The sequence below is a fragment of the Amblyraja radiata genome, chromosome 46, assembly GCF_010909765.2.
Source record: "Amblyraja radiata isolate CabotCenter1 chromosome 46, sAmbRad1.1.pri, whole genome shotgun sequence".
Lineage (NCBI taxonomy): Eukaryota > Metazoa > Chordata > Chondrichthyes > Rajiformes > Rajidae > Amblyraja > Amblyraja radiata.
This window is the reverse complement of record NC_046001.1, coordinates 3,061,201-3,133,289: the sequence shown is the minus strand read 5'-3', so window position 1 is coordinate 3,133,289 and position 72,089 is coordinate 3,061,201. Positions and strand designations below refer to the sequence as shown.

The following is a 72,089-nucleotide window of genomic DNA, read 5'->3' as shown; positions in this document are numbered from 1 at the left end:
TTATTGGGATATTGGTAAACTTACATCAAACAATCTAATAACTTCTGTCTAATAGATCTATTATTCAATTTGGTGAAATTCAAAGCCTGTTGGAAACTTAGAGAGTCTCGGACCAGAGGCCATCGCCTCAGAATAAAAGAATGTGCCTTTAGAAAGGAGATAAAGAGGAATTTCTTTAGTCAGAGGGTGGTGAATCTGTGGAATTCTTTGCCACAGACGGCTGCGGAGACCACGTCAATGGATATTTTTAAGGCGGAGATTAACATATTATTAATTAATATGGCTTATGGGGAGAAGGCAGAAGAATGGGGTTGAGAGGGAAAGATTGAATGATTGAATTGCCGAGTAGATTTGATGGGCTGAATGGCCTCATTCTGATCCTATAACCTATGAACATGAACCCAGATACCCTCACTGCATATTCAAGGCTATTACAAATCATTGATGATGTACAACGTGAAGAGGAGCGGCCTCAACACCGACCCCTGCGGAACTCCGCTAGTCACTGGCAGCCAACTAGAAAAAGCCCCCTTTATTGCCACTCATTGTCTTCTGCCATTCAGCCACCCTTCTATCCATGCTAGTATCTGCCCTCAAATACCATGGGCTCTCATCTTCTTTAGCAGCCTCATGTGTGGTATCAAAGTATCAAAGGCCTTGTGAAAATCCCTGTAAACAACATCGGAGATGGTGTTTATTTCCTGTTTTGGTTATTATCATAACTGCGGCATAGGACCTTGCTGTTCATAAACTTACTGGCACATTTCTCCCAATGGCGGCTACACTATACAGATGGCACGGTGGTGCAGCGGTAGAGTTGCTGCCTTGCAGCACTTACAGAACCAGGGATCCAGTTTCGATCTGACTACGGGTGCTGTCTGTACGGAGTTTGTACGTTTTCCCCGTGACCTGCATAGGTTTCCCCCGGGTGCTCCGGTTTCCTCCCGCACTCCAAACACGTACAGGTCTGTAGGTTAATTGGCTTGGGTAAAATCATAAATTGTCCCTAGTGTGTGTAGGATAGTTGGTCGGTGCGGACTCGATGGGCCGAAGGGCCTGTTTCCATACTGCATCTCTGAACTAAACTTCTCAAAGTGAAATTAGCGCACTGCTGGACACCCTGAGTCTGCGTAACGTGCTACACAAACCAAGTCATTCCTTGCTTTTCCAAATCAGAGATGCAGGCATGTTGGCGTTATTGTGTTTAGAATCTGAAAAAGAATCACATAAGATGCTCCAAGAAAAGGATTAGGCTGAGATCTGCCCCTTAACACAGAGGCTAATAGAGGTGATGCATATTATCAACAGGGCAAGCTTCTTTCATTTTCTATTGAGATTGCCTTGATGCTGTGGAGGGAGAATGAAGCTGTATTTTCTGATGGGTTTTAACCCTTCAAATCCTATTTCTTGAGAATTCCTTCTTTAAATCACAGCTAAGATTCTCCTCTTCTTTAGCCATAGATTCTGTATTTGTGACCATGTCAGTCAGCCACCTTGATCCACCCCCCCCCCCCCACCCCATCCCCACCAGCACCTTACCAAGTGATCGCTCATCACATGGTGGTTAGGGTCAACAGGATAATTGGCTGTGTCAGACATGCCAGAGGAGGAGAATTAGATTTAGCGTCTGTTCACAGGCACTTTGCAGTAGCAGTAGCAATCAGAAAGCCATTTGTAATTTAGTTTAATTCAGGGATACAGCACGGAAACAGGCCCTTCGGCCCACCGAGTAAGCACCGACCAGCGATCCCCGCATATTAACACTATCCTACGCACACTAGGGACAATTTACATTTATACCAAGCTAATTTACCTACAAACCTGTACGTCTTTGGAGTGTGGGAGGAATCCGAAGATCTCGGAGAAAACCCATGTGGTCACCATAGACAATAGGTGCAGGAGTTGGCTATCCGGCCCTTCGAGCCAGCACCGCCATTCAATGTGATCATGGCTGATCATCCCCAATCAGTACCCCGTTCCTGCCTTCTCCCCATATCCCCTGACTCTGCTATCTTTAAGAGCCCAATCTAGCTCTCTCTTGAAAATATCCAGAGAACCGCCCTCTGAGGCAGAGAATTCCACAGACTCACAACTCTCTGTGTGAAAAGGTGTTTCCTCATCTTCGTTCTAAATGGCTTACCCCTTACAAACTCCGTACAGACAGCACCCGTAGTCAGGATCGAACCCGGGTCTGCGGTGCTGCAAGCGCTGTAAGGCAGCAACTCTACTGCTGCGCCACCGTGCCACCCCATTATTATTGCCCCATTCCCGCCCCAGGACATCATTGACGTTCTTGGGCCAAATATCTTCAGCTGCTTTGTCAAATGGCCTTCTCTAAATTATAATCTAGGAAATGTCCTTCCCCATTTGCCACACCTGAGGAAACAAAGCACTTCATGCCCGCACTGAGCAATACTTAGGGCATTGTCTACACTTCTGGCTTGCCCAGAGTACAGGTGTTCAGAGACTGCTCTCATCCCCATAGGGACCTCCCTGACACTCTCCTGCTGTTGTCTGAGAGACTATCCATGACCTCCCTGAACTTCTTGTGTTCACTGTTCTTCATTATCCAGCTCTCTCTCATACAGCAGCTGCACTCTCCCACCCTCTCGTATCATTACAACATCCATTCCCTCTGTTGCAACACTCCCCTGTGGCTGGAAGAGTGTCATTTATTTGTTTATGACTTTAAGGACCAGTATCTGAGGGCACTGTTGCAAGGCTAAGTGCCAACAGCAATAAATCAAAAGGCAAATCTGACAATCCTGTTCTGGAAACATTGCATTGTTTAAGAACGTTAAAAGCAGAGGTTTGGTGATATGCAACACTGTTTTAATGCCATTAAAATGCAATAAAGCTATTTCTCGGACTCTTTCTGGTCAAAGAGTCATGCACAACAGAAACAGGCCCTTTGGCACAACTCATCAATGCCAACAATCTGCCCATCTGCACTAGTCCCATTTGCCCGCGTTTGGTCCACACCCCTCTAAATCTTTCCTATCCATGTATCTGTCCAAGTGTCTTTTAAATGTTGTTATTGTACCTGCCTCAACGACCTCCTCTGGCAGCTCGTTCCATACGCCCACCGGGTGATTATCATATTTCTGGTGTGGGACTATGTGCCTAAACTGGTTGCCACAGTTCCTTGCTTTTATCTATCAGAAGTCCAGGCATGTTGGCTTGTTTGATGCTCAGCTGTTGTGTTCAGAATCTGAAAAAGGATCACTTAAGATGTTCCAAGAAAAGGATTAGACTGAGATGTGCCCATTAATACAGAGGCTAATAGAGGTGATGCATATTATCAATAGGGTAACCTTCTTTCATTTTCTTGTTACACTATTGAGATTGTCGAGGGTTGAGTGGCGGGGGGGGGGGGGGGGGGGGGGGGGTCTGGATTTTCTGAAAGGTTTTAACCCTTCAAATCCTTTCCCTGGAGAATTTATTTCAAAAAGAAATCATACCATTTGCCTCAGCAGTCTCTTCTCCTTTCCTCTGAAGTTCCTGGATCCTAGTTCTATGAACATGCCATGCTTTGGCACCTCAACCAAACACTGGTGGCGCTGTGGCACAGTGGAAAGGTTGCACCAAGGGCTAGTTTGGCTACTCAAATGTCCAGTAACAAAGGAGATTCTAAAAAGTAGCAAACACTGCCTAGTCCGTCATGGGTAAAAAGGAAGCCAGCATCATCAAGGACCCACATCACCCTGGCCATGCTCTCATTACACTCTTGCCATAGAAACATAGAAACATAGAAAATAGGTGCAGGAGTAGGCCATTCGGCCCTTTGAGCCTGCACCGCCATTCGATATGATCATGGCTGGTCATCCAAATCAATATCCCATACCTGCCTTCTCTCCATACCCCCTGATCCCTTTAGCCACGAGGACCACATCTAACTCTCTCTTAAATATATCCAATGAACTGGCCTCAACTACCTTCTGTGGCAGAGAATTCCACAGATTCACCACTCTCTGTGTGAAAAATGTTTATCTCATCTCGGTCCTAAAAGACTTCCCTCTTATCCTTAAACTGTGACCCCTTGTTCTGGACTTCCCCAACATCGGGAATAATCTTCCTGCATCGAGCCTGTCCAACCCCTTAAGAATTTTGTAAGTTTCTATAAGATCCCCCCTCAATATTCTAAATTATAGCGTGTACAAGCCGAAGAAGGTGCAGGCGTCTGAAAACCGTGATTTCCAGGTTCAGGAACAGCTTCTTTCTAACAACCATCAGGCTATTGAACACGACAAACACCAACTAAACTACAGACTATAAACTGTATTGATTGCACCAGGGACTTTGGGCTTTTGTTTTGTTTTGCACTAATATTGGGACTTGATATTTATTGAACTTCTTTTTGATTGGTTTGTTATGTTATCTATTGAGTACTGTGTTTACAGCACAGTTATGCTGCTGCAAGTAAGAATTTCATTGTTCCATTCGGTATATATGACAATTAAACACTCTTGACCCTTGAGAATTAACATTTCTTGAACACTGAACACTTTATTTGAAAGGTGCCAACATTGCCTGTGGCATAAATGCTGGAAAATCTTAGTTCTTTATTGTCTGAATGAATTACCAAAATATGAAATGCTTTCTTCAGTTGTTATTTTGAATTGCCACAAAAATTGATTTTGATTTTTGCTTAGCCTTAGATCTAGTGGATGTCAAAATGTAAAGTTCATTTTTACTAATTGAAGCTCTTGGCTGCTCTAAACTGAGAAGCTTGCAGTAAATGATGACCATTGCAATAAGACTGAAGTTTGAAGAAGGGTTTCGTCCCGAAACGTTGCCTATTTCCTTCGCTCCATAGATGCTGCTGCACCCGCTGAGTTTCTCCAGCACTTTTGTCTACCTGCAATAAGACTGAACTGGTCTCACACTTAGGACTCAGTTTCAGAGCCTTGGACTTTGCTGAGGCTTTCTGTCTGTGACAACTTTAGGGTATCACAAAGCATTTTACAATCAATTATACACTTTAGAACAGCAACCACTTTGTAATGCAATGGAGTGCTGCAGAAATGCACATAACAATCTAACCACAAATAACAATATTTTAATACAGTAATGTTGATTAAGGGATAAATATTGGCCAGGGTGCCTTGCACTTTACTAGTTTAGCCAATATTAGCCAAGCGAGGTTGTGGATAGACACAAAGTGCTGGAGTAACTCAGCAGCATCTCTGGGTCGAAGAATGGGTGACGTTTCGGGTCGAGACCCTTCTTCAGACTTTAGATTGTAGGGCTGGTTTGCAGAGATAGAGGGGCGCAAGGTCCTGGAATTATGAGAATTTTAAAATCGACACAATAATTACATGATAGTTATATGATAATTACATGAGGCAATGGCGTATAGAAATGACTAAAATACAATACATGCATAACATAACCAGAATCTAAATTTCCACAACTATTCATAAAGATAGCTTCTAATTTGCTGCAAGTGTCTTGGAAAGATAATGAAGAAAGTTATTAATATTATACAATATTAAAGTTATTAATATTCTCTAATTTTTGACTCTCACTTTCAACTCTATCAAAACTCCTAACTGAAAGGCAATTCATAATCAAATAATTCATAATCATAATTCCAAAATCAAATCAATCCCAGCTCTTTTCCGAACTCAAATGAGAAAAATACAAAAGACTCTTGTGATTAGCATGTGAAATTTCTACAATAAATCAAACAATACAGAGTGCAAATTCAATTAAACAGAGGTAGAACATGTAATATAGGTAGATTGATGGTGAGATGGGAACATTTTGCATGACTGAATTGAACAAGTCAGTTCTTCAGATCAAAGGGAAACCTTCCTATTTAAATCAACAAGGCTATTTACAATTTAAATTACAAACCAATTTCATTCAACATCAAAGATTTCTGTTAACATTGAGGTTAAGAATACAAACTATACAGATATTGTCACATGGTTTAATCAATTCTATGGAATAAACCTCTTTAAGATAACTACTTACTGATTACTGCAATAGCCCGAGACCTGGTTTTTATGCTACTGTATTAAGGTTTATACATCTAAATAAATTGTAACAGGATTAGAGTTTTATGCTAGAACAATGAATTATGAATTAGCAAATGTTCTACTGCTCTGTACTTTTGTCCAAGATCCACAGCCTTAAATAGATTCAGTGAATATGCCAATTGATGCTGTCCCCGAGCATTAATTAACCGTCAATGACTGCAGGATCACTGAGACCAAGAACAGGTTAATTTTCCAAAAAATTGTTAATGACCCAGCTGTTTTCTTTATTCCTGGTGCTAACCACAATTTATCCGACTTATTAAACATAGATACATAGAAAATAGGTGCAGGGGGAGGCCATTCGGCCCTTTGAGCCAGCACCGCCATTCATTGTGATCATGGCTGATCGTCCCCAATCAATAACCCGTGCCTGCCTTCTCCCCATATCCCTTGATTCCACTAGCCCCTAGAGTTCTATCTAACTCTCTCTTAAATCCACCCAGTGATTTGGCCTCCACTGCCCTCTGACAATAGACAATAGGTGCAGGTGTAGATCATTCGGCCCTTCGAGCCAGCTGTGGCAGGGAATTCCACAAATTCACAACTCTCTGGGTGAAAAAGTTTTTTCTCACCTCAGTCTTAAATGACCTCCCCTTTATTCTAAGACTGTGGCCCCTGGTTCTGGACTCGCCCAACATTGGGAACATTTTTTCCTGCATCTAGCTTGTCCAGTCCTTTTATAATTTTATATATTTCTATAAGATCCCCCTCATCCTTCTAAACTCCAGTGAATACAAGCCTAGTCTTTTCAATCTTTTCTCATACGACAGTCCCGCCATCCCAGGGATCAATCTCGTGAACCTACGCTGCACTGCCTCAATCACAAGGATGTCCTTCCTCCAAACTACAGAAGAATTTGAACTCATGCAATCATACAGTGTGGAAGCAGGCCCTTCGGTCCACTCGTTCCATCAACTATCTTATTTCCCCACATTCCCATCACTTCCCCTCAGATTTCACCAAGCACGCCAGCAGCAATGTGCAGTTGCCAAGTAACCCGCCAACCCACACGTCTGAAAGAGTCAAGAGAGTCAAGAATCAAGTGTGTTATTTGGTCATTTGTCCTGAAACGGAACAATGAAATAGAACATGCTGCAAATACTCAGGTCAGGCAGCATTTGTGGGAAATAGAGTTAACGCTCCAGATTAATGACCTTCTGACCTGCAATTTTAACTTTGTTTCTCCCTCCACAGATGCCGCCTGACCTGCTGAGTATCTCCAGTATTTTCTGTTTTTATTTCAGATTTACAACACATGCAGCTTTTGGAGAAGTAATGTAACTGACGTACATTAAAAGGGTACACAAAATTGCTGGGGAAACTCAGCGGGTGCAGCAGCATCTATGGAGCGAAGGAAATAGGCAACGTTTTGGGCCGAAACCCTTCTTCAGACTGATGGGGGGTGGGGAAAGAAAGAAGGAAAAGGGGAGGAGGAGGAGGAGCCCGAGGGCGGGCGGATGGGAGGGTGGGAGGAGACAGCTAGAGGGTTAAGGAAGGGGAGGAGACAGCACGGGCTAGCCAAATTGGGAGAATTCAATGTTAATGCCATAAGGACGCAAGGTCCCCAGACGGAATATGAGGTGCTGTTCCTCCAATTTCCGCTGTTGCTCACTCTGGCAATGGAGGAGACCCAGGACAGAGAGGTCGGATTGGGAATGGGAGGGGGAGTTGAAGTGCTGAGCCACCGGGAGGTCAGGTAGGTTATTGCGGACTGAGCGGAGGTGTTCGGCGAAACGATCGCCCAACCTACGCTTGGTCTCACCGATGTAAATCAGCTGACATCTAGAGCAGCGGATGCAGTAGATGAGGTTGGAGGAGATACAGGTGAACCTTTGTCGCACCTGGAACGACTGCTTGGGACCTTGAATGGAGTCGAGGGGGGAGGTGAAGGGACAGGTGTTGCATTTCTTGCGGTTGCAACGGAAAGTGCCCGTGGAGGGGGTGGTGCGGGAGGGAAGGGAAGAATTGACGAGGGAGTTGCGGAGGGAGCGGTCTTTGCGGAAGGCAGACATGGGGGGAGATGGGAAGATGTGGCGAGTGGTGGGGTCACGTTGGAGGTGGCGGAAATGGCGGAGGATTATGTGTTGTATTACAGTTGGAGGGCAGGGGGGATCACAGAAGGTGTGCAGTTAGAGAGGAGGTTGTGAAACTGTCTCCGGAGAGAGGAGGAGAACTTCTTCAAAGGGATTCAGTGGGTAGATTGGTAAGTGTTTTTAATCTGAATGAACACTAAGTTTGGTAGTCTAGGGGGTCCTATCTTTTCACTTTTCCCTTTTTCCTTCTCTCTTCTTTGCCCTTATAAAAAAAAAATTGAAAAAAAAACACTAAGTCGGTGTGGCAAATCATGACTGTTTCATTTCAGATTCTGGAACCTACAATCTAATGATATAAATTGCAGTAACATGAGATGTAATTGCTACCGCATGACTTTTCTTCGACCAGAAACCCTCTAGTGTGCACATAACAATGTGTACGTACAGTGCCCGTCAGTGTGAGAAATCTAGACTATGTTCCCAAACTTTCCTCAATTGCGCGTACCCTACAAGATTAGACTACCCTGCCAGTTGCTCAAATCCAGCATATATTTCATATTCCATCTGCCTAATCCAACCATCAGTCTTCCACCTGCCATCTCTCCATCTGTCCAACCACTCTGAATCAGTTCAGGTGTCAAGAGTAAAAAAAGACACAAAGTACTGGAGTAACTCACGGGTCATAGAAACATAGAAAATAGGTGCAGGAGTAGGCCATTCGGCCCTTCGAGCCTGCACCGCCATTCAATATGATCATGGCTGATCATCCAACTCAGTATCCCGTACCTGCCTTCTCTCCATACCCCCTGATCCCTTTAGCCACAAGGGCCACATCTAACTCCCTCTTAAATATAGCCAATGAACTGGCCTCAACTACCTTCTGTGGCAGAGAATTCCACAGATTCACCACTCTCTGTGTGAAATGGGGAGAATGAGGTTAGGAGGGAGAGATAGATCAGCCATGATTGAATGGCGGAGTAGACTTTGATGGACCGAACGGCCTAATTCTGCTCCTAGAACTCATGAACGTACTGAGACCAGCTGTAAATTAAACAAAGCTCTGCTCTGCCTTTAGGACTTGTGGGGCCATCTAACGTCGAAAGCAAGTGGAGCCGTGACAAGGAAGCAATTGCTCCATCTACCAAAGTGCATAACGTCCCAGAATAAGCTAGTAAATTTGTTTTACATAACCGTATATTTACAGTCAAATTATGTTAATATTCAACAATATTCAATGTTGTGGAATGGGCTAACATGGAAAGAATGATCTGAAATCCCAGGATGTTGCCCAAATGTCATAGCCCAATCCTGGCCTTCCGCCTCCATCCCTTGTCAAGGTAGTAAAAAAAACTCATGGAAGAGAATGAGAGAAAAGATACAAATGTAAAAATAATCTACTGGAGCTTAGAAACATACAAAAATGGGCGGAGTAGGCCATTCGGCCCTTCGAGCCTGCACCACCATTCAATATGATCATGGCTGATCATCCAACTCAGTATCCTGTACCTGCCTTCTCTCCATACCCCCTGATCCCTTTAGCCACAATGGCCACATCTAACTCCCTCTTAAATATAGCCAATGAACTGTGGCCTCAACTACCTTCTGTGGCAGAGAGTTCCACAGATTCACCACTCTCTGTGTGAAAAATGATTTCCTCATCTCGGTCCTAAAAGACTTCCCCCTTATCCTTAAACTGTGTGACCCCTTGTTGTCAGGTAGCATCTCTGCTACATGTTCTCCAGAGATGCTATCCAGCACTTGGTGTCTTTTTTGTTGTAAACCAGCATCTCCAGTCTGAGGAAGGGTCTTGACCAGCAATGTCACCCATTCCTTCTATCCAGAGATGCTGCCTGTCCCGCTGAGACACTTTGTATCTGTCTCCAGTTCCTTACTTCTCAGAGTCAGGAGTGTTTAATTGTCAGATGCACCGGGAATGGAACAATTACATTTTTATTTGCTGCAGCTTTACAGGAATATTGAAACCAACAAAACCACAAATAAATATACAAAACAATTACGGTAGTGTCTTTCCGATGGTAGCAGCGAGATGAGAGCGTAGCCAGGGTGATGTGGGTCTTTGATGATATTAGCTGCCTTCTTGAAGCACCGTTTCCTGTCCATCCCTTTGGTGGTGGGGAGGTCAATACCCATGATGGACCAGGCAATGTCCGCCACTTTTTATAGCCTCCTTCATTCTTGGGCGTTGAAATTATCAAACCAGGCTATGATGCAACCATTCTGTCTGCTCTCTACTGTGCAGTTCAGTAGAGTATTCGGCGTCATGCAGAATCTCTTCAATCTTCGGAGGAAATAGAGGCGCTCTTTTGTGATTGCATCAATGTGCTGGGCCCAGGACAGATTTTCAGAGACATACATGCTCAGAGGGCGGTGGAGGCAGGTTCTCTGGATGCTTTCAAGAGAGAGCTAGATAGGGATCTTAAAGATAGCGGAGTCAGGGGATATGGGGAGAAGGCAGGAACGGGGTACTGATTGGGGATGGTCAGCCATGATCACATTGAATGGCGGTGCTGGCTCGAAGGGCTGAATGGCCTACTCCTGCACCTATTGTCTATTGTCTACATGCCGAGGAAGTTGTTGACTCTCTCCACTGCCGTCCCACTGATGAAGATAGTTTCATGGACCCTTGGCTTTCCCATTCCTGAAGTCAACCATCACTAATCCACACCACTCGTCTGTACGACCACCCCCAATCATTTGCCAACATCCCCAATCATTTTTCCATTCCTCCTCCCATCTCTAATCATCTGCTTGACCACCTCCTGATCATCTGCCTGGCCAACTCCTGCAATCCTCAAACCACCAATTGTCCATAGTAAATATCAACAGCCTTTTCATTTTGCCTTTGCACACTCTTTCTTACTAATTTCTCCCACCCCAAAGCCCTCCACTCCGAGGGATATCTTGCCAACCCCTTGGGTTTCGGCCCGAAACGTTGCCTATTTCCTTCGCTCCATAGATGCTGCTGCACCCGCTGAGTTTCTCCAGCATTTTTGTGTACCTTCGATTTTCCAGCATCTGCAGTTCCTTCTTAAACACATAAGTGCTGGGTCAATTGAAATCTTCAAAATGAGTGGATGGCATCAAATCAGGCCATCAAGGGTTAAAGAGAAAAGCGAGTGATTTAAATTGAGGTGCTGATTAGCTACGATCTAGCAGCTTGAATGCCTCATGGGGTCTATTTCTGTTCTCCTGGTTGCTATATAGTACAACTAACAGCATGATCAACATTAATTTACTGACACCCAGAGGCTGCTGTAGGTTAGGCAAATGACTTACTCTGCATATGTTCCTTCGCAGGGGATGCTAACCCTTCAGTATACAGCATGGGTTCCTAATCCTCCACTGCAGAGCTCAGCAGTATGTTTTTCGCAAATGCCACAGGGCTTTCCATAATGGAGCTTGGTTAAACGTTTAAGTTTGGACACATGCCAGCAGAGTACAGTGAATGGTGATTGTGGATGATTGTTGACATCGAGGCCAAGTAAATATAATTGTTACTCAAGGAACAAAAACAAACACAATTTCACAGACAGGGATTAAGACAGGGATTGGGAAAGGGTGCAAAGGAGATTTACCAAAGGGATCAGGGAATTCAGCAAGTGGCTGGACTGGAGAAGCTCGGTTTGTTCTTCCTGGAGGAGGTTGAGAGCATTGGAGCATGTTTGGACCAAGACTGTGATGAAATCTGGGAGTCAATGGGATTGGCCCCAATCCTCTTGAGGAAATCAGGCCCAGAATCTCCAGTCTATTAACATAGCCATCATTATTTGGTAAATGCCAGCTATGGTCCGAACAGCAAGGTGATGGAAGGTATCAAGTGGCACATACCCACTAATAACCTGCTCACCCATGCCCAGTTTTGGTTTGGCCAAGACCATTGGGTCCCAGGTCTGATCACTGCGTTGGTCTAAGCCTCAGACACAAGTACAGAATTGAAAGTAACAGCCCTTAACTTCAAGGCCGCATTTGACCAAGTGTGACATTAGGGAACCACCAGGGTTTGAGGGGTTTCTTCGAGTAGATGTAGAATTGATGTTTCCTTTGGTTGGGGTGCATTGAACCAGGGATCACAGTCTCAAAATCAGCTCTTAGTCAGTCAGGATAGAAATAAGGAGAGATTTCTATCCTCAGAGGATGGTTAGCTTTTGGAATGTACGGCTCACGAAACAAAAGATGGCTGTAATGTACCTTGATTTGTGTTTCAATCGAGGAAGCATCAACCTTTTTCTTTTGGAAAGCATTTTTCTTAACTTTGACGCTTGTGTTCCAGCCAATCTACCTGGACAGTGTGATTACTCAGTTCTTGGTGCTACACATTTGTCCATATGCTGAACATGAATTGCAGATTTAAGCATTTGAATTGACATCCCTCTTAGCATGTTGCACAATTACCATAAAGCGTCTGCATTTGGACTGAGAATTGAAAATTCTAACCAGGGACAAGTGTATTCATAATGATTCATCCACTTCCAAAAGAAGAAATAATATAATCGCAAGAGAAGCTGGAACATATTATTAAGGAAAACAGATTTTAAATTTTTAGCAAGATAGGCCATTCCTGCTAAATGCAATGGGCTGACGTGTAGTACGCAACGGAGCGGAACGTGGGCCTTATTTTCATCCATTTCAGTAACCGGACCCGACCCGACCCGACTCGCAGTGTAATCAACGTTGCGGGGGAACAGTTTGTGTTAATAAATTATAATTCTGAAAATGAGGAGAAGATTTTTACCAAAGAACTTTTATTTTTACGAGGATGTTTCCGTAACCAACTTCCGTCTTCGCGCTAGTATCTTTGCTCCGCTAAGGGATCTTTGGTGCGGAGACGGAAGCCGGTTACGGAAATGGGGCCGAAAATTACCCATGAATCTGCCCATGACCGTACTACGTCTTTTTCGTCGAGTGGACTATCTTGCTCGCTATAGGATCTTTGGTTTCCATGTCAAGGGCATGCAGGGTGATGTCATTTCCCCATGCAATGCTCCTCTTAGAGAATTGCTGGGGAATTTGCGCCACATTGTGCCTATCATTGAATTCTCCTGGGTCTACCAGTTTTTACTGGCTGTGCAGCTGCTGGAAAGTACATTATTTACTTTCATCCTTCTGGAAAATAACTCCTCAGCACTCCTTCGTTCCACCTGATCCTACACCCAGCTGAGTCCGAGGCCTGATCAGCAGCTCCTGACCCTGGGTTCCCTCCACCATCCAAACAGCTCGTCAAATAAATTCATATGTACCAATGTCCAAACAACTGAAGCCACTTCTTGGCACAACTGTTGTGATTTCAATGTAAAATGTTTATGCATTTGCAATCCAACATATATATCTATACCAGCACAAGTTCTTGAGATGTTTTGGTTGATCAACATTTCTCCCTCGGTGAATCACACAACTAACTGTAGGTTGTAATCCTTGTTGTGCCTTTTAAAAACCGCATCAGGGTGACACACCCTGACAAAATGCAGTTTTGATGCTATTAAACATAGTTACATTATTTCTAGTCTTTGTGTTCATGTGCATGGATAAAGGAGCACTGGGTCCAATGTGCTGGAAGTTAAAATTGTAGTTGAATTGGCAGCCCCAAGCAGCCCATTTCACTAAAAGTGCCGGAGTAACTCAGCGGGTCAGGCAGCATCTCTGGATAAAATAGAGAGGTGACGTTTACAATAGACAATAGGTGCAGGAGTAGGCCATTCGGCCCTTCGATCCAGCACCGCCATTCAATGTGATCATGGCTGGGTCAGGATCCTTCTTTAGACTGGTTGTAAGTGGGGGGGGGGGGAGGTAAAGCTGGGAGAAAGGAGAGGCAGGACAAAGCTTGGCAGGTAATAGGTGAACGCAGGAGAGGGGGGAGGGGTGGATAGACAGATAGATGGTTGGACAAAGACCAGAGATTAAAGCAGGAGGTGTGAGACCGACAGCCCGTTTCACCTTCTCCCCAAAATCCACAAACCCGGCTCTCCCGGCAGACCCATTGTCTCTGCGTGTTCGTGCCCCACCGAACTCATCTCCACATACCTTGACTCCATCCTATCCCCCTTGGTCAAATCCCTCCCCACCTATGTTCTAGACACCTCAGACACTCTCCGCCGCCTCCACGCATTCCACTCTCTGGGCCCTCACCCCCTCATCTTCACCATGGATGTCCGGTCACTCTACACCTCCATCCCCCACCAGGATGGCCTCAGAGCCCTCCGGTTCTTCCTCGACCAGAGGAGCAACCTATACCCAGCCACTGACACTCTCCTCCGCTTAGCGGAGTTGGTCCTCACCCTCAATAACTTTACATTTGACTCCTCCCATTTCCTCCAAACACAAGGCGTAGCTATGGGCACACGCATGGGCCCCAGCTACGCCTGCCTCTTTGTCGGGTACGTTGAACAATCCTTGTTCAATGCGTACCAGGGCCCCATCCCCGACCTCTACCTCCGCTACATTGACGACTGCTTTGGTGCCACCTCCTGCACCCACACACAACTGACTGACTTCATCCACTTCACCACCAACTTCCATCCGGCACTCCAATACACCTGGACGATTTCAGACACTTCCCTACCATTCCTTGACCTCACCATCTCCATCGCAGGGGACAGACTCCTGACCGACATACATTATAAACCCACTGACTCACATGGCTATCTGGACTACACGTCTTCCCACCCTGCCCCCTGTAAAGACTCCATCCCCTACTCCCAATTCCTCCGCCTACGCCGCATCTGTTCCCAGGATGAGACATTTCATACTAGGGCATCGGAAATGTCCTCGTTCTTCAGGGAACGGGGATTCCCCTCCGCCACCATAGATGAGGCTCATACCAGGGTCTCATCCATACCCCGTAACACTGCTCTCTCTCCCCATCCCTGCACACGCAACAAGGGCAGAGTCCCTCTGGTCCTCACCTTTCACCCCACCAGCCGGCAAATACAACACATAATCCTCCGCCATTTCCGCCACCTCCAACGTGACCCCACCACTCGCCACATCTTCCCATCTCCCCCCATGTCTGCCTTCCGCAAAGACCGCTCCCTCCGCAACTCCCTCGTCAATTCTTCACTTCCCTCCCGCACCACCCCCTCCCCGGGCACTTTCCGTTGCAACCGCAAGAAATGCAACACCTGTCCCTTCACCTCCCCCCTCGACTCCATTCAAGGTCCCAAGCAGTTGTTCCAGGTGCGACAAAGGTTCACCTGTATCTCCTCCAACCTCATCTACTGCATCCGCTGCTCTAGATGTCAGCTGATTTACATCGGTGAGACCAAGCGTAGGTTGGGCGACCGTTTCGCCGAACACCTCCGCTCAGTCCGCAATAACCTACCTGACCTCCCGGTGGCTCAGCACTTCAACTCCCCCTCCCATTCCCAATCCGACCTCTCTGTCCTGGGTCTCCTCCATTGCCAGAGTGAGCAACAGCGGAAATTGGAGGAACAGCACCTCATATTCCGTCTGGGGTCCTTGCGTCCCCTTGGCATCAACATTGAATTCTCCCAATTTGGCTAGCCCGTGCTGTCCCCTCCCCCCCTCCCCTTCTCCCCCCCTCCCCTTCCTTCACCCTCTAGCTGTCTCCTCCCATCCGCCCGCCCTCGGGCTCCTCCTCCTCCTCCCTTTGTCCTTCTTTCTTTCCCCACCCCCTATCAGTCTGAAGAAGGGTTTCGGCCCGAAACGTCGCCTATTTCCTTCGCTCCATAGATGCTGCTGCACCCGCTGAGTTCCTCCAGCAATTTTGTGTACCAGCCCGTTTCACTGTTGTGCTGTCAGGTTATAAGCATTAAAATTGAGTGGCATGGTGCTTTTTTTTCCTCTGTACTGCCCATTTGAACTGCAGAGTAAAATTAATTGCTCTGTGCAATTGAAACTTTATGCCATGCATAGTGCACATGAAGCTATGATTTGCATGCAATTGTGCATATGACAGACCACTCCGCGATGAACTGAATCCGACAAAGCACGTTTAATGTCACTGCTGCTACATTGAATTGTGAATAAATGACAAAAAAAGTGTACACAGAAACAGAAAAGCATGCACTGAAAAAAGGATGGTACAGAAATTGCTTAAAAAGGTAGACTTTAACTTCTTTATGTTTGGAGTGTCTATGACAACAATAATACCATTAAATTCATTTTGAATGTACAATAATGAGATCCTGTTTCCCTGAGCTGGAGAGTCTGGAAATGGTGACATATTCTCATGATAAGGGGTCGGTGATGAATTTTAGAACACTGAATAGTACAGTGCAGGCCGTTTGGCCCACAATGTTTATGCCAAACATATTGTTAACTTAAACTAATCTACCCTGCCTTCACATGATTCATATTCCTCCATTCTGAATTCTTGATTCTGCGCCAACATAGAAACATAGAAACATAGAAATTAGGTGCAGGAGTAGGCCATTCGGCCCTTCGAGCCTGCACCGCCATTCAATATGATCATGGCTGATCATCCAACTCAGTATCCCGTACCTGCCTTCTCTCCATACCCTCTGATCCCCCTAGCCACAAGGGCCACATCTAACTCCCTCTTAAATATAGCCAATGAACTGGCCTCGACTACCCTCTGTGGCAGAGAGTTCCAGAGATTCACCACTCTCTGTGTGAAAAAAGTTCTTCTCATCTCGGTTTTAAAGGATTTCCCCTTATCCTTAAGCTGTGACCCCTTGTCCTGGACTTCCCCAACATCGGGAGCAATCTTCCTGCATCTAGCCTGTCCAACCCCTTAAGAATTTTGTAAGTTTCTATAAGATCCCCTCTCAATCTCCTAAATTCTAGAGAGTATAAACCAAGTCTATCCAGTCTTTCTTCATAAGACAGTCCTGACATCCCAGGAATCAGTCTGGTGAACCTTCTCTGCACTCCCTCTATGGCAATAATGTCCTTCCTCAGATTTGGAGACCAAAACTGTACGCAATACTCCAGGTGTGGTCTCACCAAGACCCTGTACAACTGCAGTAGAACTTCCCTGCTCCTATACTCAAATCCTTTTGCTATGAAAGCTAACATACCATTCGCTTTCTTCACTGCCTGCTGCACCTGCATGCCTACTTTCAATGACTGGTGTACCATGACACCCAGGTCTCGCTGCATCTCCCCTTTTCCTAGTCGGCCACCATTTAGATAATAGTCTGCTTTCCTGTTTTTGCCACCAAAATGGATAACCTCACATTTATCCACATTATACTGCATCTGCCAAACATTTGCCCACTCACCCAGCCTATCCAAGTCACCTTGCAGTCTCCTAGCATCCTCCTCACAGCTAACACTGCCCCCCCCAGCTTAGTGTCATCCGCAAACTTGGAGATATTGCCTTCAATTCCCTCATCCAGATCATTAATATATATTGTAAATAGCTGGGGTCCCAGCACTGAGCCTTGCGGTACCCCACTGGTCACTGCCTGCCATTGTGAAAAGGACCCGTTTACTCCTACTCTTTGCTTCCTGTTTGCCAGCCAGTTCTCTATCCACATCAATACTGAACCCCCAATGCCGTGTGCTTTAACATATCCTTCCTCAGATGCAATGCCCAGAACTACATAGAGTGCAGTCTGAGCCTTATTGCTCTCTAAAATAACTTCCACTCTTTGGCAATATTTCATAAGCTTTTGGATTTTTTTAATTCTTTCTGACCATTTATTAGACATTACTGTATATGGATCCCAAAATCTTTCTGTTCCTCCATTGCTTCTATCTTCATGCTGTTTAGAAAATGGTCTGTTATATTTTATATAATATATATATAAATATTTGTCAAAAATCCCATCGGGAACTCTATTTGCTTCAATGTTGCACACTTACTTTATCAATGCCTCGTTGCAATTTTTTACACCAATTTCATCTCCTAGTCTGTTTTCTTGCTGTCATCAGCAAACTCAGATTTACTGTTTCAGTCCTTCACCTACAAATAGCTTGCCCTACCAAGAACAACTTGCATTGCAGTTGGTTATCCTGTCTGTTACTGAATGGATAGCAGCAGGTAAACTAAAATGTATCTGAAAGTGGCATTCCCTGCAACACATGTAGAGAGAGTGGGAAAGAAGATAGGTGGTATGCTCATCTTAATTAGTCGGGGTATTAAGTATAAGAGTCAGGAAATCATGAAGCAGCCTTTTAGGACTTTGGTTAGGCTACATTTGGAGTATTACGTGCAGTTCTTGTTGCCGCATTACCAGAAGGATGTGGAGGTTTTGGAAAGGGTGCAAAAGAGGTAATCCAGAATGATGTCAGCATTAGAGGGTATTTGGAACGACAAGAGGTTCGACAAACTTGGATTGTTTTCTCTGGAAGATCGGATGTTGAGGAGAGACCTGATAGATGTATATAAAGTTGTGAGAGGCATAGATAGGGTAGACAGTCAGAACCTTTTCCCTCAGAGCGGAAATGTCAAATACTTGAGGGTATTACTTTAAGAAGAGATGGACAAAGTTTGAAGGAGATGTGCCGGGCAAGTTTTTTTACACAGACAGAGCTGGGCACCTGGAACATGCTGCCAGCAGTTGTGGTGGAGGCAGATATGATAGCTTTTAGATAGGCATGTGGATATGCAGGGAATTTTGAGATATGGATCGCTCGCAAGCAAATGAGATCTTGGCATCATGTTCGGCACAGACATTTTTCTGTATTGTTCTATGCTCTATTTTAGATAGACAATAGGTTGCATTCATGAGGCAGGCAATGCGTCAGATGAAAGGTTGCATTTATGAGGCAGGCGATGCATCAGATGAAAGGTTGCATTCAAGAGGCAGGCATGCATCAGATGGCGGGTTGCATTCATGAGGCAGGCAATGCGTCAGATGAAAGGTTGCATTCATGGGGCAGGCATGCATCGGATGGCGAGTTGCATTCATGAGGCAGGCAATTCGTCAGATGAAAGGTTGCATTCATGGGGCAGGCAATGCATCAGATGAAAGGTTGCATTCAAGAGGCAGGCAATGCATCAGATGACGGGTTGCATTCATGAGGCAAGCATGCATCGGATGGCGAGTTGCATTCATGAGGCAGGCAATGCGTCAGATTAAAGTTTGCATACATGGGGCAGGCAATGCATCAGATGAAAGGTTGCATTCAAGAGGCAGGCAATGCATCAGATGGCGGGTTGCATTCATGAGGCAGGCAATGCATCGGATGGCGAGTTGCATTCATGAGGCAGGAACATATCAGATGGCGGGTTTGCATTCATGAGGTGAATGGTGGTGAATGAGGTGAATCCATTCAGATGGTGGGGTTGCATTGATGAGGCAGGCATGCATCAGGACAACCTTTTGCCAAAAATCTGTCACTGCTCAGAAGGAAAACTTGGGGGGGAGGGGGTGGGGAGGCAAATTTTCATTCACATCATCAGCCAGACGTGGACATGCCAGAAGCCAGCAAGAATGAGAGACGAGGGTTTTGGGTGCAAGTGCGATCTGGACGCTGCGAATCTGCAGTGGGCACGGCTGCGCGCGGCGCACGCCGGGATGACATGAGCCCAGAAGCTGGTGCTGCGGGTGCAGGCGTGAGAGACAGAAGCATCTTCCTTCCCCACACACATATACATGTTCACAGCAAAGGTCAGTTATCTTTCAATTCACGATCGAATACATAGCGTTCAATAGCGCCAGGTATTAAGCAAGTACGGCGCTTTGGAAGATCGCATTTTGGCTGATTCTTCCAATTGCACCTATTTTTTTTTTTTTAAACGACAGCGCTTGCGAGTGTTAGCTATTAATTAACTATTGATTCACTTTAACCGGACCTATTCTGAGAAAAAGATCATTTGCAATCGAGTGTTTGCTGGTAACGATTTGAAGTGATGGCTCGCGATGCTCATCTGTCAAGGAGCGGACAACAACGCCCCGGGCCGCGCTAATTGGTCCGTCGGTGGGCGGGAGTATGAATTCCGCTTGCTGGTTGGCCCGTGGCCGTGTCAGTCACAGCGATGTCCCGCCCCCACGAGCGGGGATGACGGCGCTTTTCTCCTCCAGGGATGTTGTTCCAGACTCGCACAAGAGGGGAAATAAATAATAGCCGGGCGTGGTTTTTTTTGGACAATGTTTTATTTGCCCGAGGTTTTCAAAGGGCGTAACGTTATTCGTGGCAGTAGTAGCAGAGGAATTATCGACCGAAACTGGCTTTCAGTCTGCCTGAACTGAAGCCCTTTCTATTCCAAAAGATAGACACAAAAAGCTGGAGCAACTCAGTGGTTTAGGCAGCATCTCTGGAGAGAAGCAATGGGTGACGTTTCGGGTCGAGACCCATCTTCAGACTGAGAGTCCGGGTAGAGGGAGTCTAGAGATATGGAAGGACAAGGTGTGAAAAGGACAGATCAAAGCGGATGTTGCTTACAAGGAAATGTAGAATGGTTCATTGTTGGCTGAGGGGAAGGTGACAACGAGGCATACAAACAGTAAAATTAATCAGGAGGACAGTGAAACTAGTCGGAGAACTAGGGTGGGGAAGGGAGAGGGAAAGGGAAAGCAAGGGTTACTTGAAGTTGGAGAAATCAATGTTCATACCGCTGGGGTGTAAGCTGCCCAAGTGAAATATGAGGTGCTCTTCCTTCTTTTTATTCCTGTAGGAAGGAACTACAGATGCGGGCTTCCACCAAAGATAGACGCAAAATGCTGGAGATACTCAGTGGGATGGGCAGCATTAAAATAAGCGTTTCGACGAGAAACGTCACCCATTCCTTTTCTCCAGAGCATTTTGTGTCTATAAGAAATCCCCTGATTAAGTAAAGTTCATAAATTTTAAATTGAAAGTAGTTATTTGGAAAAAGATATTTAAAGGATGTAGGCTAAATGATATTTTTCATGCTGTCGTGTTCTCCATGTTCATTGAACCACATCTCCTCAGATTGTTGTGCAAGATAATTATAATAAGTTATAATAATTGAATGTGGCACTTGGATCATTTTTGAATATTTTGTTGTACCAGGAACCTCAGACTGCGGATGAATCAGTCAGAGATTTGTTGCCTCTTTTGATTGAAATCTTGTGTTAGGCAGCTTATATTTCAACATGGCTACTTCTGTCATACATTTAATTAATGCTGTTTATGGTTTGGAGCACCTTATAGAAAAATAGGTGCAGGAAAATGCCTTTTTTAGTAGTAGAGTACACAAAGAATTTGGGGGAAATTGAGCCTGAAATGAGACAAGTGTATCAATAAAAGCATTGCTTGTTACTAACAGATGTGGTAGTGACTCATACCAAACAATCCATTCCAGCTGAATCACTTGACTCTCCCAAATTGGAATCCATTTTCTACTCATAGAATGACACAACACAGGAAGCTGTTCAGACCTTGCTGGCTCCAGCAGATGAGTCTGAATTAGTCCTAATTGACCACTCTTTCTTGAAAGACTTGCAATTTTTTCACTTTATTTATCCAATTCTCTTGGAAGCTGTTTTCACAATTCTTTCAGGCAGTGCAGTTTTGGTCTCCAAATTTGAGGAAGGACATTCTTGCTATTGAGGGGGTGTAGCGTAGGTTCACAAGGTGAATTCCTGGGATGGCGGGACTGTCATATGCTGAGAGAATGGAGCGGCTGGGCTTGTATACTCTGGAATTTAGAAGGATGAGAGGGAATCTTATTGAAACATATAAGATTATTAAGGGTTTGGACACACTAGAGGCAGGAAACATGTTCCCGATGTTGGGGGAGTCCAGAACCAGGGGCCACAGTTTAAGAATAAGGGGTAAGCCATTTAGAACGGAGATGAGAAAACAATTTTTCACACAGAGAGTTGTGAGTCTGTGGAATTCTCTGCCTCAGAGGGCGGTGGAGGCCGGTTCTCTGGATACTTTCAAGAGAGACCTAGATAGTGCTCTTGAAGATAGCGGAGTCAAGGGATATGGGGAGAAGGCAGGAATGGGGTACTGATTGTGGATGATCAGCCATGATCACATTGAATGGCGGTGCTGGCTTGAAGGGCCATATGGGCTATCCTGCACCTATTGTCTATTAATTATACAACTGGTTAATTTGTTTTTTTTTTCAGGTGTGCTACTATGGCAGACAAGAGTGAACTCAAAGCTGAACTGGAACGGAAAAAGCTACGGCTAGCACAGATCAGAGAAGAAAAAAAGAGAAAAGAGGAGGAGAAGAAAAAGAAAGATGTGAGTTTGGATATTGTTGGCCAATTCAGAATACCATCCAGCATGTCATAACCAGACTTGAAAGAGCTGTCTCGAGCAGCTTCTAGTCTGTGTCTTGATCCCAATGAGTGACATTGTCAGTATAGGTTACTGGATACATATCGTTTGATGGGTAAATCATGATCATTTTATGTTCTGAAAAACCTAACTATCAGCTGCACTGGTTCCTCCATCTGAATACTCCACATTGCAGTTGCATAAACTACTGTCTTCCACATAATTATGGGTTCATATAGCACGGATACCTTGACCGCCATGTCTATGTGCTGGATAATGAAATGGTGATGGAGGCAGATACGGTAACTACTTCCAAAGGGTATTTGATCGATAATAGAAGGGAACATTTTGCAGGGCAGTAGGGAAGTGGAATTTATTAGATAGGTATTGCATAGAGGTAGCACAGATAAGGAGCCCATGACTTCTACACTGTTAGATTCTATGACATAGCAGTAATTTTCTTGGACTTTTTCTAGGTTAGATGTCATCTGTTGGTCTTGTTTGGTCAATCTCCCATTTAAAATTCATGGTTCAAAGTTAGCTTGACAAGATATTAATAAGGCTATGTAAGAGTGAAGTGCTGTTGCTAATTTGCAGGGATGACAGCTGAAGAAAGGGACAAATGTTGAAAATATAAACTTTGGCAGAACATCCCCACCCTCCTCTTTGTGGTTTAAAAAGAAGCAAATGAAATCTTAAACATATAATGGTTGGATTTGTTAAAAGTGGTGTCACTTAGCTAGCCTGTTAACATTATATTTGGGAGCAACACTAAAATGGGGAGCACAATACAAAATATAGAGCCGCAGATTTGGCAATTAAAATCAGCAATGCAATTGAGCATACAAATGACCAAATAATTTAAATTCTAACAATCCTAAATGACAAACATAAAAATACAATTAAGGCAACATTATGAACAGGGGGCATCAGGTTGGCTTCCTAAAAATAGCTATAAAAATGCACATATACATGCAATGGAAGCCATTTATCCAAATGAGTTCCTTAACTCCATTCATGTCCATTTAACACGCCCATGTAAAAATTGCCCCGCATGCCTGTAACTGCTCTTGCCTAATTGTTATATTGTATCAATGTGGGAGATCTTCATTTTGCAAGGTCTTTTGCAATATGGCCTTCCCACATCTTTAAAGAGGGCCAGGAGAGTGATGGTGGATTCATAACTTTCAGTGTGGAGATTCGGGAAAATGGAAGGACACAGAATCCGTTGGTAAATACTTGGGTTCTGTCCTCCAGATGACAGGTTAGGGGGTGGGTGGATGGCATGGGGAGAGGATTACAAACTCAGAAATGTGGTATAAATGAAATCCTGAATATGTTTTGGTGTGAATCAAGTTGGCTGAATTTAAATGAGTTGCAAGCACATCTTGTTTTAAAATTATGTTTGAAAGTGTGATATGTGTTAACCTGCTGTAAAGGCCTTGTAGAGATACTGTGAAAGCATCATCCAGTGAATCTTATTCAAATTCTTTCAGGGTGATTTCAAGAAAGAGATCCCTTCTGCTTCACAGGCTGAGTTGGATCTGGAGAGAAAGCGTAAAGAGACTGAAGCATTACTTCAGAGCATTGGCATAACGACAGAGCCCTCCATGGGTGAGTCAATGAAGTGCTCCAAACTGGGTTACAAATCAGTTATTGTCACCAATAGTCTGGAACACGTAATTTTTCAAGTGGAAATTGGCAGTGTAATTTGTTATTGTGATCAACCAAATGAATCTTTACTTTTCTTTTCTGTTTTGCTTCCATCTGCTTTTCAAATTGGCCTCTTTAATATGAATAGTGCAATTTACAGATTCTCTAGTGTAGCCTAATTTGGGAGTTTGTGAATTGCACGCAGATCACATGCACAAATGACTGATTCAGAAAAGTGCCTTCATTTTGAGTTCCTATCAACACTTTTTATCTATCACAGTTTGTTGACGTGGAGACTTGTCAAAAATGGTCGTAACTATAAAAAGACAAAAATGTTGGAAACACTCAGCAGGGCAGGCAGAAACCGTGGAGATAGAAACAATTAATGTTTCAATTTGAAGACCCTTCTGACAAAAGTTTTTTTAACAATTTCTGTTTTTATTTCAGATTCCCAGCATCTGGACTTTTTACAATTTGCATTAGCTCTTTTAAAGTATGATTTTTTTTTAAAACTTGGAAAGAAGAGGGTCAGAATCTAGGACAAACTAGCATTCTCTAAAATCATTCAGCACAATGCCTGCTACAAACTTTCTTCAGTCTTACAGTTAAAAGTTGGATTTTAACCCAATAACTCTCTAGCTATGGCATACGGCTTTGTGCCCTTGCTTTACTGGGTTATTGGCATATGCTGTATATCCTTATATATATGGTATATGCCTGCAGTTCTCTGGATTTTGTGGACACCATACTTGTATGACAGGATTGAGTTGTCATCAATATGTCAAATTTCTAAGATAAGATAAATATCAGTCATTTGTGTTTGTCAAATTAATGTCCTGTTTGCCACAATTAGATATTAAAAAAAATACACAAATTACATAGCATTTAAGGATAGTGGAGATTTCATAATGTTTTGGCCTATATCCATCCCACAGCTACCAAAAATAAATAACTGGGCTAAGCCTTAAATTAAAAGAAGTGAATTCAAAGAAGGGACACACCCCGAAAGAAGATTTGGCGGATTTCATTCAGCTCCCTTCAGTGGTTGATCCAGTAAGATCACTGCTAATCTGTATCATAACTCTGTTTATATTTTGCTTCCATGTTCTTTCATTCCCCTACCCAACAAATGACTGACAAATAGAATTGTATTGGCTAGGAAAAAGGCTAAATGATATTTGAGAGGGTTAGTATACTTATGGGCTCAATCTTTTCTGCTTTTCCCCTACCTCATCCCACCATTTCATCAGTGGTTCTGTGGTGTAAGTTACCTGATTGTGCTCTTACAGTTTTAATTGGTAATTCCATTGTTACATACTATATCCATCCATATTCGGTAGGTCTTATATTTAATTGGATCTTCTTCTTGCGAATGAAACATAAATCAAAGGAATAGTTAGATCTCAAGCCGGGTGTTGAGCAACCAGGTTGTTGTCTCTGCCTCAATGTCTGCCAGGCCATGAGCTCCATTTGGTGGGTGGTAGAGCGGGCGCCCAGAGATGACATGGTTGGCTGTCTGTTGTTCTGCTCCACATTCACAGGCTGGGCTCTGGCGGAGTCCCCATCTCCACACGCTGGCATTGAAACGCCCAACTGTGCAAAATTGGATGCAAGCAAGCAAAACGCTACCTCTCTTTGTGTTCCCTTGTTTGCTCAGTTGGATTGGCATCTAACATTCAAAATCTATTGGGGTCCTCTAGACATCAAGTAGCCTGTGCAGAAGACTAAACATTTTCAGATGAGCTGCTGCCTCCTTTCATACCCCCTGACCACCCAAGTTGCAGTAGGCCCACTGAATAGAATGAGACTATTCAGCCTATCAAATCTATGTCAGCTCTGAGAGCAATCCTATTCATGCACTTATTTCCCTGTAACCTATTCTTTCTCCTTCCGTTACGGTTATTGCAGTGACGTTGCACAATGAAATTGTGCTGCATCCTGAATGTCAGGTCTCTTTCTCATCAACAAGGAAACATCCAAATGTTGAAAATGTTGTGGATGAAGGGAATAATAGTGTCTGACTAATGTGAAAAGGGCTCTTTGAAGAGATCTCTCAGGGTAGTTAAAGAGAAACCAGTATACCTGGACATTCAAAGGTACCAACAAAAGGTTGTTACAGAAAATCAGGGCTCGCAAGGTTGGAAGGGAGTAATATCTGTGTATTAAGGACATAAAATGGAGAGTAGAAATAAGAGGATCTTTTTAGGTATGCAGATTATTGAGAACAGGGACCATAAAGATCAGCAAAATCGTGACAAAATGAATAACAGTGAGATGTAATGTAGGACATTTCCTAATGATATAAAACTAACAGCAAAAATAATCCATGTAAAGAATCTGCAAATCAAGATTACCATGTTAAGAGATTGGTCAAGACAATGGTAGATGTGGGGGAAATGTGAGGTTATGCACTTTGGTTAATGTTGGCTGAGTAGCAATTTCACAAGAAATTCTATTTCCACACCTGGTACCTGCAGCGCAATACGGAGGATGCAATAGTGTCATCTTTCTACTTGGGTAACAAGAATGCTTTGAAAGAAAATTTCCTTCTGCAGAATGCAGTTTGTGTCTAAACCTCACCCTCCATACTTATCAATCAGCTTAGATGGGACTCTCTTTCAACAATATACTTCAGCTCTTTCAACTAAAACCAACCAAAAAGTAAAGATGGGTGAACATGATCCATAACGTGCAAGAATATCACAGGGGAGGGGTGAGGGCTGTAGTGGCACAACCATAACATTCTGCATCGCAACAGTGGCCTTTGCAGAACATTGACCTATTTCATGATTCTGCAGCTGCCACACAAAGATTATGGATGTGTAGTCAAACTCCACCGCGTGGATGATGATGGAGATTGTTGTCCAGTCCAACTGAATGGATACCAATGTTGTCCCACATAGGCCCACCCGCCATCTGTCATGATCGCAACATCCTTTCCGATGGATGGAAAATGGCACGAGCAAGACTGGTCTCCCCATTCACAGAAATTTGGTAAAATGACTGTGTTGAAAATCACACCAGCTCTCTTGGGATACACCAGACATCATCTGTACAATGGAAAGAACTGGAGGGCACATACAATGTAGGAAAGAAAGACCTTGGCACTTATTCCATATCAGAGTTCCCACGCTTCCATCTCTTAAATCAGTGGATAGCCCTTCACAGAATCCACACAGACCATGGACAACATGGCTACCTACTCCACTTTGGAAGATGCTCCATAATCCAAAATGGGACTATGGCCATGAGTCTTGAACCATGGAACACATTGCTTCAACTTGCCCGTTAAAATTTGTTGCAGGGGGCACCTGAAATCGAATTTGTGTTTTTTTTTTAGTGCGCTAAACAGTGTTGCATAGAGCGCTAATGTGCAATTAGATCTCTCGCAAAAAATCATGATACTGACCAAAAAATACATTTATAATCTAGCACAATGGCAGTTTATGCCCAGAATCATGCACCAAACCGGGGCCTGTGCGGTTCCCAATCAGAGCTGCATGAAAAGATTACTGCTGCTTCATTTTTGCTGTGCTGATCACTGGGAAAGGTGTTAAACCTTCATGGAACTCCCCATGGTGGTCACAAAGCAGCTACATAGAAGACTGCCTTGGAAGTGATGGAAAGGACTGGAAGAGGGAAATTGTGTGTGTAATCCCCTCCACCACCACCACCACCATTACAATCATCTACTCTGAGCCTCATATCACTGTGTGGTGTGGGATGATCAGCGAGGTAGAGATCACTGTATGTGCTTTGTGTAGAGTCCGCAGCCAATGATGGAACAACCCATGATGATTTATTATAGAGACCCTTTAATTCATGTCTCAGATAATTCCCAGACAGGATCAGTCAGGTGAGCTTTGCTCAGGCCTTGCCTCAGTTGCTGGAGTGATGCGAGGAATTTGGCGCCGCTACCTTTCCATCTTTCCCCTTTATTACTTAGCAACTCCTCTCAAAAATAACCCAGAGGAGAATGTGTGGGCAAATGGTTTGGATGTGTATTTTCAAATAAACAGGAGATAAATCATTTTAGTAGGAGGCTTTACAATTGCAAACTTTTCAAAAAATGAATCACATGATTCTCTGTGAGATGGGCTGAGTTTTTAGTTCAGAATCAATAATTAGCTCCTGCGGACTATCAGCAATATACTTTGACCTCTACCGCTTGCATTGTGTTGTACAAGTTTATCACGAGTTGCGCTATTGGACCTATCTTAAGCTTGCTATTGCAAATGTGGATTCTGCTTTGAACAGCCTTTTAACAAATGTTATTTTCTTCCTTCTCTGTGTTTTTGTTTTCATTCCTTTTTTTCTGTTTACTTTCACCATAATGTTTTTATCTAACAATTCATATTTTATTTAATTAATAAACATCGTTAATAGTGCAGCCACTGCGGACAGTAACTGGAGACACCTGTTTGTTCAATTATTTAGTCCATTCTCCTATTTCCCCATCGAACAAATCGCTGGGAACGCCAAGTGAATCTGAGAGCCAGGAATCTGTGGAGGGCGCAGTTGGAGCCCGGTAAGGCAATTCTAAATTTTAATCATTTTTGATTTTGTAGTTTGTCTTTTTCAGTTTTAGTTTTAAACCATCATTCCACATAATTCCTTTTTACTATCAAATGTATACGTAGCCAACAGCTAACAATGAGATGAGAGAATACAATATTTCAGTCTTTAGGGAAAATACAATTGCACTTTATTGTGGGCCCATTGATAGCCTGTGGTTGTCATGTGTTTCATCATGTTCATCGCTGGAGGCAGAAGAAGTCACATTAAATTTAGTGGATTGTTGAATCAAAACTTGGCAATTGTTACAATAATTTGGATCGGGCTGATACCTATTTCCTGCTGGAAGCATTCCCCTTCAGGTGAAGCATAACATGAACCATGTGATGGGAAGCCACGAGGAAGGTAGTTCGTGATTTGAGTAGGAAGGAACTGCAAATGCTGGTTTACATCGAAGATAGACAGAAGATGCTGGAGTAACTCAGCGGGTCAGGCAGCATCTCTGGATTCAGACTGCCTGAAGAAGGGTCTCGACCCAAAACGTCACCCATTCCTTCTATCCAGAGATGCTGCCTGTCCCGCTGAGTTACTCCAGCATTTTCTGTCTATCTTTGTGATTTGAGTCATTGGAACTTTTACTTTATTTTAGATCTCAGGATAGGTCTTGCTTGGTTAGGCACACAGTCTAGAATCATTGCTCATTGTACCGCCACACCCATACTTCCCGACACCAGGGATGAAGGGCTGATTTTTTTGCCAGCCCTCAGCATCTCGGACTTGAATGACAGCTAGGCTACGACTGGCAAACTGCAGAGGTCCCAGCTCCCATCTCACCTCAGTTGGGCTTTAACAGCCAATAAAGGAGTAGGGATTCATCTTCTATCAAAACTGTCAGTGATTGGAATAATTTTTAGATGTCTCTAATATTCAGACAAGTTTTAACAACTATTAAAATTAAAGTAACTAAAGAAAAATATATTGTTTGTGTTTTTAAAAAAAAAAGACAAACCAAAAACTTTAGCAGGTGGAGTATCACTCTTTCAGTCCAGATAAAGGGTCTCGGCCTGGAACGTCGACTGTCCATTTCCCTCCATAGATGCTGTCTGACCTTCTGCCTGCAGCTTATTGTTAGTTACATATTTGAACATCAGCAGTCTCAATTGTCTCCAATTCCTAATGTTTTGTTTTGATATTATTACTATTCATTGACGCTTCACAGGCTGAGCCAGCCTTTAATTGTCCATCTCTAATTATGCTGAGAAGGTGGTGGCGAGCTGCCTTACTGAACGACTATAGTCCTTGGACGAGCTTACCATTACTCAGTTGAATGGGTCTGAATAATTGAGTTCTTGCCGCATAACCTGGACATTATGGCCTTTGCCACCGCTTGTCAAAACCCAAGCTTAGAAACTGGACCGCCAAGATGTGGAGGAAGATAAAGAAGTGCACAGGAGTGGAAAAACTGGTAGAGGAAAGGAGGCTGCAGCATAGCTAGTCTATATTTACGAAATAAATTCTGAGATACCTTTGATGCAACTTATTATCTCATACTCCTTACCCCTGTTCTATCACTGAATGTCACATTGTCCTCTGAAAGCACAAACAACTGAATATTCAATTCAATTCAATTCAATTCAATTTATTGTCATTTGGACCCCTTGAGGTCCAAACGAAATGTCGTTTCTGCAGCCATACATTACAAAACAAACAGACCCGAGACACAACACAGTTTACACAAACATCCATCACATCGTTGTGATGGAAGGCAAAAAAACTTATCTCTCCACTGCACTCTTCCCCCCCATGTCAGAGTCAGAGTCAAAGTCAAAGCCCCCGGCTGGCGATGGCGATTGTCCCGTGGCCATTAAAGCCACGCCGGGTGATGCAAGGTCGCGCACCGGGTCTTGGTGTTAGAGCCCCCGGCGTGCGCTCGCAGAGTCCCGCGGCCATTCCAAGCCACGCGGGGCGGTGATGTAGGCCCCGCTCAGGTAATCTTCAACCCCGCAACTCGGGCGGGAGAAGTCGCCGTTGCGGAAGCCCCGAAAAGCGGTCACCCAGCAGGGACCCGCGGGCTCCCGGTGCCGCCGTCCGCCAAACCTGCAGTTGCAGCCTCCGAATCTCCGGAGGTCGGGTGGCAGCAGCGTCCACCACCGCTCCACCTGCTCCGGACTCGGCCAGCCCCGTGACGGTGAGTAGTCGGCAGCTCCGCAGCTGGAACCCCAGGTCGTTCCTGTTGGAGGCCGCTCCACGTTGCAGCCCCAACGACAACGGAGACCCGACAAAGAAAAGGTCAGGTCTCCCATGCAGGGGAAAGATTTTAAAGTTACCCCCTCCCCCCCACACACATACCCCAACAAAAAAAATAACAAAAACTACATAAAAACGAGACAAAAAAAAATAAAACACAGACGGACTGCAGAGGCCGCTGCTGACGAAAGTCGCGCCGCCCACTGAATATGTTCACACAAAAATAATCATCTTTATGGACTCCTTTAATGTCTGTCTACTGCACACTTTTGCTGTGTCTCATCTCCTTCTGTTGCTTATCAGATGTTGTAGTGTAAATGATGAAAAGCTCCTGGTCATCATGTGAGGAAACTGCAACTGTCTTTGGAGAGCGAACTCAAGCAACTAGAAGGGCCATCTCCAGACTGAAGCATTTCAGCTGAGATTAAAATTATCTTGTTTGGTCTCCAACTAAGGGCACTGGTGGAGCAGTAAAGATGGACATCTGCCAATGTGAGAGAGGGCACTGGTTCGTGCTCCATTGCCTAGAAATTGAATTACACACAGATCACGTGTGCCAAGCAGGTGCTGTGTTTTGCGCAAAAGCTAAAATAAGGAACTTTCTCACTGGAGAAAATAGTGCAACATTTGTGGGTGTTTTCACTGATGGGTGGGGGGGAATGCTTTTTCACTCTAGCATAGTTTTCACCCGGACTACGAGTTAAAATAAATCCTGCACAGTTCTTGCTCTGAGAAGCTGCTTCTTTATTGCTGGGGATCGTGGGAAGTAGGTCACAGCCTCTGAAAATAAACTCCGTCAATGGCAGCCACAACACAGCAACCATGAAGGTGAGGTAAAACATGTGGGGACGGTTCAGCATGTGTGAGCCACTAACTCCTCTACCATTCCCCCTCAGATTGAGTACCATGCTGCGTTTTATGAAAGCCTGCAATGGGCATTGAGACCGAACAATGATGCAATAAGTATACGCAGCATGGAACACTTTCCGGCATTAAGGCTGATATGCGAGATGTTCACGTTGATGGCATTATCACATACATAAATGTTGTCAGAGAAACAGCAGTCACCCAGGGCTGAATAGACAAGGAAGTGCCCAGTTCAGTCTCGCAATGGATGGGACTTCCATCCAAAACATTTTCTGTTGTCTTATAATGCGCAAAACAGCTTTTAATGCGCAATTTACAAATTGCACAGTAGTTCATACCCAAACTGGCACATGGGTTCAATTTCCAGGGAGATGAAGTCACTGGCACGCTCCCAGAATGATACCTCATCAATTCTACTAATCTGTTGAAAAATAAATGGAAAGACTGCTGTGATGCTCTGGAAGCCTCTTTGGCATTCAGAATCCTAATGGAAGCAATGTGAGTTTTCCCATATAGCTCTGGGATGCAATATAATCTTCATCATACATCATGGTGGGTCCCACCAGCGCACGGATGGAATGACCAACAATATTGTATTGGCTCTGGGCTCTCAAGAGTCAAGAGTGTTTAATTGTCACATGCACAGGGACCAACCGGAACAATTAAATTCTTACTTGCTGCAGCTTTACAGGCACATTAACGCAACAAAACAATGAATAAATATACAGTAACATCAATTAAATCTAGATAAACCAAGCTACGATAGTGCAAGACAAAGTACACAGTGCAACCCTAGTGTAAAGTCCATTGTAGTTTGTTGCTGAGGTGGGGTTGTGGTTTGTGTTGTGTAGTGTGGTTCAAGACCCTGATGGTTGGTTGGAAGAAACTTTTCTTGAACCTGGAGGTCATGATTCTCAGACACTTGTACCTTCTTCCCGATGGCAGCAGCAAGAAAAGAGTGTGGCCAGGGTGGTGTGGGTCTTTGATGATATCAGCTGGCTTTTTAAGGCAGCGTTTCCTATAGATCCCTTCCTGTTGATCTCTGCTCAAAATCGTCTGCCAATCGTCTAGACTCCTTCCCCATTATTCTTGAGAATTCTAACCACAAAGTATCAGTGCCCTTGTGCAGCGTGGCACATCAAAAGCCTCATCTAAATACTCTGCAGCAGAAGTAGGGTTCAGCATTGCCCCCACACAAGCCCCCACTCTGTCCTCTCCTCCCCGCGCAGACCTAACTCCTACACGCTTATACCTGGTGGGCACTGTGATCACAATAAACAATGATCTGATTAAAAATAGAAAGCACTGGAAACACTCAGCAGGTTAGGCAGCATCTGTGGAGAGAGAAGTACAATTCATGTTCCAGGTCGATAATCTTATCAGAGAACATGAAACATTAATTTAGTTCCTTTCTCTGCAGATGCTGCCTGACCTGCTGAGTAGTTCCAGCATTCTGTATTTTTTTTCCAGAATATATAGCATCTGAATTTTTTTTTTTGCCTTTTGTATAATTGAACATTCATGGCATTTATGATTTTTTTTCTCTTATGAAACTGTGAAAGATCGAGTGGGTTGATGAATTAGTTATTTATCCAAATTGAATCAAAAGAATTAACAAATACCAGAAATGTTACTTTAGTGGTGCTTATGTATATTCTCCTAAATTTAAGTAATCTTATTTACACAATAACATTCCATAAATTGCCTTGAAGTATTTGTTTTGTTTAGATTTTTAACTAATATTGTTTTTGAACATTGATAGTGCTGAATAATTCAATGATCCATGCATATTTGGACATGAGATGTAACTAACCCAGAAGCTGAATTCAATTGCTTCCACAGTATGTTAATTTATAAAGTGGTACAAGGGCTAAAATGCAACCTGCCACCCCCTTCTAGTCTGACCTTTCCATGAGTCCAATTGCACAATGTTCTTGAGTCTGAATATTTTTGAGACATTATGTGAAGTCAGTTGCCCACATCCCAGAAATAAATAATCAGTTTAAAAGTACAGAAACTTGTGTTGGGAATGCAGTCCCTAGTGGTTGCCAATGACTTGTCTACCCTCAAACTCCCGTGGGTTCTGAGGTGCCAGTGTGGGATCTGCAGACTGGGAAATGGTGCCCTCCTTGTGTAATGTATATGGGGGGTTCTGTGTCTCCCAAGTTGGCCAATTTGTAACAAAAAGAGTATTATATTACTCTTGACTCCACGTGAATTTTTCCTGTTTACATGTGGCTTGCTGATTGGGACTGACTGAATGTAACTAGAGTTTCTATGCTGGGGGAGGACACTAACGTTGGTTTGTTGGTACTCCCAATGGATTTGGAAGATCTTGTGAAGACTGCAGTACAAAGATATGCCTGCTGTCGGTAGTCCAGGTCTCTGAAACATAAGAGGGCAGCAACCACTCTTCCCAGTTGACCATGATTGCTGTGTGAGTTTGAGGTCCTGATCTTCAAGCATACTTTACCTCAGATGGCCAAAGGCTCTGCTGGTACACTGGATGTGATGGCAAATGTCACCTCTTTTTCCGGTGTTAAGAGGCAGCTCCTGAGATATACAAAGTGATATATAGATATATAGATATAGAGATAAGTAAATACAGAATGTAGAATATATTTCAATCTCCAGTTCAGTCAAAATGCACCTACATCAATTAATCGAATATTACGCAATAGCATTAACTCGTTCTGTTGGTAAGATCATTTGTGTCTCACCTAGTTGTTTGGTATTGGAGCTGGCTATATCTAGTATTTTATTATATCTTTTCAAATCTACAAAAATCAGGCAAGGCCAGTGGATTTTTCCACGATTACAATTGTGTCATCTTATTTTACTATGAATGAAACTAACCTTTCACTTTTCTACTTCACGGTTTACTCTGCTAACTTCATCAGGACGCTGCAGTGGGATACAGATCTATCTGTGCTTCAACTTCAGACTGATTCTGAAATGCGGTATCTATCCTCTACTCCATTCTGTTGCTAACCATAATAGTTGACTTACCGGCCAGGTTTGAAAACAGAATTCTCATTAACATGAGCTAAATGGTAAAATTACTTAATTTTTTTCTGTTGAGGATTGAAACATTTAGTTCACGAGATGAGAATTTTTTTTAAGGGCTAAAATCCAGAGATCTTCTGTGACTTAACAATTAGCAGAGGCATTTAGTACTGAGAAATGTAAGGAACATCATGAAAGAGGCAAGTTAAGAAGATGATAAAGGTGAAGGAGTTGACCATCAATGGAAGTGTGTTTATTGTTTCGGGAACAAAGGTAAATATAGACCGGTTGAAGTGTCCAAGGAGTATGACGGCAAACCCTTGAGACGGATTCTGTAAAGCATTATTGATACTGCAGATCACTTAGTGTGTCTAGATGTGTTCAACAAATCAATGAAGTGACCAAGAATATGGAAATGATTCAAGAGAAAATTAAGCAATGTGATTTTAAACCCTTTGAGATCCACCTGATTGTTCCTGGGGTATTGGACACTGATATTTCAAAAAGTCATATTTAATGTCTTGTGCATTTACTGGTTCTTTCAAAAATCACATAAATAGAAACAAAGTGTCTGATTAAAAAAAGAATTACCATGAAGATCAATGAAGATTGTTGTTTATAACAATTCTCATTTTTGTAATAGTATTGTTTCAGAGAGGCATATATTAAACAAAGTATTTTTTGAAGGAGGTACATTTTATCATCTGTATTCAGCAGGTATTATAGAGACCATGAGCAAATCTTTGTATTGAATATTCAACTATCTAAAGTGGAATAATCGAGATTTGATAATTGCTGAAATGCTGTGATTACAACACCTGGGTATTCTGCTGAGATTTTAATTGTTTCACCTCGCATATATTTAGGTTTTGGCAAATTGATTGGCAATTAGGTTTAACAATTAATTTATTCATCTTTAATAAATAAATGTGCATTTAGAGAAGAAACATGATGGGAATTAAATGTTATACTGCGCTTTGCCTCACACATAAACAATTCCTGGTGTGATATCTAGCCCTTATTTATCCACTAATTGTTTAATTATCCTTTAATTTGAGTTGGAGAATCTGTTCTGCCTCTGCTACAAAGAAATTGATGGAAGTTAAAAATTGGCAAGTCTACAACAGGTGGGCAGTTCACTCCCAAACATGTACAGTCCAGGCTACGAAGGGGAAAACTACCTCCAGTAATTCAAGTATTTCTATACACTTGTAGTAGCTACAGTAATTTATGTTAAGATCCTCCCATATTTGATTATTACACAAGTGTATCTCTGTCCTCTTTTTGTACATATGTACATGTTAGTGTTATACACAATGTCCTATCCTTGCTACTTTTTACATATAAATCCTACTTGTTCAGTACAGTAAATCAAACAGCCACAGGCAAAATATCAAGACAAGTGCCAGTCTTCCTCATGGAAGGTAACTGAAGAAATTGGAATCAGTATTTATTTTAAAACAGTTTATAATTAAGTTCATTGTAATCATGTTTCAAAAAATATTGTTAATATAATCAGAAATTACAGGACACTCTCACAAAAGTATAGTACTTGAGGTAGCAAAAGCATCAATAAATGTCACTTTTACTGCATCACTGTACTTACATTCCTGCACTTTGCTAAAGGCCTCAAGGACTGGTTTAGAAACGTTGAAAATAAAAGATGGCTTAAGTCTGCTGGTTTAATAGTGTGGCTTCTACAATAAAATATTCTGCATATAATCTGTATGTTATTGGCTGCTCAGTGCATGTATGATGTATTGGGGCTCTCAGTTCAGCAATAGTTGTCAAGTAATGGTTGGTTGGTGGCATTATAGAACTGGAACCTCCACTATTTGCCAAAATAGAGAAGACACTTATTAGTGGATATTGAAAATGACTGCATAATTATTGGTCTGTATATATATTGTACAGCAAGGTCCTGACAACACAAATGAAGACACTTGCAATGCAAATATAAAAAAAATGAAAAGTTTAAACACTAAAAACAGAAAATGTTAGAAAAAGCAGGTCAGGCAGTATCCTGTATATGATTGTGTAGTTTCATTCACTGATAAAAGAAAAAATGTAAAGTTTAAAATAATGCAACAAGATTTTCTGTCCTTTGATGACTCTGGCAGATATTAAGAATGTGGATATTGGAGGTTCCAATTTGTTACCATAGAAGCATAGCATCTTCAAGATTGAATGTTGCTTTGTTACTCATTGTACCACGGCGACATTAATTTATTAACCCTTCTGTAGACATCACCTGCAAAAGCTGGGAATAGCCAGAATTACCCATGTGGATATTGCACCCTGTGAACGTCTTGCGCACTGTAAGGAAACACAGACACCAGTGGTTGCTAACCCAGATGAAGGTAGGCAAAGTTCAATCACCTTCCAGTAATTTTTGTTACAATCCAGCCATAGCCATTCAAATCACACTAAGGACTTTAAATTCAAAGAAAAATAATGACCAAGCCAACCTTGGGCTGATTTGTAGATTTCTTTGCATCCAATACACTGGGCCATGCTTCATGTGCGGGGCAAAGTATTTTTACACTGGAACGTGCTGCTGGGGTGATGGAGGCAGATACAATATTGGTGTTTAAGAAGCATTTAGATTGGCTTATGGATATGCAGGGAATGAAGGGATATGGATCACTTGCAGGCAGAGGCGATTAATTTAACTTGGTATCATGTTCGGCATAGACATCATGGGCCTGTTCCTGTGCTGGACAGTTCAATGTTCAATTGCCAAAATGGTGCAGGCTCTAAGCACTGATGGAAAAGGACGAGTTTTTCAAATTGCTGCCATACCTTACAACACACAGATATGGGTTATGTTAAGTTCAACCTAAGTCATTCTATTAATTGCATTTGGATTCACATTTTGACTATAAATTAAGCAATTCATTGATTTCAAGAGGATAGTAGATAAATCTGTATCCTGTAAATCAGTCTTCACATCTTGTGTGTATTGATTTGCTGCTTGATGTCATTACTTACTGCAGAAAAACAGGAATCAATGGTTCCCGCGACAGCTTTAACTGAAGCAGAGACTGAAACAACTGAGGAACCCCAAGAGGAGAGAGAGGAAGGGCATCAAGGTAACTGTTCTCGTACATTTGGGCCACATTCAAGCTTTCATTATTATGCACCTCGGCTGGAACAAAGTTATTCAAGGAGTACCTACCAGATTAGCAGAGTTTTGAAGGATGGCGCTTTCCACTGGATTGCTGGATGTGCTCACTGTTGTGTACAAAGAACAGATGAAGTACCTCCTTCCCATACACATGAAGCATCATTCATAAGATTCCAGTTCCAGTTTAAAAGCTGCATCAAACATGCTTTTTTGCATTGTCACCGTGCTCATTTTCCAGAATATTGTATACAGATGAATATTCAACACTTTGAATATACAATGCCTGTTTTGGAGCTACTTGAGCGGTGGCAAAAAGTAGTAATCCAGCTATACATGACAAGCTGTTTGATGCAGGAGACTAAAGGAGGGGAATGGAAAAGAGAAGTATGAATGTTTAAATATAAGAATAATGCATTGCAGCCATCTCAGCTCCACTGTCGTGTTAACTTTCTTTCTAGTGAGCAGACATGAACTGACCGAGGATGAAAAGGAAAACATTCTTCAATCTGATTCATTTCGGTCCTTCTTTGATCAGACCTCAAGGGTGATTGAGCAAGCACTTACTGAACATGTTGACATCTTCTTTGACTACAGTGGGCGCAATCTCGATGACAAGGAAGGGTGGGTAATGTCTTCCTTTCAATTGAACTGGTTTATAGTTGCATTATAGAATCTATAGCACAGAAGCGGGTCATTCAGTCCAAAGTACTTTCCGATGTTTGAATCAAAATAAACCGTAGTAACTGAAAATCTGGAACCAAATCAAACAATATTGGAAACACTCAGCAGGTTAGAACACATTGGCTGGTTGAGAAATAGTCAATGTTTCAGATCAGTGACCCTGTGGTCAGAACTAGAAAAGTGAGAAAACCAGCAAGACATTAACTCTGTTTCTCTCTCCATGGATGCTGAATGTTTCCAACATTTTCTGTTTCCATGCATTCCAGTGTTTTTCTCTACATGAATTGTACATGAGTCAATGTTCTGTAATATTGTTAATGTTCTTTACTATTTCATAAAATGTTTTTTCAGAGAGATCCAAGCAGGAGCTAAGCTGTCACTGAACAGGCAGTTTTATGATGAAAATTGGTCCAAGGATCGCGTTGTCACCTGTCTGGATTGGTCACAGCAGGTAAACGTTTTATTATACTTTTTTTGAAATGTAGTTATCAAAGCAAGCATTTATTACCCATCTTGTATGCCCTTGAGCAGGCAGTGATGAGCGGCCTACTTGAACCACTACAGTCCTTCTGGTGAAGGTGCTCCCACGGGACTTTTGGGAAGGATTTAAACCCAGTGACTATGAAAGTCCACCAAAATGTTTCCATGTCTGGGCAGTGCATGACTTAGAGGGGAACCTGCAGTTGGTGGTGTTCCCATGAGCCCACTGCCTTTGGCCTTATTGCCAGTCGAGATTGCAGATTTGACTCTCCCGACCGATGTGTTGTCAGGAGGAGTTAGTCAAGACTGAGAAAGTAAGCTATGCTCATAAAATTAGTCATACAGTATGGAAACAGGCCCTTCAGCTAACCATATCCATGCCGAACATCAACTACCCCTCTGCACTAATCCAATTTCCCATAGCCTTCTCTGTCTTGGTAGTTCAAGTGCCTGTACTGTTACTTTAACGCTGGGTGAGTCTGTGCCTCCACCATTCAATCAGCCTGGGCATTCCAGATTCAAACCACACTTGGGGTGAAAAAACAAAATGTCACCTATCCTTGTTCTCCAGAGATGCTCCCTGAGCCGCTGAGTTATTCCAGCACTTTGTGTCCTTTTGTGCATTAACCAGCAACTGCTGTCGTTCGGTTCTACTACGTACTGTATACAGTGATAATACTTTGCTCTGTTATAGCAGATAATCAGCAATAATAGACACCATTCCCCTCCATAGTCCATTATAATGAGGGTTTACTGTACTATCAGGTCCCTATTTGATCCATTATAACCTATTTAAATAAATACGTTAGGTAGGCAGAGATATGATAGTCGGAACATTTTTCCTTGAATGGAAATGTCAAAGACGAGAAGGCATAGCTTTAAGCTGAGAGGCACAAAGTTTAAAGGAGATGTGCAGGTCAAGCCTTTAACACAGAGGGAGGTAGGTGCCTGGAACGTGCTGCCGGGGTGGTTGTGAAGGCAGGTACGACAGTGCTATTTAAGAGGCACATGGACATGCAGGGAATGGAGGGATATGGATCATGTGCAGGTAGAGGAGAGTAGTTTCACTTGGAATCATATTTGGCACAGATGCTGTGGGCCAAAGGGCCTGTTCCTATGTTGTACTGTTTATGTTCTATGTTAAAGCTGCTATGACATTGTAGAAAGGGAGCATCATGTTTTGCATTAGCACCTGTGAATTAAACAAATTTGTTTCTTTCCCTCATTTCTATCTTTTTTTAAATAGTATCCTGAACTACTGGTTGCATCATACACTAACAATGAAGATGCTTTGAATGAACCTGATGGTGTAGCCCTTATATGGAATATGAAGTTTAAGAAGACCACTCCAGAGTACATCTTTCACTGCCAGGTATTGTTCAATCTGTTGAATGTCTTTTACGTATATTCAGTGAAAAAATTCTAGCCTTTTCTAACATATGATAATCTTGTGGAGATGGGAAGATGTGGCTAGTAGTGGGATTCTCTCTCACTTCATCAGGATGTTGTCTGGGATGGAGTTTTTGATTTGATTTGATTTTGATTTGATTCCTTTATTGTCATTCAGACCTTTCGGTCTGAACGAAATTACGTTGCCTGCAGTCATACACAATAATAATAAATAACAACACATGCGATAAACAAATTAACATCCACCACAGTGAGTTCACCAAGCACCTCCTCACTGTGATGGAGGCAAAAGTCTTAGTCTCTGTCTCTTCCATCCTTGTTCTCCCTCTGCGCTGAGGCAACCCAGGCCGAAGATGCCGCCCTCCAGTCCAGCGGACCTCCGTGGTGATGTCGCCACTGCCGAAAGCCAGAACGCCGTCTCCGCTCCGAGTCGGCCCGCCACAGTCTCAGCTCCGAGTCCTGCTGCCTCAGCGAGTCGGGCCACCGCTGCATCAGCTCCGAGTCCCGCTGCATCAGCTCCGAGCCGCTGCATCAGCTCCGAGCCGCTGCATCAGCTCCGAGTCCCGCTGCATTCGCTCCGAGTCCCGCAGCCTCAGCTCCCGGCCGCTGCCGAAAGCTGGAACACCGCATCAGCGAGTCGGGCCACCGCTGCCTCGGCCCCGAAGACGGCCAGCCTCGCGTTGTAAGTCCTGGCTGGTTCTGCCTCCGGAGCCTCGAGGTCGGTCGCAGGTTGGAGACCGCCAGCTCCGCCATTAGGCCTCAGCGCAGACGGAGGCAGAGAAGGGGGATACGACAAGAAAGTCGCATTCCCCCGAAGGAAGAGACAAAAAAACATGTTCCCCCCCCCCCCCATAACACAACCTAATAAACTCAACTTTAGCTAAAACAAGACAAAAAAAACAACAAAAAGTAAAAACAGACGGACTGCAGGCGAGCCGCAGCTGTTCAACAGCGCCGCCACTTCCGGATTTTTCAGTTATGAGGAGAGAATGGAGTGGCTGTGTTTGTTTTCACTGCAGTGGAGGGGGCTGAGCAGGGACGTGATTGAGGTGTAAAGATTTGACAGGCTTGTGGTGAATATTCAGAAACTTTCCTCGTGGTTTAACATCCTATTCAAAAAGTGCTCAAGGATGAAATGTAAAGATGGAATGTCAATATGAATAAACTATCTTTAATCTCGACTCCTCAATGAGAAGACATGATCATATTTAATTGTTTTCTATTTCAGTCAAAAGTCATGTCTGCCTGCTTTGCACAGTTTCATCCAAATCTTATGGTGGGTGGAACATATTCTGGTCAGATTGTTCTTTGGGATAATCGCAGTAACAAGAAGACGCCCGTCCAGCGGACTCCACTGTCCGCTGCAGCTCACACGGTGAGAATAATCCTTATGATACCATTTACGGAAAATGTTGGCATCACATTGATCCAGTGAATGAAGTGGTGGTAGGATTTGGGAAATGCATCAAATTGAAGAATAAAATTGTCCTTTAAAAGACCCGAGTAAATAATTACTTTCTGCATCTTTTACATTGACCTTTTGGTATAATTGTTGTACAATACAGCATCCTGTGTACTGTGTCAATGTCGTTGGCACTCAGAACGCTCATAACTTGGTCAGCGTTTCCACTGATGGAAAACTGTGTACCTGGAGCCTGGACATGCTGTCTCAGCCACAGGTAAGGAACTTGCATTTAGTTATTACCAGCTTTTTGTTGATGAATAAGTTAGAATTAAAGAAAAGTTGTTTGATTCTTGCAAGTTTTAGGGGAAGAGAATTTGAATAGAATGATGGTGGCAGATGGTTGCACCACCAGTGTGGGTGGGGTGGGAGGTGCAGATTTTGGTGAGGTTCGAGAGCTGTGGAAATAGATTCTTAGCAGACCAGGTCTACGATGTTTGACTGGAAGAAGGCACAGAGAGAGAATTTTATAAAGATGGAAATCAAGATGAGGATTTTTGAATTGAATTTGCTTGGACAGAGGGACCCAATAATTTAGTTTTAGTGATACAGTGCGGAAACAGGCCCTTTGGCCGGTAAGTCCGTGCCGACCAGCAATCCCCGCACACTAACACTATCCTACACACATTAGTGACAATTTACAATTAACCTACAAAACTGTACGTCTTTGGAGTGTGGGAGGAAACCGGAGTGCCTGGAGAAAATCCACGGAGAGAATGTACAAACTCTGTACAGACAGCACCCATAGTCAGGATCGAACCTGGGTCTCTGCCGCTGTGAGGCAGCAACTGTACTGTTGCGCCACTGTGGTTGATTAGAACAGATGTGGTAGATAAACAGTTTGTAGAAAGGAACTGCAGATGCTGGTACAGACCGAAGAATAACAGAAAGTGCTGGAGTAACTCAGCGGGTCAGGCAGCATCTCTCATTGGTAAATAAACCGGTTAGGATGTGGATGGTGGAATTTTGGGCAGAATGGGGTGTATGCAGGGTCAAGCTCAGGAAATTTGGGGAGAGCCCTGAACAGACAAAGTTGCAGGTTTTGAAACGGGTGAAAACAAGATAGACATGAAAAATCCGGCAATATTGCAGCGATCGGAATAAGTAGTTCTGTGGGTGGATTGGGTGTGGGAGCTATGCATTTGATCTCACTAATGTAGAGCTGTTGAGATTTGTCACATCAGTAATATTAGCCCTTAGCCTTTTCTCTTGCATATGATAATTGATCTAAATGCACAATGTTGTATCCTTCACTTACAAAATCACTTGTTATGTTTGAATTTTATTTTGCAGGATAGTATTGAGCTGGTACACAAGCAATCAAAGGCAGTGGCTGTAACGTCCATGTCCTTCCCTCTGGGGGATATCAATAACTTTGTCGTGGGCAGTGAAGAAGGCTCAGTGTACACAGCTTGTCGCCTTGGCAGGTATGGAGAATGTACTTGTGAAGCAAATTTACTGTAATAATACAAATATAGAAGGCCTAACGTTCTTGGCCATGAGCTTCAGCACTGTTCCTGAATAGATGAGATGATGGAGATCAGAGATAGTGAGTGTGGCTCAGTTTGTGTGCCCATGAGAGTTCAGGCAGGGCAGGATGGGAGGGTGTTGAGGTTCAGCTCACATATTGTGCCCCCCCCACTCTCCCACCCTTGGGTTACAGCTACATTTCTGCTGTTTAGGTACAGCATTCCTGCTCTGTGATAAATAGATCTCACAACTTTAGTTAACAAGGATTCAACTTTCCTCCTGAATCTTACCCTTCTGCTTTTCTCTTTTGTGACGCTTGGTCTGAATACCTTTGCATCTTCGTCCATTACAAAATATAAAATTAAATGTAAACTTCTAAAATGTTCACTCATTATTCCAAACTGTGGAACAGAGGCATACATTGAATTGCAATTAATCCTTAAATAATGTCCACCAGTGAATTTACTTTATAAATTAAGCTCCAGTCTTGACATAAGAACAAGCTGCTAGAAATCCTCATCTGGCAACATTTGTGGAGAGAGGAATTGATTTAACATTTCAAGTTGATGACTTTTCATCAGATCTGGGGGAAAAGGTGAAAACCAGTGTTTTAGGTTGCGGAGAAGGGGAAAGGCAGGGGAGAGAACAAACGGCAAAATCTGCGATAAGGTGGAGAGCTCGAATGACAGGACAGATGATGTTGCAAGGCCAGAGGCTGGTAATGAGACACGATGAGAAAACAGAATATCATCCTCGCCAAGGTGAAAATGAGAATATTAGAATCATTATCTGAAACTGTTGAACTCATTATTTGAGTCTGGAAGGTTTTCATGTGCCCTGTCAAAATACTTAAAGGCAGAGGTAATTGTGAATATCAGAGAGTTATGGAGAGGAAGAAAAAGAAGAATATTGAAATGAAGAAAAAGATGGAGATTATATCAATTGAGAGTCAGAGAGAGAGAGAATCAGCTGATGGAGCCACTGTCTTGCAGTGCCAGAGACCCGAGTGCCAAAGAATCAGTGTAAATACGTGGTTGTTGGTCAGCACAGATCTAGTGGGCCGAAGGGCCTGTTTCCATGCTGTATCTCTCTACAACTATACATGGTTCGATTAAAATGCAGAGTACGAGCAAAGTCAAGCTGGTCGAAACGTTTTCGGTCCCACACAGCTGCTGAAGCAAGAACACAAACTGAATTTGTAAAGTGACGGTTTGTCTATAAATTACAGCAAAGCTGGAATAATTGAGATGTTTGAAGGACACCAGGGTCCAGTGACAGGGATCCATTGTCACACAGCAGCAGGAGCAGAGGACTTCTCTCATCTCTTTATCACTTCATCATTTGACTGGACTGTGAAGCTTTGGTCAACTAAGGTAGGCACCAATGGATATTAGTAGACTACACTGATATGGTTCCACTGAGTATTTAAGCAACCCTTTCCACGATCACATTGCCACCAATACCAAAAGTGATCTGAAATGCTAAAGACTAGGGGGGCAAAGCTTTAAGGTTAGAGGGGCAACGCTGAAAGGACATTAGAAGACATTTGGACAGGTACACAGGTAGGAAAAGTTTAGAGGAATCTGACAGAAACATGGCAGGTGGGACTAGTGTAGATAGAGCATGCACAAGTTGGGCTGAAGGGCCTGTTTCCACGCTGCATAACTATGAGATGAGCATGGCAAGTTTTTTTTACACAGACAGTGGTGGGTGCCTGTAACGTGCTGCCAGGGGTGATAGTAGGGGCAGATACGATAGTGCCGTTTACGATGCTTTTAGATAAGCCACATGGACATGCAGAGAATGGAAAGATATGGATTATATGCAGACAGAGATTAGTTTAAGAGAGACACAAAGTTCTGGAATAACTCAGCAGGTCAGGCAACATCTCTGGAGAAAAAGGATAAATATTTTGATCTGTAAATAGCTCGAAATAAATCTGTGTGACACAAAGGTTTCCTTCTCTCAGCCAGGTAATAATAATAATAATGGATGGGATTTATATAGCGCCTTTCTAATACTCAAGGCGCTTTACATCGCATTATTCATTCACTCCTCAGTCACACTCGGTGGTGGTAAGCTACTTCTGTAGCCACAGCTGCCCTGGGGCAGACTGATGGAAGCATGGCTGCCAATCTGCGCCTACGGCCCCTCCGACCACCACCAATCACTCACACACATTCACACACAGGCAAAGGTGGGTGAAGTGTCTTGCCCAAGGACACAACGACAGTATGCACTCCAAGCGGTAGACCAAGAAAGTGTGTAGGTAGGAACTGCAAATGCCGATTTAAAACAAAGATAGACACAAGGTTTCTGGTTCAGCCTGTAGCCTATACTGAATGAGATTATTTCAGGCCCTGGGTTAGATGGGAAAGGTGTAGATGATTTAATTTTGATCTGGGTCTTAGACCTGCTGATGTGGGAACAGTATTTACTCAATGTGATGTTCACCACAGCCTGCTACCGTGGGTTGTTATTGTGGATCACTTGAAATTGATAGTATGGGCATTGTATCGGTTTTGCTTACCTTTCATTAATCATTCAACGTGTCTAAAGAGTGTTGTGTAAACTGTCTGCTCATCCCTTAAGTCAACAGAATTTTTCTTTGTTTAGAGCAACAAGTCCTTGTATTCCTTTGAGGACAGTTCCGACTATGTGTTTGATGTCATGTGGTCTCCTATCCACCCGGCACTCTTTGCCTGCGTTGATGGTATGGGTCGACTCGATCTTTGGAATTTGAATGAAGATTCCGAGGTGAGTCAAGAAAACCAATGGCTGTAAATCAAGATGGACACAAAATGCTGGGGTGACTCATCAGGTCAGGCAGCATCTCTGGAGAGAAGGAACAGGTAACGATTTTGGTCAAGACCCTTCTTCAAACTCCTCTAGATAAAGCAGTCTGAAGAAGGGTCTCGACCCAAAACATCACCTATTCCTTCTCTCCAGAGATGCTGCCTGACCTGCTGAGTTACTCCAGCATTTTGTGTCTATCTTCACTGTAAAATAACAACAAAATTGAGCACAAATACATTTAAAGTGTTCCTAAATGACTTTTGGTTGGTGAATATATTATTTAATGGAAATTTTGGGCAGCAAAATATATTGAAGATGTGCAAGACAAGTTTTATTTTTACAGTGAATCCCTGGAACGTGTTGCCAGGTGGAGGTGGAAGCAGATACGATATTGGCATTTAAGAGATTTTTCGATAGGCACATGGATATGTAGGGATACGGGTTATGTGCAGGTAGATATGTGATGGTATTGACATCATGTTTGGCACTGACATTGTGGGACAAATGGCCTGTTCTTGTGCTGTACAATTCTATGTTTTATATTGGAACATCACTCCACATAAGAGTGGAGAATGCAGATTGGATTCCCCTTAAGAGTTTCTAATCTCTCTGAATCAAGGCAGCCGGTTTGAGAAGTCATGGACCTCTATGGAAGAGAAATCGGACTATTCTGAATATTGAGACACACAGGCAGATATTAGATTTTGCTTCTTTTGGTGTGAAAAATATGTACCATCCCTTCACAACTCCTGCAAAAGAAAATGTGAAATTGGGTAAGAATACATTTAAAGCAACCCTAATGTGATTTTCACACACATTCATGTGGTAAAGAGTTGTACAATTCAGGTCAGGAACTCCATGCAGAATTTACAGTTGCCACATGGAGAAGCGTCAGTTAACTGTCTCTTCCCATTATAGCCACAGTACTTGGTATACTTGCATAAAGGAGCAGTGATTAGTGAAGGGAGCTCCACTGGATTGTTTTCCATAATCCTGTCCAGGACACACCAAGGTTGGCAAATGCTGGGTAAAAACATCGATGTGCCCTTTAGTTGACACCTAAATTCTAGATCCTACACCGTGTGTTCCTGTCCTTTTGTAAATGACGAAGGTAGTAAGTTGGTCTTGGGAGCTCTCAATTATGCCTGCAATGGCGGTGAACTGACCTGTGACATTATTCGGCATGCCACCGATGCCAGGCACATATCAGCTGCACCAAGGTGAACCGTGCACGGAAGTGGCCAGGCAAATTTCCCAATGTCTCCATTAAAACCATGCGCAAAGAATTCCAGATTCTTGGCTTGTCTCCACATTGATTTCTTGCGTTATGGGAATGTTCCGTGGGAAGCTTCGTCTGTTTCTAACTTTGCTGTGACGTGTAAGAGACATCAGATGGATGCTGAACTTGATGACGTAAAATCGATTGACAAGCCAATCTTTAGCTGTGGAGCAACAGGTAACATTTAGAAGCGGACAAGTGACTGTTGGCCAGACCTCCAGTGCAGCTGAAGGATGTGCTGGAATGGACAGTATCCCACAGCATCAAAATTCTGTCGGAAATGTCACCTGGCCCACTTCTCCCAAAATTGGACTTGGGTGGTCAACCACAGACCTTGGACCAAGGACTGGCGGGCATTCCAGCAGTCTTGTGTGTGGTTGAGGAGTGTTGATGGGAAGGGAGTGAAAAGGGCATTATTTGACTGGCACTTGTGTGCTGGGGGCAAGGGGTCAGAGCTCGTCAGGGCCCGCTCGATGGCTCATCAGTCGGCAGGACCAGGAACCTGCCTGAAGGCTCGTTGCTCGGCATAATCGGGAGGGAGCTGGAGACGTCGGACTCGAGGAGCAAGGTAGGAGGGTGAACCAGGGTAATGCCTCCCGCGCTTTCAAGGTTGATTGCAGAAGGCACCCCACGGGACACAGAAGAGGAGAAGAGAGGGACATCGGTTCAAGGGAACTGCTCCAGTACATCGAGTGCGCGGGCCAACTTTGAATAATGACGCCAAAACTGGCATCTCCTGCATGTGTAATATGTGTAAAAAGCATTTCACTGTGCAGTTGCCTATGTGACAAATAAAGTATTGAATATTGAGCTTTGGGGAGGAGATGGGGGAGGTGTCAAAATGGCAGAAGAGTGGTGAGCAATGCGTGGGGGAGGTGGTGGAAAGTTACTCTTGTACTTACCCAAGTCCTCCTGTATTTTGCTGCCGTTTTATTAATTAGTTTTTTATGTTGTCCTGGGATTATTCATATTGCGCATTTCCAGGACATTGTCATGTTCCCTTAAAATACTCCAAAAGTTACATCCCACAGCGATGATATCAGCACGTTTCTGTCACACGACAGTCACATCCAGGGTGATGAACGATTCTGTAATGACACAAAACAAACCAGAAATGGTTGTTACTGTGACTCACTTCAGCAAAATCAATCTTCTACTGCATAAAAGAATGCTGCACAATTAAATGTTCTTGGAACAAGGCCAGACCACTCCTGTTATGACAAGGTGATTCACGATTTATTACTTTAATATATTGTGAATGTGAAAGCCAGATTGATTCTCATTGCTTTATTATAGTGTTTTAATTTTTACACGGTATAAAAATACCTTCTGCACTTGAAACTAAGCCATGATTTGTGAAATGCAGGTTCCCACTGCAAGCGTCACCATGGAGGGAAACCCTGCGTTGCATCGTGTGCGTTGGGCGCAGTCAGGACGAGAGATTGCAGTGGGAGATTCAGAAGGCCAAGTGTTGATTTATGACGTTGGCGAGGTAAGGGTTTGCCTTCAAAGGTTGTTAGTTGCTTTTCCCACCCGTCCTAAAGAGTGCACTGGTTTGGTGGAGTTCAGCAAGTCCTCTCACCATCTCCACAGGCTTCCATCATGGTTGGAGTCATTGTAATACAGCCCAGCTCCTGGAGTGGCTGTGGTAGTGACAGCCACAATCTGTAAATAAGTGGCTGACATTAATGACTCTTTATAAATATAACATGAATATTATGTTTTACTTTTCAGCAAATTGCCATTCCACGGAATGACGAATGGAGCAGTTTTGCCCAAACGCTTGTTGACCTGAAGGCAAATGGGAATGATGCAGAGGAGGATGCTACGACAGGTCTCCTTGCATAACTGGTTGTTCTAGAGGCTTTGTCACATTCAATTTATTAGTGGAGGAAACGGCTTCCATGCTTACTAGCGCAAATAAGCTTTCTCTTTAGCCTCTCCTTGCTAAATGATTATGTAGAGAATATAATATGTGGATTGTGCCAATCTCCTCATGTGATTCAATATATCTTCAGGACTTCTTACTTGGCTGGTAACGCGTTTTCTGTCCAGTTGCCTGGTTAGTCTCCAGTGTCACTTGTGAATAAGCCCTCCTGTGTATGTTCTATTAGTAATTGCTCTTCCAGTAATCTAAGGCAGCAGTCTCCTTGATGTGTATGAGCAGTAGAGCAGATCTATACATCAGGATTAGTGAGTGGTCCCGTAATCATATAAGACTTTTTGGGTTGGAAAAAATCACGATTGAATGTGTTATGCTTGCATTACTTACAACAGATCTTTTCATCATATACCATGGAAACTTGGAAGATATTCTGGCATTTTATAGTTAGAAAGCCCTCTTTTACAGGACTGAATTGCTGGAACTTACCCAAGCCTCAAAATCCAGTAATTGATGTCACTTCCATGTTGTGTTGCAAAACTGGGTGTTAGGTGAAAGAATACATTAAAAAGTACCCACCTATTTTGTAATGCACTATTGTTACATTCCAAGTCAACGATGAAAATCATTGTAATTCTTCACTTGTCCAAAAACATTTCAGGTTTCTTTAACATGTGGAATTTCTCTTCCAATTTGCAAGCTCCAAGAATGGATATGAAATTTACAACCACGGGGACAAGCTGTAAACAAGGTTATCTGGTCACTGACTGAATGGGAATAGTTTGAGAGTGAAAACAAAAGAATGTAGGAGTTGTGAAATGCTGAGTAGATAGATGTGTCTGGAAAAATCAGTCTGAGCATCTCTATTCCCAGAGAGAAGAAAAAGGAGGGGGAGGAGCCAAACAAGCCAGGCCAGTGTCACGGATGGATGCATGATATAGAGAGAAATCAAGTTACCTGAAGTTGTAGAATTCAATATTGAGTTCTGAAGGCTGCAATGAGCCCAGATGGAAGGTGCAATGAGGAACTTCCCTTCCAGAAGCATCTAGAACTAGTCTTGGGGATCAGCCACTGGGATGGAGATGGGGGGGGGGGGGGGGGGTTATTTTACCTGAGGATTGATTGTTTGGAATGCTCTATCCCAGGCAGCCATGGAGGCTGAGTTAAGTGTGTGTAAGGCTGTGTTGGCCGGGTCATTGGATTACATGGGAAGTGAGCATTGTGTGGAACCGGCAGGGAAGTGGAGCTGAGGCCATGGACCAGATTAGTGAGGACCTCAATGGCAGAGCAGGTGAGGGAGGCTGGATACTCACCCTGCTCCTGTTCCCCATTTTATCATGGAAATATTCAACCCAAACATAACATCTTTTAAATGTTAACACTTATTTGACTGTTTCTTTAAGCCATTTCAATGAATATTATGTTTTTATGTCATTGGTAAAGGATGGGAGAGCATCTTGTAATGTACAGACAAAAATGCTGGAGAAACTCAGCGGGTGAGGCAGCATCTATGGAGCAAAGGAAATAGGCAAAGTTTTGGGTCGAGACCCTTCTTCAGACTCACTGATGCAGAAAATAAACTGGTACAAGGGAGATGTCTAAAGGTACACTATATCAAAGCTTGCAACCCAACAGTATAAACACACTGAATTCTTGAACTTTAGGTAACTCCTCCCCCCCCCCCCCTCCCCCTCCTCCCTGTCTCACCCTGGTGTGTCATGGACTTATACAGCAGAGAAAGACCTTTTGCCCCCAACTTGCCCATGTGTGCATCAATTTCTCCCACTACCCTGCCCTTTCCCCTTCCTCCATCCCCTACATCCCACCCTCTGGCTTCACATTCCACTCTTCTATCCTTATCTGACACCCTTGTCTCCTTTTCATCTCTAACCTTTGTCCACCTTACTGCCAATCAAACCCCCTCACCTGTCTTCACCTACCCGTTACAGACACGAAACGCCCCCTATCCATGTTCTCCAGAGATGCTGCCGAATCTACCAAGTTACTCCAGCACTTTGTCTTTTTTGTATTTTGTTCTGTCAGAATTTGATTTTTTTTTAAACTAATGGAAGATCTACTTAAGTCTGGGGCGGAAACTATGGTCTGACACTATGGGATCAAATAGTTTAAATTACTTGCACTTAAAACGATTAACAATAGATGGGAAGAACTGGTTTCTCCGCATGCCATTTGCAATTTGTCATATAATTAATTACAAACAGAATCAAAATCAGGATAGGATCAGGTTACCAGTCAGGTAGCAGTATTTTCCCAGTTCAATTAACCACCGAGGCTACACAGTGGATCCACAACTGCTATTTATTCACTTTGTGTTGTATACCATTCGCTCACTTAATTTGAAGGGAAAGCTGGAAAATATAACAAGTGCATTCCATGCCTAGGATCTTGGATGTTTCAACAAAATCTTTCACTATCTGCCTTAATATACTGGCTGCTTGGCTCCGTTCGTGTCTAAAATAATAACAACTAGCCTATTCCACTTGCTAACTACACTTTAAGCAGAGCTTAATTCTTCACATCTCAAACCTGGTTTCTGAAAAATATCGCCTGATTATTTGCAAGCGTTGAGAAATTAATGTATGATGTAGTATGTTTTTGTTGCAATAACGTGCAATTTGGATTTTAAATTAATTTGTATAATTATTTAATGCATATCGAGTAATTAAAAAGTTGTTAAATATTGTACCTTCATAGTTATAGCATTTCATAAAGCAATTCATTGTGTACAAAGCACTTTAAAACATTTAGACATAAGCTGGTTATATAAATGGAGATATTTTAATGAATTTTGGCTCACAATATAGTTCATTTCACCCTCCTGAAACTAGCTGTAAAATACAAGAAATATCTTGTTCCTATGAGATTTTTCAATCAATGTATTGCAAGCATTATGAATGCAAATAAAGTACAGAACATTCCTTCAATATGCTTAAAATGCTTGTAGTTTCACTTTATTATATGGATGTGAAATGTACATGCTGTGGATTGTTACTTTGACATTACTTGGTTATTTAAACAGAGAAAGTCTTCATCTAACCTACAAATTATTATATTTTTTTAATTTACTTTTGATAATATCTAGTTTAGAAAGACGAGGGGGGACCTCTTTGAAACTTACCAAATAGTGAAAGGCCTGGATAGAGTAGATGTGGAGAGGATGTTTCCACTAGTGGGAGAGTCTAGGACCAGAAGGCACAGCCTCAGAATAAAAGGAGATGAGGAGGAATTTCTTTAGTCAGAGGATGGTGAATCTGTGGAATTCATTCCACAGAAGGCTGTGGAGGCCAAGTCAATTAATGTTCTTTAAGGCAGAGATTGACAGATTCTGGATTAGTACAGGTGTTATGGGGAGAAGGCAGGTTGAGAGGGAAAGATAGCCTTGTTCAATTTAAGGCTTAAATACCACAAGTCCATGTTAAAGTTTGAATTTTTTTTAATACATTTATCCAATACAGTTTAATCATGAGTGCCTACTCTCTAATTGACCAAGATTACATTTCTATAACACGCAAGCTTAAATTTTTTATCTTTAGCCACACAAAGCTGCCAGCTTCTTGTACACAGCAGAAAGAAAACAAAGCATCTGGGTTACAGGAAACATTATGCAGAACAACACAAGCTTGTACTGGTGACAGTTCCAAAGATCTCAGGGTCCTTTTACTGAGGTTGCGCTTCCCAACTTTAAAAGTGGGCCGTTGATTTTCAGAATTGTCGCTTCGACTTTTAAACAGCAAATTCAAATCAGCAGTGTACTTTAGAAGTTCAAATTATTGGCCAACACTGCTCCCCTTGGGATCAAAGCACAAAGTGAAATCTGTGATAACGAAAGAGCCAAGAGACTGGCGGAGATAGTGAAACTAAATAATTGAAGTACTCTTCGAGAGATTTGAGCGAGCTGCCAAAAGCACTGTCACAAACATTGCTTTTGACAGTCTGGGCAAAATCAGATAGCAAAATACGATAATGTGATTGTTCAATAAGTACGCAGAGCAGAGGAGAAATAAATGCGTCTCCTTCAAATGATTATTATTTGCGCAATTAGACCAAGGAAAAGATTCCAGGTGCACTTAGCATGTTATAAAAAGCTCAGGCTTTCAGACCTCAGTAATTAGCGCAATTAAATCCACTGGACATGGCATTAATATCCACCAAAATTGCATTTTGTAATAAAACTAAAAGACATTTTATCACTTAATTTTTCTTGTTGAACAGCAATATGCATACAATCACTGTGCAGACGTTACTTGCATATGTCTGCCATGGCCAAATCAGCACAGAAATATAGCATGAGACACAGCAGTTTGTGATCTTAGTGCCGCTGTCTGATACATGTCAACACCGAATCATCTTAAATGGCGCTACTTATTGATTGTTTAGATTTTTCTTTGTTTTAATTCTTAAACACAAAAAGCAAAAAAAAATTTTTGTTCACATCTCTTTCCCCTTCTCCACCATTCAATCTGTTTTGTTGCATTAGGCAACAATTCCCCCCCCCCCCCCAAAAAATGTGTTTGAAGAAAATGCTTTTAAAAGATACTACAAGGCTAAGCAATTGCAAAACACCCAATACTGGTCTAAATAAATGGCACAGCTAATTGCTTCTTCCACTGCATGTTCTTGTTCGGGCTTTCATCTAATTACCACATAGTGTAACCACCATCAGAACCTCCGGAAACCCAGTTTCCTTTTTTTTGGGATAGGACGACATTGCCACCCTGCATGGCTGCGAGCTGAGCTGCGCTGGGAGGACAACCAGGTGGTGGTGGCTAAATTAAGAGAAAAATAAAATGTGCTTTTTAATTTAACCAACATTGTTTAGTACAACCCAACTTAGCTTGCGTACTTTAAGTTTTTCTTTTGTTTTTTTCCCTCTCCAGTTTACGCCTTTCAAAACATTTGCACACAGACAAGTCCCTTTAATAACAATATTTTGCCTTGAGACAGTTAAGAAACGAGCCGTTTATAGGCGACGACATCGCTTTGCAAGTGCTCGTGGCAGCAAGTTGCAAAGCTCCAGTTTTAAAAAACACAAAATCTTCCTCATCTAAATCCTGGATTGCTCAGTCAAAGAAACATCCTCCTTGCGTCCAGCTGGTCAAGCCATTTTACCAATTTATAAGCGTCTATGAGGAAACTGCACACCCAAACTTCATAAAGCATGGTCCCAATCTCCTCGTTCTCTCCTTGTATGAAGAGCCAGCCTGCTGAATGGTACCGCATCCACCACCACTGTTGTGGTTGCAGTGTACACCATCCACAACATGCACCACTGTTACATGCTCAGACTACTTCCTCGGGACCTCCAAACAGGTAACCTCCTCAAAGAAGGGCAACACAATCTGTAAGTTCCTCTCCAAGTTCCACACCCCTCTAACTGTGGCTACATAATGCCTTGATTGCAGGCTCCAAATCCTGAAACTCCCTATTCAAGAGCATGGTGGAAGAAATTTCACCAGCAGGGCTGCAACAATTCATGAAGGCAATTCACTGCTGCATCCTCAAGGGCAATTAGCAATGGGGAACAAACATAGGCCTATTAATGAATGAATAAAAATACTATGCAGCAGGTTGCAAACTAGTTTATTCATGTCAAGTCCTCCTATATATTGTCACCAAAAGTAATGTGAAGAAACAAACCACAACAGTGCAACACAAATGATATTAAACAAGAATTTAGAGAAATGGGGGAAACTTTTTTAAAAGCACATGTTGCTCAAAAGAAAGGGTCCACGTCCTAGAAATGACGGCTTGCTCATACAAAACACTTGCCCATGCCCAGTTTGCATACATTGTACATTTTTGGCACTGTGCCACAACACAGGGCGGCATGGTGGCGCAGCAGTAGAGTTGCTGCCTTACAGTGCCAGAGACCCGGGTTCGATCCTGACCTGCGTGGGTTTTCTCCGAGAACTTCGATTTCCTCCCACACTCCAAAGATGCACATATTTGTAGGTTAATTGGCTTGGTATAAATGTAAAAATGGTCCCCAGTGTAGGTTAGTGTTAATGTGCGGGCATCGCTGGTCGGTGTGGACTCGGTGGGCCGAAGGGCCTGTTTCCGCACTATATCTCTAAACTAAACGGGACTGTGATCTCAAGCAACTAGATCAGTGCAGCTGCGCATTTAAACAATCAGAAAACATTGCTAGGAGGACTTTACATCGTAAATAAATATGTTGGAGCGAGTTTAAACTATTTAAGATCTTCAAGGGAAAATATAATCATTCCAAAGTATCCAGGAAGTTTACAGAAACTCTGGGCCATTACAAGGCATATACACAGTCAAGTCAGAACTTACCCAAGGAGACCACCAAAATGGATGATGTTATAATTTTTTTAAAAAGAGGGTAATAAATAATTATCATTAAAAAACAGAAATAAAGTGGGGTTCAAAATCAGTGAGTGAGCCTAACATAGCTCTCAGTGACTATGGGCATAGAATGGCGTGTGAACTTGCAAGAGATGCAAGCTAGCCAGTGTCAAGTATGCATGCTTTTCTGGAACTCTTTTAGGAAAATCGGGGAAGAATTTCTGAAAGCTTTGCCACACGTTTACTTGCCTCCCTATAAGTTAATACAACTAGATAGACTGGGAATGGTACAAAACAGACAAGCTCGGTATTCCTGAGACCGATTACCTCTTCAAATTTGATACTATGATATTAAAAAAAAAATTAAAAGCACAAAAAAAAAATCAGGCAACACAGGATGGGTGCACAGGTTTTGCAAATATATTAATTACAACAGATTAGGATAATTAGTCACCATTATTTGGGAAATTTAGTTTCGAGATACGGTATGGGAACAGGCCCATCTGCCCACGACGACCATCAATCACCTGTCAACACTAGCACTATGCTATTCCATTACCTACACATTAGGGGCAATTTTATAGAGGCTAGACCAGTAATGGTACAAACCAGTATGTCTTTGGGATGTGGGAGGAAACCAGAGCACCCGGAGGAAATCCACATGGTCACAGGGAGAACACAAACTCCACACAGACAGTACTCAAAGTCAGGATTGAACCTAGATCTCTGACGTTGGGAGGCATCAGCCCTACCCGTTGCACCACTATGCCGCCCCTGGCATTATATTTGCAGCTGTTTCCGTATCATAATGCACAAATGGTAGTTACAAAATCATGCAAAGTGCCTTCAAGCTAAAAACACAGAGAACATTAGGTAGGGTTACAAGTTATACTGTGGTACAATGCCAGCTGCCATTAAACCTACCGGGAGATTGAGAGATGCTCCTGTCCCAAATCTGGCACCAGCATCATATCTTCCTTCCGCCATCATAGCAGTTTGTTGAGGGATGATTTGTGGCACGACATAGTACCCCACAGGCATGACGGCCCTGCCTCCATTCATTTGTATCGAGGCAGTGACTGGCACATAATAGTCACCTGGACGGCCAGCACTCACGCCAGATGAAGCCTGGACATATCCTAACTGTTGTTGAGCCTGAGACGCAAACAAATCCAATGACCATTTTATAGCAAAGCGAGAATTTACAATGCAGTTATCCAAAATATATATTTTTTTAAATTTGGAAACAAACAAACCAGCATTTCTGAAGAGAAACACGTGCATTTATCAAGTTTTTATCTAGGGTCGTGTGTAGGAAAGAACTGCAAATGCTGGTTTAAACAGAAGATAGACACAAAATGCTGGAGTAACTCAGCGGGTCAGACAGCATCTCTGGAGAGAAGGAATGGGTGACATTTCGGGTAGAGGCAGAGTCTGAAGAAGGGTCTCGACCAGAGACGTCACCCATTCCTTCTCTACAAAGATGCTGCCTGTCCCACCGAGTTAGACAATAGGTGCAGGACTAGGCCATTCGGCCCTTCGAGCCAGCACCGCCATTCAATGTGATCATGGCTGATCATCCCCAATCAGTACCCCGTTCCTGCCTTCTCCCCAAATCCCCTGACTCCGCTATTTTTAAGAGCCCTATCTAGCTCTCTCTTGAAAGCATCCAGAGAACCTGCCTCCACCGCCCTCGGAGGCAGAGAATTCCACAGACTCACCATTCTTTGTGAGAAAAAATGTTTCCTCGTCTATGTTCTAAATGGCTTACTCCATATTCTTGAACTGTGGCCCCTGGTTCTGGACTCCCCCAACATCGGGAACATGTTTCCTGCCTCTAGTGTGTCCAAGCCCTTAACAATCTTATATGTTTCAATGAGATCCCCACTCATCCTTCTAAACTCCAGAGTGTACAAGCCCAGCTGCTCCATTCTCTCAGCATATGACAGTCCCTCCATCCCGGGAATTAACCTTGTAAACCTACGCTGCACTCCCTCAATAGCAAGAGTTACTTCAGCATTTTGTGTCTGTCCTATGCAGGGTCGACAATTAAAATGGTAACTTGAAAGTGAGGGAAGAGTTTCAAATTCATTTCTGCAACACCCCAATATTTGTATTCTTTCCTGTTTCTCTAAAAAAACATTTAGATCTCCTCTGTGCACCCTCTCACCCAGAGAGAGCAACACGAGGCAGTTACTTAGCTGCATGGCTATCATTCAGCAATGGAGTATTACTATTATAGACCAGAAAGACCAATAAATCAGATTTAGTATTGCACAGAAAAACAGGACAAATAACCATGCAGCAAAGAACCCTTTGAGAAGAGGGATCATAACATGAAGGAACTTTATAATGAACATAATGGAAGTACATAGTTATGACAGGTGAACCAGCCAAAGTAGATTAGAAAGCTAGGTTCAAAGATTATAACAGGCAAGTAATGACCGGCAATTAAAGAAATAATTAATCACTCACAATATATATTCTTTTAAGGAATGATCATCTTTGCAATAAAAACCTGTGGCTAACTAAGGTTGTTAAGGATAGGAAGAAACAAATTGCTGCAGGGTCTCTGGGGGTTGAGCACCATCTGGAGGCAAAGGGGTAGTTGACATTTCAGGTCAGGACCAGTGCAGAGACTCGACGCAATACATTGACTATCCCTCGGCCTCCACAGATTAATTTAAACACTACAGATTATAGATTGATCTCAAAGCAAAAAGAAGTTGTGCAAAATACAAAATAAACAGAAAATCCCAAAGATCCTCGGGTCAATCAGAGTTAATGATTCATCCTTCATCAGATCGTTGATCTGAAACATTAGCTTGGTTTCCATATCCATAGATGCTACCTGCCATGCTGGGTATCTGCAGCATTTTCCATTCATATTTAATTTTAAGCATTTTTTTTTTTAATGCTCCAAAAAGTAGGGAGTGGAGTGAAGAAATGTGGCATAAAAAGGGAAGCTCAGAACATATGCTCAAATGGAAAATAATAGCTCAAGAATCATTTCCCATACTCTCCATGTACCTGGAGAAAACAATTCAACACCATCCCAACACAAAACATATCAAATAAATGTTTAAATAAAGAAAAGTATTGCCTGTGACAGAATCCTATTAGAATATGTGCTCAAGGGCAATGCTCGAAGCCACGAGACAGCCATGAAAAGTAAATAACCTTAATTATGTTTGTGCTCAGCAAGTTATTTGTCATTGTTCCTTAGAAAATCTTGCTAAACAGAAGTCTGAAGAAGGGTCTCGACCCGAAACATCACCCATTCCTTCTCTCCAAAGATGCTGCCTGAGCTGCCCGCTGAGTTACTCCAGCGTCTTGTGTCTACCTTGCTAAACAGAACATTGTGTTCTGCTGGATGTCAATTGCCGGCTCAAAAAAAGAACATTCAACATTTTCACCAATTCAGGCTGTCCCAATGCACTTTTACTAAAAGCTTCTGTCAAAAGAAAATGTTCTGTGTGTCAAGAATAAATGTGCGTAATACTGTTGCAGTTCATGTCATTGATGTCAGAAACCTCTACTAAAGTCTCTACAATGTTTTTTTTACAAAAGTCTTCCTTACATCGCGTTATCTACATGCAGGGATCAACATACATCCATCTCACTTTTATGCAAACTTAGCAACATCCTCTGAAGAACTTTAGACAAAGCAAGGGTAACCCTACAAGAAAAAAAAGCAGTATTCTGTCAAGTTGCTCTATCACAGGGAAGCAAGGCTACCCCAAGGAATAATGATGGACGGGGGGTGCAAGGGGGGGGGGGGAGAAAACACATCACAACTGATGAGCAATGCAATGAAGGCTAACAATACACAGATGGCAGCAGCCAGGGACCCAAGGCCTTCTAGCAACTTTAAATGGGTACCACACACTTGGTACGTCACCAAAAATAAGCACAAGAGTACATACACAAGAGACTGTTTGTTACTCCAGCATCGTCAATCTGCTGGAGGTACTCAGTGGGTCAAGCAGCACCTGTGACAGGGGAAGAAAGAATTGTCAACAATTCACGTTGAAATATCCCGATGCATGGCTTGAAATGTTGCCAATTTTTCTTCCCCCCCACCCCGTTCCCCCCAGATGCTGCTCGACCTGCTGAGTGCCCCCATCAGATTGTTTGCTGAAGCACAAGAATAGCTATTCAGTCCATCCTCAGAAATCCGACAACTTCTCTATTGCAGTGTCTAACAGAGTTCTGAACTACTCAAATTTTGCCACTAGTCTCCAATCCAAACACTATGCCGAGTATTGAAAAACTTTGTAGATGATCCCATTCCTAACGTCAGCCATTAACCAGTTTGTACTGTTATCCCTTTATCCTGCACTCGGGGTTCAATTTGAAATCGTGCTCAGGATTTACCTTTGCATTCCATTTAGCATTGTTGTAATTACCCATCTTATTTCACTCCTTTCAAGAATGAAGAGTCCAACATATTCTAAACAGAACCTTAACACTCAGTTAGACACAAAATGCTGGGGTAATTCAGTGGAACAGGCAACATCACTGGATAGAAGGAATGGGTGACGTTTCGGGTCGAGAACCTTCTTCAGACTCCTGCAGTCTGAAGGACGTCGATCTGAAATGTCACCCATTCTTCCTATCCAGAGATGCTACCTGTCACGCTGAGTTACCCCGGCATTTTGTGTCTATCTTCGGTGGAAACCAGCATCTGCAGGTCCTTCCTTCACATAAAACTCAGTTCTTGGACACGAACCAAGTGAAGTGAAGACTCAATCTGACACAGAAAAAGATCAACTTCTCACCTCTCTCCGTGAATGCTCCGAATGAGTGCGTTTGAGAAGGGCAACTGATCACTTTGAGAGGTATAAACATGTACTTGCATCTGCAGCAATTTCAACAGGGAATTAATTTGCAGACTGGAGGGAGCAATTAAGAAAGGAATTGCTCACCACCAACATTTTTGCCCAAGAGCAAAATACCTGCTTGCAAGAGAAGAGCTGGCTTAATGCAATAAACAATTCCAAAGGTTAAGGCTGAATCATATAATATTTCCTCAGTACACACAATTTTTTTCCCCTCTCCCTCAAGAGAAGATTGAAAAGACTAGGCTTGTATTCACTGGAGTTTAGAAGGATGAGGGGGATCTTATAGAAACATATAAAAATATAAAAGGACTGGACAAGCTAGATACAGGAAAAATGTTCCCAATGTTGGGGGAGTCCAGAACCAGGGGCCACAGTCTTAGAATAAGGGGGAGGTCATTTAAGACTGAGGTGAGAAAAAACTTTTTCACCCAGAGAGTTGTGAATTTATGGAATTCCCTGCCACAGAGGGCAGTGGAGGCCAAATCACTGGATGGATTTAAGAGAGAGTTAGATAGAGCTCTAGGGGCTAGTGGAGTCAAGGGATATGGGGAGAAGGCAGGCACGGGTTATTGATAGGGGATGATCAGCCATGATCACAATGAATGGCGGTGCTGGCTCGAAGGGCCGAATGGCCTCCTCCTGCACCTATTTTCTATGTTTCTATGAGAAAGAAACTTCCAAGGAAAATCAAGCACACAAATTCTTTAAAAAAGCATTATAATTCCCCAGTTTAGGACACACCATTCTTATCCAGTGGAGATTGGTCAAAAGCTCAGCAGCCATGTCCTTGCTTGTGCAGAAACAACCTAGATTACAACAGGCTAACATGGCCACTAAAATGCTTCTGCCTATTAATCAATGGCGCTTATTTAAGCAGCTTATATTGTGATACAAACAAATTGAAGTGTATCCAAAAACAATTTACTGTACAACATGATCACTTCTAGTCAATAATGTCAATGCTGAACAAAGATCCCCAACATATTTCCACAATGACCTTTCCAACACTTACACCTCTCGTATGGAGAGTATAATAGTAATCTCGTACCAATCCAACAATCCCACCAGTGTTATAAACGAGTTTATCAACTGCAACACCTCCCTTGACAATAAAAAGCCCATGTCAAGAAATTGCATAGAGTTGTGGATGTTGTCCAGTCTATAACTGGTATATTCAAGAGAGAGTTAGATATAGCTCCAAGGGCTAACGGAAACAAGGGATATGGTGAGGAACCAGGAATGGGGTACCAATTCTGGATGATCAGCCATGATCACATTGAATGGCGGTGCTGGTTCGAAGGGCCTAATGGCCTACTCCTGCACCTATTTTCTGTTTCTATTACACAGTCCAAACCCCCCACCTTGGACTCCACCTGTACTTCACGCTGCTTCGGGAAAGCAGCCAACAGAACCAAAGACTTGTCTTGCCCGGTCATTCCTTCTTCCCTCCCACTCCCATGGGGCAGAAGATACAAAAGCTTGAAAGCATGCACCACCAGACACAGGAACACCTTCTTCCTCTCTTTTCAGGGTTTTGAACAGTCCTCCCACAAGCTAGGGTGCAGTCCCAATTCACCAACCTATCCATTGTGGAGATTGGACTGTGTCTGTGAAACTGTTATGCTACAATGCTGGGAACAATATTCTGCACTTCATCTTCCCCTCTGCTCTATATATTGCTCTTGAGTTTGGCTCCATTAAACTTATATATAGTATTATCTGTTGGAAATTCTGCTGAACCTGAAAGTTAATTAGGGATTGGGTGGGGGCAAGAGTGCTAGAGTCTACATCTATTGGTGAGGTTTTATGCTAGGCCTTCAGAAGAATGAATGTTGCTTGAATATGACTGTACAAATGGACCACATCTAAGGAACAGGGGTGGAGGGAAATAATTGGTGGCAATTACATATATATATATATAAATAAATGGGTAGAAGCAGGCATTTAAAACTGGATGTGGAGACGGTTCAGAGATATACACACACATGACAATTTAGACCATTATAGTCCCTCATTCCCTGATTGATCCGTACTGACTATGTGAGTTTTAACATATCACTCCCATGGTTGTTATTGCCACAGGCCAATGCTTCCTCAAGTCCCACTCCTGGTCCAAAATATATTCTGCACTCAAGTCCCCCACAATTTAGTCTTGATCCTTCTAGTTGGAAAGAAAGCAGTTAACGTTCTAAATCATACTAGGATTCACCATATCGTTGGTTAAAGATAGCTGGAGGAGTATAGCCGAGTGTAATAGCATTCAGCATATAAATAGTGAAAAGAGCTAGAATTGCCATTAAAAGATGTCATCCCCACGAAAACCAAATGCAAATTAAGTCACTCACCTGCAGATAAGCTGGAGATGGGCCAGAATAAGGTGGCGGCTGAGGATAATGGGCAGCAGCAACATAATGGGGTGGCACCGCCATTGCCTGTCTTGGATAACTTGGTTGCTGAGAACCTGAACCTAAACGAAAATGAAGAGGGGAAGATAAAACATTTATAGTGGTTGGCAACCAGGAGCCCCTACCCGTTTCAGAACTCTGTTGTTGGGCACATGACTGCTTGTAAATAGGGTCTGAATGCTGGAAGACGATGTAGACATTGGTTCACTTATCTGCCAGTTAATTTGGAGGATTTGAGAGACTTGTTCATCGTACACTCTAATAACTCAGTCTCAAAGATAGAGGGGTCACTCCAGCCCACTGTCACATTTATGGTATTCAAACAATTTATTCCTCAGGTGGTCAAAGGTTGTGCTGGCATGGTGAAGATTGTGAATTTCATTGTTGAGGTATGCCTTGGCCAGAGATATGGGAAGATGCCCATATTTTCCAGTCCCATTGTTGACCTTTGATGCCAGAGGGCAGTATAGTTCAGGAGGACGGCTTGGCAGGGGACCTTTGTTTTGCAGATGTTGATTGCAAGGACCATACCTTTGTATACTTCAACGAATGAGCTGACTATGGCTTGGAGCTCAGCATCTGAATACTGACTTTGGTGCCTTCCCACACAGTGGGAAACTCTGATTCTGCTGTGTGGGGATGTTTTATGTCAAACCCTATAGTGTGTTGTGTCCCTTTTTTTTAATTGTATGGCTATATGGGAATTTCATTTCACTGTGCCATCTGGCACATGTGATGAATAAATCTATCTTGTATCTTGTATCTTGAATACATGCACAGTGCCCTCCATAATGTTTGGGACAAAGACCCATCATTTATTAATTTGCCACTGTACTCCACGACTTGAGATTTGCAATAGAAAAAAAAAATCACATGGTTAAAGGGCACATTTTCAGATTTTAATAAAGGCCATTTTAAACATTTTGGTTTCACCATGTAGAAATTACAACAATGTTTATACATAGTTCCCCCCATTTCAGGGTACCATAATGTTTGGGACACAGCAGTGTCATGTATATGAAAGTAGTCATGTTTAGTATTTTGTTGCATATCCTTTGCATGCAATGACTGCTTGAATTCTGCGATTCATGGACATCACCAGTTGCTGGGTGTCTTCTCTGATGATGCTCTGCCAGGCCTGTATTGCAGCCATCTTTAACCTTATGCTTGTTTTGGGGGCTAGTCCCCTTCAGTTTTCTCTTCAGCATATAAAAGGCATGCTCAATTGGGTTCAGATCGGGTGATTGACTTGGCAACTCAAGAATTTACCATTTTTGAGCTTTGAAAAACTCCTTTGTTGCTTTAGCAGTATGTTTGGGATCATTGTCTTGCTGTAGATTGAACTGCCGGCCAATGAGTTTTGAGCAGATAAGATGTGTCTAAACACTTCAGAATTCATTATGCTATTACCATCAGCAGTTGTATCATCAATGAAGCCAAGTGAGCCAGTACCTTCAGCAGCCATACATGCCTAGGCCATAACAATCCCACCACCGTGTTTCACAGATGAGGTGGTATGCTTTGGATCCATGCTTGGAAGCCGCGGTCTCTGGTGGGAAGGCGGCCGTTCCTGGCACCCCAAGCCGCTGGGGGTTCTCCCGACGCCGGAGCACCATCACCCGGCGAGAACATCGGTCGCCGTGGTGGCGACTATGGAGGCCTCAATAGGCCCGACTTTGGGTGGACAAGAGGATTCGGGACTGGACTTTGTGCCTTCCCCCACAGTGGGAATCACTGTGGGGGGATGTTTTTGTGTTGAACTTCTTTTTGAATGCTATGTTGTATTTTTATTAGTGTGCTGCAAGGACATCAGAATTTCCCCTGAATAAGGGGATTAATAAAGTTTAATCTAATCTAATCTAATCTTGGGCAGTTCCTTCTCTTCTCCATACTTTGCTCTTGCCATCACTCTAATATAAGTTAATCTTCGCCTCATTTGTCCACAAGACCTTTTTCCAGAACTGTGGTTGCTCTTTTAAATACTTCTTGGCAAACTGTAACCTGGCCATCCTGTTTTTGTGGCTACCCAGTGGTTTCCATCTTGCAGTGTAGCCTCTGTATTTCGGTTCATGAAGTCTTCTGCGGACAGTGGTCATTGACAAATCCACACCCGACTCCTGAAGAGTGTTTCTGATCTGTCGGACAGGTGTTTGGGGATTTTTATAGAGAGAATTCTTCTGTCATCAGCTGTGGAGGTCTTCTTTGGCCTGCCAGTCCCTTTGAGATTAGTAAGCTCACCAGTGTTCTCTTTCTTCATAATGATGTTCAGTAGATTTTGGTAAGCTTAAGGTTTGGCTGATATCTCTAACAGTTTTATTCTTGTTCCTCAGTTTCATAATGGCTTTGTTGACTTTCATTGGCACAACTTTAGTCCAAAAGTTGATAAACAGCAATAAAAGTTTCTAAAGGTGATGGAAAGACTGGAGGAAAGACTAGGTGCTGAGAGCTCTCTTATACCTGCATTAAGGAGGCAATTAAACACACCTGAGCAATTACAAACACCTGTGAAGCCATGTATCCCAAACATTATGGTGCCCTGAAATGGGGGGACTATGGATAAACACAGCTGTAATTTCTACATGGTGAAACCAAAATGTGTAAAAATATCCTTTAATAAAATCAGACAATGTGCACTTTAACCACATGTGATTTTTCTATTACAAATCTCAAATTGTGGAGTACAGAGGTAAAAAAATAAATGATGGATCTCTGTCCTAAACATTATGGAGGGCACTGTATATGCAAACATTGTCTGCATTCTGCATATCCACTACTCAGTTGGGGATGACCTTTGTTCTGGTGGGGAACAGTTTCCGGCCTGTCCTGTAGATTAGTTTCACTCCAGCAGGAAGCTTGTTGGAGACAAGGCCAAGAAACATTTGAAAAAACGTGTTGGAGCATTAACACAGCTTTGTAGGACACCAGTTTACACCAAGTTATAGTTATTTACGGCAAATCTAAAATAAGGCACTAACCAGAGGTGTTCTATTACATGGTTTCTTCATTCTGGATTTCACAAGTTTAAAAAACACAATTTCCTAGAAACTGCTATTCAGTCAGGTCTGAACAGAAAGTGAAACTATAAGGCCTGGTCACTGAATGGAGTTGATGCAATTAGTTTTGCTCAGAAAACAAATGGAGCACCAATTAATGGAAAATACATCATTTTCAACTAGTATGTAATGTTCCCAGATCAAGGACAGCATGTAGCAGTGTGCAAATTCAAACTTCCACCACTTTGCTCCAATAAAGGGGGATTAATTTTGGGTTGTATAAATGCAGAATGTTTAGATTCAGTTAACCATTTTGCTTTACACACCATACAGAGGTAAAAACCAGCCCCAATCTCAAAGTAGCAATGCCTTTTGTACCAATGCAATATTTACTCTTCTCCAATTAGTCATCCCTATAATCAGCACAAGATTAATGTATTTTAGAATCAAGTTAGAGAGAAAAGGAGGCAGCATCAAGCTGTGGAGTGGCACTACAACAGGCAATCCCACTTGAGAGGTCATGGATAATTTTTCTAGATATGCCATGTAGAGCAAGATGGTAAAATGGATTTTCATAAACAGTTTGCCTTTATTATACAGGACAAAATGAATCTCACATTATTGGAGCAGGGTAGAGGAATCCATACAAACCCTCCTGCCAGCAAAGAGAGCAAACTTTTCTACCTGGGCAGAATTGAAACCAAGACCACAATCAGTTCATTCAATTCACCCATACACACTCCTTTATTCACAAAAGATACACAAAGTGCTGGGGTATCTCAGCAGGTCAGGCAGCATCTCTGGAAGATGTGGATACGTGATGTTTCAGGTCAAGACTCTTCTTCAGACTAGTCTACTCGTCACCTTTAATATTTTCAATTTTGTGCTACACTGTGTTTTGTTTTTCACCACTTTTCACGCCCAAGGTCAAATCTTTCAAAACTAAATGCTGCAGTCACATCCCAGCAGATTCTCCTGTCCTTTGATTATAGAAAGCAGATTGCAAACTTCCTATTTGAAAATTGATTCTTCCTTCATGAAGAAACTTTGTCTTTCATTTCATACTTGCTCATCCTACCATGGTTATTGCTCTTAAGTTTGTCTTTTCAAAAATAAATAAATTCCCGTATCCTCCCCATGATCAGAGCAAGATGTCACATGTAATTCCATTTCTAGAAGCTCAAAACTCTGACGTCATCATTTCCCGCAGCACTGCAAATCCTAAGGGTGTTGTGCCTCAAGACATCTTGTTTTTGTTTCCTTGCAACATACCCAATCATGGGCACATTGCAAAATCATGGATTTACGAAGAGGAAATCATGCTTGACTAATCTGGAATTTTTTGAGGATGTAACTAGGAAAATGGACAAGGGAGAGCCAGTGGATGTAGTGTACCTGGACTTTCAGAAAGCATTTGATAAGGTCCCACATAGGAGATTAGTGGGGAAAATTAGAGCACATGGTATTGGGGGTAGGGTACTGACATGGATAGAAAATTGGTTGGCAGACAGGAAACAACGGGTAGGGATTAACAGGTCCCTTCCAGAATGGCAGGCAGTGACAAGTGGGGTACCACAAGGCTCGGTGCTGGGACCGCAGCTATTTACAATATACATCAATGATTTAGATGAAGGGATTCAAAGTAACATTAGCAAATTTGCAGATGACACAAAGCTGGGTGGCAGTGTGAACTGTGAGGAGGATGCTATGAGGGTGCAGGGTGATTTGGACAGGTTGGGTGAGTGGGCGGATGCATGGCAGATGCAGTTTAATGTGGTTAAATGTGAGGTTGTCCACTTAAAATTCAGGTTTGTATTGGTTGTCGGAGAAGGATTTCCTCGGACTGCTAGCTGATGAAGAAAAATCGTACGTGCTTTCCTTGCCGTTTTTTATTTTTTTATTTGCTGGACCATTGCGTCCCTGGATTGAACTTAAACGCGACTCAAAACGCTTTCAACATCACGGATTGCAATATCAGGACAAAAAAGGTATGTTGTTTATTTAAAGGTACACAAAAATGCTGGAGAAACTCAGTGGGTGCAGCAGCATCTATGGAGCGAAGGAAATAGGTGACGTTTCGGACCGAAACCCTTCTTCAGACTGATAGGGGGTGGGGTGGGGGGGGGGGGGGGGAATAAGGAATGAAAAAGGGGAGGAGGAGGAGCCCGAGGGCAGGGGGGATGGGAGGAGACAGCTCGAGGGTTAAGGAAGGGGAGGAGACAGCAAGGGCTAGCAAAATTGGGAGAATTCAATGTTCATGCTCGCCGGCGGAATATGAGGTGCTGTTCCTCCATTTTCCGGTGTTGCCTTTGTATGCCTTTATCGTTTATTTAACTTTATTTTACTTTTTGATGTGGCTTCATTTTAATCTTATGATGTTATTTAGGCCCACATACGAATCGGCCATGTCTTGCCTGCCGATATTGGGCTTAGATTTATGGCAACGGCAACATTCCAATCGATCACATTCCAGAAACATCCACTCTCAAGATAATCAAAACATTTGCAATCATGTCATAAGAACATCTAAATCATCTATATGTTGTGTTATTGTCCATCCATGATCAATATTTTCATACTAAATATCCACAGTACAGTTTTAGTCAGATGTATTGTGCAAAAAATAATGATTTTGATTATCTTGAGAGTGGATGATTCTGGATTAATTTATGGGAATTAAACATTAAATTCCTTCCATTTGGCATACATCATGACAAAGTGAGATTTAAAAATCATGTTATATTGTGAATTCTTGTGTGAATAGGATCAGTTTGTTATTTGTTATTTGGATACTTAGGCTAGTAAAAAAAATAGTATTTTCTTAAGAAATGGATAGATGTTTAGATCTAGTAATTGAATTTAGATGAATTTAATTAATTAGATGAATTTAATTGATTTGATGAAACTGATGAATATGATTTTTTTGTTGGGTATTTACAATTTGTTTTAGATTTTAATTTTATAATTTCTACCTTTTTTTCCTAAAACTGCAAATAATAACTTGTTTCTGTTAATGCTGTTCAGTGGGTTTTTTTCCTTTACATTTTAAACAGATGTCTCCGAAGAAGAAATGCAAAATTGTCAATCCAAATGCCCAGCAAAAGAGACCGATTTAGACAGCATTCGCAGAGATTATTCGAATTTGGACTACTCCAAATGTGATGATCTACAGGACATTCTTAATGGGGAAAGTAGTGGGCAGAAAGGCATGTCAGGCGTGGTTTGAAGACCAAAAACTTGTAGTTTACAATGCCAAAATTGAAAAGTTGAGGAAAAACAAGGTGTACAGAGTTACTTAATGGTTACAATCTGAGGAGTATGATGATGCTACTGATTATGATATGCCAATGTACCAGCTAGCAACTGATCTTCTCCATAAAGACTTGGTCTTTTGCTAGAAATTTTAATTTATTTACCTATCTGTTACGGACTTACAGCATATAATACAATAATATTAAAGTTCTGATCTTGAGAATATCACATTTTTGATTTTTCAAGGCAGTTTGGGTGTTTTGACTATTTCTGTCACAACGGTCAATTTTATAATTGGCTACAATTAGGTGACTAACTAATTATATGCTTTAATTTCAGGTCATCCAAGTAAAATGTTTCATATTTGTTTCAGAATGTTTCAATCTATAATAACTGAAAAATTTCGTTCAGTTCTCTTAATTTTTAAGAATGTTATGGGCTTTTGACTGTCCTCGATCACAGCTTTTGTGTTAAGTCATTGGAAAAGCAATAGGGAACAAGATGCTAATTTCAGAGTATGAAAATTACCATAACTTTTTTTAATACTGAGGAAATGAAAGTGAATTAGGTGTCAAATTAAAGTTTTTTTAATGCTTTATCTGATGGGATAAATTATAGGCCTGATTTTTAAAATCTCAAAATGTTGCAACATTGCTACTGTAAAACAATATGATAAACGAGAAAAAGTTGTGTGTGTATGTATGTATGTGTGTGTGTGTGTATATGTATGTATGTATGTATGTGTATATGTATGTATATGTATGTGTATATACACGCATACCTCCTCGATTCCCTACTCTGGGCAAGAGACCCTGTGCATCGACCCGATCTTTACTGTGACTGGATAACATGCAAGACAAAGCTTTTCACTTTACCTCGGTGTATGTGACAATAATATAATAAACTAAACGAGATGAGGGTCCCGGCGGGGTTGGTGGGACGTCCGACGAGAGGCGGCAGAAGCTTGTCGCGAGGCGCCGATCAGCAGCTGCGGGCGGGAGCGCGGGTCGCGCGGCCCCCCCGCCAGAGCCCGCGCTTTTCCCCGGTACCGCGGCCGTCGCTTCCCCGCCCATGTAAACGAGCCTCACGTTTACCTTGCTTACTCATGGCGCGGCCAACACTCGCTGCTGCTCACCGCTTCTTCTTCGTCGTCGTGCTCGTCGAAAGACTTTTTTTTCCCTCTCTCTTGGTCGCTGCTCCGCTCTTACTTCCTTATCAAAGCTACGTGCCACATTCGCGTCCGACGCATGCAAATAACCCCAGGCTCTTAAAGGGGAATTGGTCTCGTTGTGCGGATAGAAAAAGAATATACTGGTGAAAGAGAAAAAGTTTTTTTTCCCGATGTGTCACCACATGCGATCACTTTTACACAGCAGGGGGGAAATGAGCCCCCAATTGAGGCTCGAGTTTTATTCACCTTTTAAAGCGCTTGCTTTTCCTTAGAACACGACAATGCTACACAGTAAACACATTCAGTTGTTATTCCTGCTGGATAGTAAACATTATTCAAATTATTCAAGTGTTTTATTGTCATATGTCCCAATGAAATTCTTACTTGCAGCAGCACAACAGAATATGTTGCACCACAGTCAAATGATCCATTAGCATTTGGCTAATAGTACTAGCTTTGATAGTGTGATCTTTGTTTACTGTATAGCATTATGATAGTTTACTGTATAGCACAAAATGATAGATTTTTTTAAATAAAAACCAAAAGTGATTTTTATTTCAATCGGAAACCTGGCTCTTAAATCTGAAGAAAGAAAATTGAAGAAAAACAAAGTTGGCAATTGAAAGTTGAGAAACTACATGGAGAGCAATGACAGTAACCGAACAATGGCTAATTTTTAAATAATTAATACATTGCTTGCAAGTTATGTACATAGTCCCTTAAAGCAACAAAAACAGTAAAAGTGGTCCACTCGTGGTTATCAAAATAAGTTTAAAATAGTATTAGATCAGGAGAAAGAACTGTGTAATAATCATCAGCATTTTTTATCTTATTGTTAATTAGTAATGACAAATTTTGAAATATAGTCAGAAGAACAGTTTCATTTTAGAAATTAGAGACTATTTCCTTGAACAATGTGTTGTGAAATAATCAGGAACAGGCTAATGCAAGTGCTCTTGTTATCTGGCACATGCTGAACATAAAAGTACTTGTTAATCAAATACACTGGTTTATCAAGATTTGGCCCAAGCATCTCTCACTGCCGCCCGCCATTGCCCTGGGCATTGCCCTTGTGGCTGCCGTCCGTTGCCAGATTAATGCCTGATAACAATGCTTTACTGTATTTTAGATATGAACAGAAGTAATTAGACAACCCAGAGTAAAGTACTCTCTGGGGAAGAGTGAACAATATGTACCAAGTCTGAAATGGTCTGAAATGTAAATAAAGGCAATTACAGAGGTTAGCGAGGGTGTGGCTGATGTGGATAAAATATGAGAACCTGGAAAGAAGAAGCCAAAGTAGGCAATTTCTGCTTGCCCAGCCATTCTTTAAGATTATGAATGTTTTTTTACCTCAGCACTATCTTCCTACACTAATCCATGTCTCTTCATATTTAAAAATATATCACTCTGTCCTGAATATTTTTTAACAACTGAACTCCAGCTGTTCTCTTGGCCGAAAAATTCCAAAGATTCATCGCCCTCTATATTTAAAAAAATCTCATCTCTGTATCAAGTGGTTAGCTATGACAGATTATTCCTTTATTCAATGGATAACCACTTACTTTGTCTATCAAGGTATTAAACATAAACAGTCCAGTCCAATTTTATATTCTACAGTAATAATTTACTGTTTCATTACAGCCCTTATTTTCTACCATAATCTGGTGTCACAGTCAAACGTTTCTGCTTACTTTTTCCATGTGGAAGCTCCATAATCCAATTTGTGGTTTTGTCATTTACAAATTATTTAATCAGGCTCAGTTGCAGCTGATTTCATCTTGTCTTCTTTAGAGGGTTGATTTATTCTACATAGAGTTATTTTAAATATATTGAAAGGATATTTCTTATATTGTATCTGGTAATTTATTGTACACAAGTAATAGAGAAAGATGTTATAATAATATAAACAGTACTTCATTGTAGATGACATAAGGGAGGCAACATTGTATCAGCTGCTTGCAAAATGGTATAAGGGAGGCAACATTGAATCAGCT

General features: G+C 42.5%; 2 protein-coding genes and 1 long non-coding RNA gene across 6 annotated transcripts; 1 reads left to right on the top strand and 2 right to left on the bottom strand.

Annotated features, from left to right (window-relative positions):
- The first annotated feature begins 19,519 nt into the window (after nucleotides 1-19,519).
- On the top strand, nucleotides 19,520-52,053 carry LOC116968788 (cytoplasmic dynein 1 intermediate chain 2-like). Of its 2 annotated transcripts, XM_033015644.1 has the most exons (17): nucleotides 19,520-19,635; nucleotides 22,069-22,186; nucleotides 23,719-23,836; nucleotides 28,313-28,403; nucleotides 34,405-34,464; nucleotides 36,755-36,870; nucleotides 37,507-37,602; nucleotides 38,096-38,258; nucleotides 38,670-38,769; nucleotides 40,045-40,170; nucleotides 41,437-41,583; nucleotides 41,774-41,887; nucleotides 42,964-43,097; nucleotides 44,369-44,513; nucleotides 45,757-45,897; nucleotides 48,582-48,707; nucleotides 48,950-52,053. In XM_033015644.1, exons 2-17 carry the CDS (start codon nucleotides 22,079-22,081, stop codon nucleotides 49,061-49,063), a joined length of 1,899 nt encoding a protein of 632 aa, XP_032871535.1. In that variant the 5' UTR covers nucleotides 19,520-19,635; nucleotides 22,069-22,078; the 3' UTR covers nucleotides 49,064-52,053. The 2 variants fall into 2 exon arrangements, with proteins under 2 accessions (XP_032871535.1, XP_032871536.1); XM_033015645.1 differs by lacking the exon at nucleotides 34,405-34,464.
- On the bottom strand, nucleotides 46,634-48,609 carry LOC116968790. 2 transcript variants are annotated; one of them, XR_004410531.1, is made up of 3 exons: nucleotides 48,542-48,609; nucleotides 48,118-48,303; nucleotides 46,634-47,378 (listed from the first exon to the last, which is right to left on the bottom strand). It is a non-coding gene; the product is annotated as an uncharacterized LOC116968790 (long non-coding RNA). The 2 variants fall into 2 exon arrangements; XR_004410530.1 differs by having other exon boundaries at nucleotides 48,118-48,585.
- A 480-nt stretch (nucleotides 52,054-52,533) lies between the features above and the next one.
- On the bottom strand, nucleotides 52,534-70,177 carry dazap2 (DAZ associated protein 2). Of its 2 annotated transcripts, none has more exons than XM_033015646.1 (4): nucleotides 70,016-70,177; nucleotides 62,617-62,738; nucleotides 56,352-56,582; nucleotides 52,534-53,884 (listed from the first exon to the last, which is right to left on the bottom strand). In XM_033015646.1, exons 1-4 carry the CDS (start codon nucleotides 70,026-70,028, stop codon nucleotides 53,756-53,758), a joined length of 495 nt encoding a protein of 164 aa, XP_032871537.1. In that variant the 5' UTR covers nucleotides 70,029-70,177; the 3' UTR covers nucleotides 52,534-53,755. The 2 variants fall into 2 exon arrangements, with proteins under 2 accessions (XP_032871537.1, XP_032871539.1); XM_033015648.1 differs by lacking the exon at nucleotides 70,016-70,177 and adding an exon at nucleotides 69,797-69,915.
- Between the last annotated feature and the right edge of the window lie 1,912 nt (nucleotides 70,178-72,089).

Excerpts from the sequence above, each read along its gene's own strand:
- LOC116968788 (XM_033015644.1), top strand. The coding sequence starts at position 22,079 with ATGGCAGACAAGAGTGAACTCAAAGCTGAACTGGAACGGAAAAAGCTA. Across the intron at positions 38,770-40,044 it reads GTCTGGATTGGTCACAGCAG|TATCCTGAACTACTGGTTGC; the intron begins GTAAACGTTTTA and ends TTTTTTAAATAG. Across the intron at positions 43,098-44,368 it reads ACAGCTTGTCGCCTTGGCAG|CAAAGCTGGAATAATTGAGA; the intron begins GTATGGAGAATG and ends TATAAATTACAG.
- dazap2 (XM_033015646.1), bottom strand. Across the intron at positions 56,583-62,616 it reads CATCTCCAGCTTATCTGCAG|GCTCAACAACAGTTAGGATA; the intron begins GTGAGTGACTTA and ends TTTGCGTCTCAG. Across the intron at positions 53,885-56,351 it reads GAGCATCTCTCAATCTCCCG|CCACCACCACCTGGTTGTCC; the intron begins GTAGGTTTAATG and ends CTCTTAATTTAG.